Source organism: Pyxicephalus adspersus, chromosome 10 (genome assembly GCF_032062135.1).
Source record: "Pyxicephalus adspersus chromosome 10, UCB_Pads_2.0, whole genome shotgun sequence".
In the NCBI taxonomy this organism is placed as follows: domain Eukaryota; kingdom Metazoa; phylum Chordata; class Amphibia; order Anura; family Pyxicephalidae; genus Pyxicephalus; species Pyxicephalus adspersus.
This window is the reverse complement of record NC_092867.1, coordinates 53,343,799-53,404,958: the sequence shown is the minus strand read 5'-3', so window position 1 is coordinate 53,404,958 and position 61,160 is coordinate 53,343,799. Positions and strand designations below refer to the sequence as shown.

At 40.1% G+C, this 61,160-nt stretch overlaps 1 protein-coding gene across 1 annotated transcript; it reads left to right on the top strand.

Annotated features, from left to right (window-relative positions):
* The first annotated feature begins 26,327 nt into the window (after positions 1 to 26,327).
* On the top strand, positions 26,328 to 57,836 carry LOC140339273 (uncharacterized). The gene is made up of 9 exons (XM_072423873.1): positions 26,328 to 26,966; positions 44,621 to 46,433; positions 46,521 to 46,582; positions 49,472 to 49,624; positions 50,775 to 50,836; positions 52,201 to 52,302; positions 53,006 to 53,167; positions 53,859 to 53,948; positions 54,318 to 57,836. The coding sequence occupies exons 1-9, from the start codon at positions 26,759 to 26,761 to the stop codon at positions 54,528 to 54,530; spliced, it is 2,865 nt and encodes a 954-aa protein (XP_072279974.1). The 5' UTR covers positions 26,328 to 26,758; the 3' UTR covers positions 54,531 to 57,836.
* Positions 57,837 to 61,160: the final 3,324 nt, after the last annotated feature.

Sequence of the window (61,160 nt, the reverse complement as noted above, 5' to 3'; positions counted from 1 at the left end):
AGTAGGACAGAATTTTTTTCTTCGGCAAAATGGCTTTTTTGGTACATAGCAAGAGGTATCAGACAGAAATATCTGTATTTTTTTAGAGTAGGACAGAAATTTTTCTTTACCAAACTGGCTTTTTTGGTAAATAGCAAGAGGTATCAGACTGAAAAATTTTTATTTTTTAGAGTAGGACAGATATCTTCAGCAAAATGGCTTTTTTGGTTAATATATTGCAAGAGGTATCAGACTGAAAAATCTGTATTTTTTTTAGAGTAGGACAGAATTTTTTTCTTCGGCAAAATGGCTTTTTGGTACATAGCAAGAGGTATCAGACTGAAATATCTGTATTTTTTCGAGTAGGACAGAAATGTTTTCTTCAGCCAAATGGCTTTTCTTGGTAAATAGCAACAGGTTTCAAAGACTGAAATATCTTTTTTTTAGAGTAGTAAATTTCTGTCCTACCCTAAAAAATATACAGATATTTCAGTCTGATACCTCTTGCTATTTTCCAAAAAAAGCCATTTTGCTGGAAAAAAATGTCCTACTCTTTAAAAAATAAAAATATTTCAGTCATACCTATTATCATTTACCAAAAAAATCCAGTTTTGTAAAGAAAAATTTCAGTCCTACTCTTAAAAAAATACAGATATTTCTGTCTGATACCTCTTGCTATTTACCAAAAAAGACAGTTTGGTAAAGAAAAAATTTCTGTCATACTCAAAAAATACAGATATTTGAGTCTAATACCTTTTGCTATTTACCCAAAAAAAGCCATTTTGTGAAGAAATAATTTCTGTCCTGCTGTAAAAGCGAAGCAGGCGGGCGGATGTTAGAGTCCTGAGCCTGCTCCACTCTACTCCGGGACAAACAGGGCTGAAGCGTGCACATCAGGCAGTGGTTCTAGCATCGGGAGGCTCCCTGAGCAAGGAGCAATACAGAGGGAGGCTTGCGGTTGGAAAAACTCAGATGCCGACTCCCGGTAAGAGGCAGCAGCAGCGTGTGTTAACACAGGCAGCCTCAGCATGCAGGAAAGCCAAGATGGCAGATTCCTCCATTCACAGGAAAAGAGCGAGTGCTCAAGTGAAAGAGAGATGTATACAGGGAGCCTGCCTTCAACACCAGTTGTACAATCACAGCCTTCAGATTCAGAAAGCCTTTTGGAAAAATTTCAGTTAATGTTATATACAGCATTGAAGAGTACTACTAAGAAAATTACAGAGCACTTTACAAGGGAGCTAAGAGTAGATGATGTTACCACTGTCCTAGAGGGGCATGAAGAGGATATTGAGTATTTGAAACAGGAGGTACAGCTTTTACATCATAAAATGGAGGATTATGAGAAAAGGGCGTGCTGCTCTAACCTTCGCATACGTGGCTTACCAGAAAGCATATTCTATCTCAATACAACAGTGACTGCCATTTTTTGTGAAATATGTCCTGAGATAACAGTGGAAAAGCTAGAATTGGATCGTGTACATCACACATTAGTAAAACCAAAAGCTGATGGTCCACCAAGGGACATCGTGGTTAAGTTGCACTACCAATATGTCAAAGATGCGATAATGAAGGCAGCCAGAAAGAAGGAACCCCTCACTTTTCAAGGTCCCAATTACCTGCTTTTTATGGACTTAGCTCCGGCAACGATACTGTGTATCAGATCCTACAGAATCAGCAGATCCCCTATAGATGGGGCCCTTTAAATTGTTATTTACATATGGGGGCAAGTTACAAGCTATCTCTCCATTAGAGGAGGCCAGAAATCAGAAAATGGGACTTTGTGCCTGTGATCAATATGAGAAATCAGGCCATGCAGAAAATCCTAACCCTCTAATATCAGGAATATCTGAAATACACCAGCAAAAGAGGACTAAGGAGTGTAAGGTCACAGATCCACTTAAATGCTTGAGACTCTCTCAGAGCAATCTTTGAATACTTAATTAATTTGTGCTCTCTCTTTTCTTTGCTCTTCCTGCTCTACCTAGGGGTTATGGAAATAATGTTGGTCAATAATGTATGAAGGCCCCTTTTCTAATGGATATAATTGTTCTGATAAATCTGGATATAAATCTATTAGCCTATTCGGGATACTAATTATGTATCTGCTAGGAGCATCATTTTCTCCAAATGGTTAGCTGAATATTTAGAGAATGGTTTGATGTTATCTAGTATTTAATAATGTGCCTTGGTCCTGGTGTAGAAGTCACTGCACTCTTTTGTAAGTTCCCAGGGATATCCCCCGCCATTTATTTAGGGGATATGCCTGGCGACATTTTTGGGGCGACAGGAAAGATTCTGTCTTCTCTTGTTTATTATAATTTTTGTACTATCAGAAAGGGAGGATGCGGGGTGAGAGCAGGTCTCCACTCAGCATACCCTGGGTATATATATTTTGCATAATGTTTTGTGTTTTGTCTGTCCGGTATCATCCCTGTTTTAGTCTGTATCTTTTCCCTTTTGTTTCCGGTGTAAGGCAAGCGGCATATTGTACAAATGTTTGTGACAGGAAAAGGGTATATACGAATTGCTTGGAAAATATAGAAAAATGGTAATTTCAATACTCTTTCTTAATGTACTGTACAATGTACAATGTAAAGCAGATGTAATATGTTTACTGGGGACACAGACACACTTCTCTACTTCCTCCTTCCCAAAATATTTTCATGCGGCCTACCCAACTGTTTTCAAAGCTAATACAGCAGTAAAGCGAAGAGGGCTGCTTATTGGCTTTAGGAAAACAGTTTCATTTCAATTGGATAGAAAGGTGGTGGATGAAGATGGTCGATACTTGATATTGGTTTGAACATTAAATGACGCTAAAGTGAAATTGGTGTCCTACTATGCTCCTAATGAGAATCAATTGCCTTTTCTTGAACAGCTGATGATTATGGTGCGCAAAAATGTGCAAGGCTATTTGATGATGCGTGGTGACACCAATATTTCACTTATACCAAGTATGGACAAGGAAAAAATATCAATGGATTCTGTTGTATCCGGGGATAATACATTATCAAACAAATTGCTGGATTTGGTGAGATCTGAAATGTTGTCAGATATGTGGAGGAAACTACATCCCAAAGAAATGGAGTGGATCCAAAACAGAGATGACACGTGAACGGAATATTTGCATGTCTTCTGTGTTTTGTACCCACTCCTGCTTTTGGCTACCAAATCATAAGCCAATACTGATGGGACCATACAGGCCTTACAGCTGCTACACACACAGGATCCTTTGTGCGTCTCCTTTTTCCTTCCTTCTGACAGATCAGAAAAAGGGTCAAATAAATAGTGATGTCATCCAGGCCAAAAACGCAAAATACTGACCCAGTCATGGAGTGGGGAGGGTGGGAGAACAGCTTGAGAAGTCCACAGAGTGGCACAATGACAGAGTCTGGAGGTGGCGGCAGCATCAGGAGGCCACAGAATGGCACAATGACAGTGTGGAGGTGGCAGCAGCGTCAGGAGGCCACAGAGTGGCACAATGACAGAGTCTGGAGGTGGCGGCAGCAGCAGTATCAGGAGGAGGCGACAGAGTGGCACAATGACAAAGTTTGGAGTGGCAACAGCATCAGGAGGCTACAGAGTGGCACAATGACAGAGTCTGGAGGTGGAGGCAGCAGCATCAGACAGAGGCCACAGATTGGCACAATGACAGAGTCTGGAGGTGGAGGCAGCAGCACATCAGACAGAGGCCACAGATTGGCACAATGACAGAGTCTGGAGGTGGAGGCAGCAGCATCAGACAGAGGCCACAGATTGGCACAATGACAGAGTGTGGAGGTGGCAGCAGAATCAGGAGGCCACAGAGTGGCACAATGACAGAGTCTTGAGGTGACGGCAGCATCAAGAGGCCACAGAGTGGCAAATTGACATAGTGTGGAGTTGGCGACAGCATCAGGAGGCTACAAAGTGGCACAATCACAGAGTCTGGAGGTGGCAGCAGCATCAGGAGGATACCACAGAGTAGCAAAGTGACATAGTGTGGAGATGGCAGCAGTGTGTGGGGAGGTGGGTGGCAACACCAGTACCCGCTGACGAAGGTGGATGAAAGAAGGAGCACTTGGCATCTGATGTGTGGCATCGAGGGACTCTCGCTTCTGGCTCCAAGCGACCAGCGCACGCCGGGTGGGACCCGCTGTGAGGACAGTGACAGGTGGGGAGTTTGACTGGGGCGGTACACCTATTAAACGGTAATGCAGGTGTCCTAAGGCAAGCTCAAGGAGGACAGAAACCTCACATGAAGCAGAAGGGCAAAAGCTTGCTTGATCTTGATTTTCAGTCTGAATACAGACCGTGAAAGTGGGGCCTCTTGATCCTTCCTACTTTCCGGTTAGGAGCAGGTGGTGTCAGAAAACTTACCACTGGGATAACTGGCCACATAGTGGCACAATGGCAGAACCTGGAGGTGGCGGCAGCATCAGGAGACTACAAAGTGGCACAATGACAGAGTCTGGAGGTGGCAGCAGCATCAGGATTTTCAGTCTGAATACAAACCGTGAAAGTGGGGCCTCTTGATCCTTCCTACTTTTGGGTTAGGAGCAGGAGGTGTCAGAAAATTTACCACTGGATAACTGGCCACAGAGTGGCACAATGGCAGAGTCTGGAGTTGGTGACAGCTTTAGGAGGCTACAGAGTGGCACAATGACAGAGTGTGGAGGTGGTGGCAGCATGAGTAGGCTACAGAGTAGCAAAATGACGGAGTTTGGAGGTGGCGACAGCATCAGGAGACCACAGAGTGGCACAATGACAGAGTATGGAGGTGGCGACAGCATCAGGAGACCACAGAGTGGCACAATGACAGAGTTTTGAGGTGGTGACAGCATCAGGAGACCACAGAGTGGCACAATGACAGAGTGTGGAGGAGGCGGCAGCATCAGGAGGCCACAGAGTGGCACAAGGACATAGTGTGGAGGTGGCGGCAGCATCAGGAGGCCACAGAGCAGCAAGGTGACATAGTGTGGAGATGGCAGCAGCAGCATCAGGAGCCCACAAAGTGACCCGGTGACAGACTGGGGTGGTGGGTGGCAATACCAGTACCCGCTGACGAAGGTGGGTGAAAGAAGGAGCACTTGGCATCTGATGTGTGGCATCAGGCGTGTGGCAGAATCAGAGTAGTAGCTGAGGCAGGTAGCCAGAAGAAACCGGTCTCTTTTGTCAAGGTTTGGATCAGGCGGCATGGATCATCTAATCAGATGCATCAGGCATTGGTGGGTGGAAATCCTGGCTGGTCCACGCCTGATTCATCTTGACAAAGGTCACTCTCTCCACATTTTGGGTGGACAGGCGAGTTCTTCTTGGGGTAACTATGGGCCCCGCTAAACACTAAACACCCACTCTGATGCCACACTACTGGCCAGGCAGGACAGCTTTTCCAGGGCATACTTGGGCAGTTGCGGCCACAAATCCAGTTTGGCTGCCCAGTAGTCCAGCTGATCTTCAATGATGACTGGCAGGGTGCACTCTAGGTATGCCACCACCTGCTGGTTCAGGTTCTGCTCTATGTCTAGCTGCTGGTCAGTAGTTTTTTCACTATGCGGGTGCAGAAAGCTGCTCATCAGCGACTCAGGCTGCTGCTGATGGAGCTGGTACTGCTCCTGCCGCCCCACCCCTCCACAGCAGCCATGGCAGTGGAACGTGTGTGCAGAGGGCCCCCCCAGTTAGATCTGCGGGAGGATGGACGATGGCCCACATAGGCAGCGGCCAACTGACTACACAGGATGTCCCTGTAGTAGTTCAGTTTGTCCTCCCTCTCAGCGGGGGTAAAAAATGCCCCCATTTTGGACCGGTAGCGAGGGTCCAACAAGGTGGAAAGCCAGAAGTCATCCCTCTGCCGAATGGTGACAATTCGGCTGTCACTGCGCAAGTGAGCATGCAGCGGGCCATTTCTGCAAGCGACTCGGAGGGACTCCCTGCTTCCATCTCTACTGCATACTGCCACGATGTGTCTAGGTCCTCTGCCTCATCTTCCTCATCTCCCTCTTGCTCCTCTGGCTGCTCCTGCTCCTCGTGTCCTGTCACCTGAGTAGAAAAACCACCCATTTCGCTATACATTGCCTTTGATCCAATGTCCTCCTCCTCCAGTTCAGCCCCCACAGGGCTCATGTGGCCGTAAGATCTAGGCGCCACGTCTCCAGTCCCCTGACCAGCCAGATTTACCAGCATCTGTTCCAGGACATGAAGTAGTGTAATGACGTTGTTCATCCCGTAGTCCTGGCGACTGACAAATAACGTGGCCTCCTCAAAGGGCCTGAGAAAACGGCAGCTGTCACGCATGAGCTGCCACTGGCTGACATCAAAGTTACACATGGGAGTACTCCTATCCGCTTGGATCATCAAGAATTCGTTGATGGCATTTCTCCGTTCGTATAATCGGTCCAACATACGGAGGGTCGAATTCCAACGGGTGGAAACGTCACATATCAGCCTATGTTGGGGGATGCCGTTCTGCCGCTGCAGTTCAAGGAGGGTGTGATTTGCGGTGTACGAGTGGCTGAAGTGCATGCAAAGTTTCCTGGCCATTTTTATGATGTCTTGCAGATGGGTGGAAGACTTCAGGAACCGCTTGACAACCAGATTGAACACGTGTGCCATGCAGGGTGCATGGCTCAGCCTTCCTAGATGCAGCACAGACACAATGTTCTTCCCGTTGTCGGTCGCCATGGTTCCGATTTTGAGTTGTCGCGGAGAAAGCAGTTCCTCCCCTGTGTGACTCCGTTCCCCCAGGCAAACCAGGTGCAGAACAGCGTGACACCACCGTGCCGTGCACATGTGGTATACTGGAGGGGCACTGTGAATTGTCCCTGCAGTGGAGGCTGAGGACACGGTGGAGGATGAGGAGGCAGAGGCGGACGTTGTCGCAGGACCAGCGGCGTGAGAACCTAAGGTGGAAGCAGTGTCACCTGGCCAAGTTGCTGGTGTGGCTGTGCAGGAATCACATTCACCCAGTGGGCCATAAAGGACATGTATTGTTCCTGACCGTAGTTACAGCTCCACACGTCGGCACTGCTGTGCACTTTGGCAGACACTGACAGGCTCAAGGACTGGCCCACCTTCTGTTCTACATATTTGTGCAAGGCTGGTACTGCCTTTTTTGCAAAGAAATGACGGCTTGGGACTCTCCACCTTGGCTTGGCACAAGCCATCAGTTCTCTGAAAGGTGCAGAGTCCACCACTTGGAAAGGGAGGGACTGCAGCACAAGCAACTTGGACATGAGCACATTCAGCTTCTGCACTGTTGGATGAGTGCACGCGTACTGTTGTCTCTTCGCAATCGCTTCGGTGATTGATTGCTGACGGAATGACTGACGAGGAGGAGCAGGAGCATCTGGACCAGCAGAAGATGGAAATGACATACAGCTCCCTTTGGCTGAGGTGGTGGAGCCATTTCTGCCTAAAAGCCGGTGCATGCCACTGGGTGATGCAGCGGTTGCTGCGGCAGGCTGGACCACCACATCAGAGCCACGGTTCTCCCAGGCCACTTTATGGTGACGCACTGACTGACTGCTACCACCGCTGCCTCTGTGAACCCATGCTACCACCCTGCTGGCTCAGCCGCTGCCTCACGAGCAAGTCGCCACCCTCTTCTCCTGATGATGATGAAGCCCCTTCTTCACCCGGCTCCCAAGTGCGATCGGCTTCATCATCATCGAGTAGTGTATGCACGTCACTGATGTCATCCTCAGCGGTCTCTGGGTCAGGAGCCTGACCGCTTGCACCACCACCTTCCACGCCACTCTCCTCATCACTACTTGCCCGCCTAGCGGAGAAAGCGGCGGATGTCTCCCCCAGATTTTGGCTGGGCAGTAGCTGCTGACTGTTCTCTACTAGCTCGTCCTCGCTGTATAATGGAGCATACAGCATACAATACTTCTGTGGCTGAGGGAACAGCAAAGGACAGAGACAACCTGAGGACTTGTTGTGTCTGACGAACCCACAACTGTTGGCTGGTGTCTAATGTCACTTGTGATGAAGTGGACCACCGAATTAAGCAATCAAGAATAGCTGGGTTGCTGGTCAAGACACGACCGCTAGATGACACCAGGAGCTCAGGCCTCTCGCTGCGACTCCTGCTGACACGCCCCCTTACTCTGCTGCGACCTCTGCCTGCGCCAGAAACATTTAGGCCTCTGCCACTCTTCTGTGCATGGCCTGCCACTTCTCTGTCTGACATGCTTTTACTTGAACTAAATTTAAAGCAAATCAAAACACACCTAAAAGTGATGAATATATTTTTCTTTTTGTACAGAAATAGGCCACTAAACGCTTTTACCACAAATAACTGCAACAGTGAACTGAGTATATATTTTTCTTTTTGTACTGAAATACGTCACTAAATGCTTTCACCACTACCATATAACTACAGAAGTGAACTGAGAATATATTTGTGTTTTTGTACTGAAACACGTCAATAAATGCTTTCACCACAAATAACTGCAACAGTGAAGTGCGTGTATATTTTTCTGGATATATAAATTGCTGGAATGACAGAGCTGTATAATGGCTATTTGGATCCCCAAATAATCTTTCCCTGCACTTGTAAATTGCTTTACTAGCACTGTATCTAGCACCTTCTGACATCTCTCCCTGCACTAAGATGCTGTGAAATGATTCCTCCCTATCCTTTCCCTACACTTATAAATCGTTTTTTTTATTTTTTTAACACAATCAGGTTTCTCCTATCACTCTCCCTAGCACCTGCACACGTCTCTCCCTGAACTCAAAACGCTGTAAAATGTCCTAATCCAAGATGGCTGAGGCTATTTAAAGGGGGGGACATCACAGGGCTGGCTGGCTGCTAATTGGTTGCATGCATGGCATTATGGGTCATCCCGCCTTCCCAGAATTCCTTGCCCCATGTCTTCACATGTGTAGCCGCCATTTTAGAAAAAAATAGCCATTCGTTTAAAAGAATCGTGAGGAAATTCGGATACGTTGAGAATCGATTTTTTTCTGAAATTCTGATCATATTCCACTTCGTCAGCTTCGATTCGCTCATCTATACTCTTGCTATTATCCAAAAAAAGACAGTTTGCTGAAGAAAAAATTTCTTTAGATATTTCTTTTCAGATATTTCAGTCTTATACCTCTTTCTATTTACCCCCCCCCCCCCCCAAAAAAAAAGAACGTTTGCTGCAGAAAAATTTCTGTGCTACTCTAAAAAAAAAAAAATAGATATTTCAGTCTGATAGCTCTTGCTTTTAACCAAAAAAAAGCCAGTTTGTTAAAGAAAAAATTTCTGTCCTACTCTAAAAAATACATATATTTTAGTCCTATACCTCTTGCTATTTACCAAAAACAGCCAGTTTGCTGAAGAAACATTTTCTGTCCTACTCTAAAAAAAATACAGATATTTCAGTCTGATACCTCTTGCTATTTATCCAAAAATAGCCAGTTTGCTGAAGAAAAAAATTCTGTCCTACTCAAAAAAAAAATTGAGTAGGACAATTGATGGAACTCTTCATTGATTGGTGTGAGCAAAAGCTAGCCATCCGCCATTACTTGGTCAGCGTGGTGCATGGAGGCAGCGGGACCCTTGGTACAGCCACACAACTAACCTATTTTACCAGTGACCAGTGGCTGAAGATGGAGAAGCTGTGCAAGGTACTGGGCCTCTTTGAGCAGGCCACAAACGTTGTGGGTCGGAAGCGGTCAGGCTGGAACGATGTCATACCTATCATCTTTCTGCTTGATAATACCCTGTGTGGCCTGATGGAAAGTGGCGATTGAAGAGGAGGGGAAGGAATTTGGGGAGGAAGATGAGGGTGACATTACACTCCAAAGCGCACAGCCAGCCAAACAACTGCCTGAAGCGGCATGGGTGGCAGCAGCGGTAGAGGTTGTCTAAGCCAAACTATGCAGGCTTTTTTTCAGCGGAAGCAAGCTGCCAGTCGTGCAGCAATTGCCAATGACACTCAGCAGTGGTACTCATGGTGATGGTGGTCATGGTGCAGGAATGCCTGAACTCTACATGGGACATCTGCAACCTGCAAAGCCAGGACCCACTGGGCTACCGGGTATCCAAGCTTGAGCAGTGGCCGGAGATGGCAGAACATGCCATTCAGATCCTTGCCTGCCCAGCCGCAAGTGTGTTATCTGAAAGAGCGTTCGGTGCAGCTGGGGGAGTAATGACTTACAGATTCGGCTCTCCACAGAACATGTCAACCGAATCACTTTTATTAAAATGAATAAGGCTTGGATCGGCAATGACTTCAACATCCCCTCTGCAGAGTGTACTGATTAGTCATCAACTGCTGCACGGCCTGCTGACACCTTGATGGGAAGAGCACGTTCACAGCCTTCGGCATCTCCTTCTACTCCTCCCCCTAGTGGCCCTCTACCTCTACTCTGTCTCTGAGGCCTATAACTTGCAATGTAGCTGTGTAACTGGCTATTTTTTTTTTACCGAGCATCCCCATCAGGGCCCTCTGCCTCTATCTACTTTCAGGCCTATATCACTTGTAACAGGGCTGTGATTAATAATTAAATATTTGTAAATTTAGTAGAGAAATACATAATTTTTCTGTCCTTTAGGATAGATAGCAAGTGGTGTCAAAAATAAAGATCTGTATTTTTTTACAGAAATACAGAAGTTTGTATGGCTTTTTTGATAGATAGCAAGAAGGTTCAAAATGAAATATCTGTATTTGTTTTACAGAAATTTTTATGGCTTTTTTGATAGATAGCAAGTGGTATCAGAATTAAATATCTGTATTTTTTTTTACAGAAATACAAGAAATTTTTATGGCTTTTTTGATAGATAGCAAGTGGTATCAGAATTAAATATCTGTATTTTTTTTTACAGAAATACAGAAATGTTTATAGCTTTTTTGATAGATAGCAAGTGGTATCAGAATTAAATATCTGTATTTTTTTTACAGAAATACAGATTTTTTTCTGTTTATTTTGATAGATTGCAAGTGGTATCAGAATTATATGTATTTTTTTTTACAGAAATACAGACATGTTTGTGGCTTTTTTGATAGCTAGCAAGTGGTATCAGAATTAAATATTTGTATTTATTTTACAGAAATACAGAAATTTTTCAGTTTTTTTTTGATAGTTTGCAAGAGATATCATAAATTATCATTGTCATCAGTTACAGCAGGAAGAGGAGGCCGTGGCCTCTGAGAGTGTGGACGGCATTAGTATCTGGCATCTACAGTCGGGTACTGGGCAGGCGGCAGCATCAGTTACAGCAGAAGGAGGAGGCGGTGGGCCCTGAGACGGACTGAGGACGGCATTAGAATTTGGCATCTACAGTCGGGTACTGGGCAGGTGGCAGCATCGGTTACAGCAGAAGGAGAAGGCGGTGGGCTCTAAGACGGAGTGTATACGGCATTAGTATCTGGCATCTAGAATTTGGTACTGGGCAAGTGGCAGCGGCAGTTACAGCAGGAGGAGGAGGCAGTGGGCTCTGAGACGGAGTATGGACTTCATTGGTAACTGGCATCTAGAGCTGGGTACTGGGCAGGCGGCAGAAGTAACACAATGAGGAGGAGGTGGTGGGCCCTGAGACATTAGAGGTTGAGGCCATCACCTATATGGACAGTGTTGAAGCTGTAGCTATTGGAGACATGAATGGATGAACAACATTCCAGTCTGTCCCTACCTACTATGGGGCCCACCACCACTGTAGGGACAGTGGGAATCTCATTCATCCCAATGGCTACACCTTCTAAACTGTCAATAAAGGATGATGGCCTCAACCTCTAATGCCCTCCCTGCTCTGTCTCAGGGCCCACTGCCTCCTCCTCCTGCTGTTGCTGCTGCCAGTACCAGCTTTAGATGGCAGTTAACAATGCTGTGCACATTGGGTCTCAGGGCCTGCCACCTCCTCCTTATGATGTTATTGCTGCCACCTGCCCACTGCCCAGTACCCAGCTCTAGATGCCAGACTAGACTCAAGCTCAACAGGGTCTTCTTTCCCCACTGATTCCGCCAAGCCTGTTCCCTTTCATGTGCCGCCTCCTCCTCATGCTGTTACTGCTGCCACTTGCCCAGTATTTAGCTCTGAATGCCAGTTACCAATGATGTCCAGGATTCGTCTCAGGGCCCACCGCCTCCTCCTGCTGCTGCTGCTGCCACCTGTCAGTACTCCATTCCTAAATATGGTATTACAGACATCTAGGTGGCATTGATGATGCACTACACCCAGCTCTAGATGCCAGTTACCAATGCGGTCCCCGATCCGTCTCAGTGCCCACCGCCTCCTCCTCCTGCTGCTGCCACTTGTCAGTTGTAACTTATAACAGAGCTGTGTAGCTGGCTAATTTTTTGACTGAAAGACCCCCTTCAGGGACCTCTGCCTGTACTCTGAAGCCTGTGTATGGCTTGTAACGGAGCGGTGAAACCTGGTGGCTAACCAGAGGAACCCCCTCATGGCCCTCTCGGCCTCTACTCAGAGACCGGTATAAAATCCGGCTTGTTCCCTTGACCGCCCCATAAAATGGCCTTGCCAGCAACAGCAAAAAAACTTTCTTATTTTTTTTTTTTTTTTACTTGTACAGTGTTGTGCAGAGCTGGGGGAGTCTTGACATGTCTTTTAAAATGTATTTATAGGCTGTAGAAGCTCTACACAGTCCTGAAAAACAACCCAAATTTTTCCCCTATTGACTTTAATGGAGTTCGAATTCGATGTTCGTTCCCCCTGAATAATTTTGCACTATTCGACTGAAAAGCGGTCGAATCGAATCGTGAGCTATTCGACCAACACTAGCTGCCGCCTGTCAGTACTCCATTCACCTAAATTGTATTACACACTTCGGGGTGGCATTGACGATGCACTACACCCAGCTCTAGATGTCAGTTACCAATGCGGTTTCCGCTCCCTCTTAGGGCCCACCGCCTCCTCCTGCTGCTGTTGCTGCCGCCTGTCAGTACTCCTTTTCTTTAATTTGCATTACACATTTCTGGGTGGGTGGCATTGACGATGCACTACACCCAGCTCCAGATGCCAAGTACCAATGTGGTCCTCGCTCTGTCTCAGGACCCACCGCCTCCTCCTGCTGCTGTTGCTGCCGCCTGTCAGCACTCCATTTACTTAAATTTTATAACACACTGTTTGGTGGGTGGCATTGACGATGCACTACACCCAGCTCTAGATGTCAGCTACTAATGCAGTCCACGCTCCTTCTCAGGGCCCACTGCCTCCTGCTATTGCTGCCGCCTGTCAGTACTCCATTCATTAAAATTGTATTACACACATCTGGGTGGGTGGCACTGATGATGCACTACACCCAGCTCTAGATGCCAGTTACCAATGCGGTTCATGCTCCATCTCGGGGCCCACAGCCACCCCCTGCTGCTGTTGCTGCCACCTGTCAGTACTCCATTCACATAAATTGTATTACACACTTCGCGGTGGCATTGACGATGCTCTACACCCAGCTCTAGATGTCCGTTACCAATGCGGTTTACACTCCTTCTCAGGGCCCACCGCCTCCTCCTCCTGCTGTTGCTGCAGCCTGTCAGTACTCCATTCCCTTAACTTGCATTACACATTTCTGGGTGGGTGGCATTGACGATGCACTACACCCAGCTCTAGATTTCAGTTACCAATGCGGTCCATGCTCTGTCTCAGGGCCCACCACCTCCTCCTGCTGCTGTTGCTGCCACCTGTCAGTACTCCATTCACCTAAATTGTATTACACACTTCGAGGTGGCATTGGCGATACACTACACCCAGCTCTAGATGTCAGTTACCAATGCGGTCCAAGCTCCATCTCAGGGCCACTGCCTCCTCCTCCTGCTGTTGCTGATGCTGCCTGTCAGTACTCCATTCATTAAAATTGTACACTTTTGGGTGGCATTGATGATGCACTACACCCATTTCTAGATTCCATTTACCAATACGGTCCATGCTCCGTCTCAGGGTCCCCGTCTCCTAATGCTGCTTTTGCTGCCGCCTGTCAGTACTCCATTCACTTAAATTGTATTACACGCTTCGGGGTGGCATTGACAATGCACTAAACTTAGCTCTTGATGCCAGTTGTGTAGAGGATAGACGAGTAGTGTGACAGGGACAGGGTGTAGGAGCCTTCTTAGTTCATTGTTAGCTGCAAAGTTCAGTGTTTTTTAGGACATTTTCTTTTACATGAGCTACTAGCTAGTCAGTTTTGTTAAATTGTCAGCAGTCAGCACATTTAGTGCAAGTTATATTGTGTGTATTACACTCTTAGGTACTGTTCACTGACTGCACATGCACTGAAGGTACAATTGTGGTTGCTGCTACTTGTAGTGCCACGTATAGTTAGTCAGTTTTGTTAAATTGTCAGCAGTCAGCACATTTAGTGTAATCTATATTGTGTATTAGTGAAGACACTGTTAGTCATCTTTTTTTCACATTCACTAAAGCTAAATAAAATCAATTGCATTTACTATTTACCAAAGAAAACTGTTTGGTACAGTTACATTTCTGGCCCACTTTAAACTAAATACAGATATTTCAGTGTTTGATACCTTTTCCTATTTACCAAAGACAACCGTTTGGTACAGTTAAATTTCCGACCTACTTTAAAATAAATAATTTTTTTTTTTTTTACTTCATTAGCAAATTATTTGGAAATGGACAAATGTACAGTATTGTACAAATTGCCCAATATTTGAAACAGTTGTATTAAACAAACCAAAGTAGATATTATTTTTACAATGATACATTTTAACAGACTATGCTGAAAACCAAAAATAGAGTAGAGGCACATTGAGCTGTTCTGTGCTTAATATTCCCCACATATAAATGTACTAATAAAACAAATAACAAATAAACTCTAGCCAAAACTTTCTGAAGTATTTAAGCAGACATACAGCTGTAACAATAACCAAATATTATATTGTTCTGTGGTTCTCAAAACAAAGAGGAGAAAATATATGTGCTAAACGTCTCCTAGCACCAATCTTATTTTAGGAATGACCTATTTAGAGATCATGGCTTTGTTTTCTCTTATCTCACAAGGAATCCATAGCTGGTAACATCATAATCTTTTAAAGCATTTTCTCTTCTCTTTTGCTGTAGGACACAACACTGCTGAAGTTCTTTGGGAAGCTCAGGTTCTCAATCACAGCTAAAGCATCTGCTTTTGCTAGGCGAGGAACTAACAACGTAAAGTCAGAAAGCATGCTATCCAACATAGCTTGACACAAATCGATACTTCCATAGCCAAAACTTTCAGTAAAGTACCAGACAATTGACGGTCGGAACACATATTAGGATTTTGCTCCATCAACGTTTGTTTGATATTCAAGAAATTTACTTGTGCAGACGGCAATATTTAGATACGGAGTCAAACATTCCTTCACAGTAGATGTTCAATGAGGAAGAAAACCACCAGTCTCCATGGAAAACAAGTACACATCACCACCTCTGTATCAAAAATATTATTAAAAAACACATCATATTGATAAGACAAAATATCTCCTAGCCAATGACATATCTCCTATAGCCACACAGTTTTTGTAAAATAGCTTTTAAACGTAGACATTTATTTTTTTTAATTAAGCTAATTGTCACCATTCCACACAGTTACACAGTTCATTGTAAAGCCTTTGACCATAGTCTTGTCACCACAAATGCTGATGAGGGTGGGTAACATGTCTCAAGTGCACTTTTTAAGCATGTCATTTTTCTGTAAAGCAAAGGTAAACTATATTCGGGATAACAACTTTTGAAGTTATTACAAAACCCCTGAACATAGTATTATCACTGACTTACCAAAAACAGAAAGACTATGTGCACTCAGTTCACACTCCGCTAATAGCTCCAGGGGTGCCTAAAGTGTGCCCACAGATGGTGTCAACATCTGCAGCCTGGGGTCTTGTTCCCCTGTGATCTCAGAGTTGATCCCATATTCGGAATCCTTTTAAGTTCTGTCAGGTGTAGATGAATCCTTATTCCCTGTAGCAGAAATTTTTACTATAATTATACAAGACTTTATGGCGCAGATCATACAGTTTTTGCTGACTTTGAATATGCACAGGTCCACAAGCACAGTCCCACACTTTTTTTTCAGCAGATTCTATCTGATCTGCCTCTAGCATTGGTGGCTCCCAAGAATTTGCCATGAGTGACTTTGATTGTGTTACTGCATTCCTTAAGAAGCTTATCCATGAGAAGTTGCAGTCCATATACTTTGTGGCAGTTGCATGGAGTGTCTAGAAAGTTGTGGATGGTGTGTCCCAGATTTCTCTCCTCTCCACTATTTTAAAAATCCACTCCAGGATTTAGTGTTCTACCTGGGGTAAGTGTTTAACCATCAAAAAAGACCATGCGGGTCAATCTAACCTGTCCGGTTCTGGAAACCTCATGTCTGTGGTGGACTGAGAAAAGAAAGGTATTGTTTTGCTGTAAAGTCAGTATTCCTGTGCTGTGTAGTTTGGGACAAACATTAGTTTTGCTAATGTAAATAGCCAGTACAGCACAAGTAATCTACTGGTGTTGGTGAAACTTAGAGACTGCCTCCAGACTTGCTTTGCACTGCGCCTGTCCCAGAAGGCTAAAAACACCATGCTACCTATCCCCCACGCTACAACTGCTATTCTTTCCAAACTGAAAAACTTTGCTTGTTATTGTTGCAGTGTGTACCACTTTAAAAATAGAGGAACATCAGGATATACAAATTCTACAATGCACACCTGTTCTGTATGATCTACACTCCAGACCTTATGTTTATTGTGTTATTAGCTACATACCCTGCATTTCTGTATACTGTATTGTATGCCCTATACACCACATCAGTCCACTCTTTATACTGTGATGCATATTCTATTTTCCACCCCAATAATTTTTGGTGATCCTGCTGTGAAGGTTCCTGTTCCAGTAATATGGTGACAGTTGTCTCCCAATCAGGCTTCTACTTTGATACTTTGCCACATATTGCCCTAGTGGGTTATACAAGCAGCAATGCAGACATTCATTGGGTAGGCTTGATCCACCATCATATCAGGAAGTTGCCCAGTATGCCTCTTCTGTCATAAAAGCATGCTCCCTTCTTAGTAGCAGTTTCAACTCAATTGTATACTAACAGCCATGCTTACATAACATCTTGTACCATTTAGGAATACTGTAAAAAATGCTGGGTGACTGGGCCAAGGTAACTCCAGGGTGCTTGCAGTAGTAACACATCCTCCCTGGATGACCATTACATAAGTAGGAAGACTTGGATGGAAATTGAGAGAAGATGAAAACAGTAGGGAATGATCTATAAGTAGGAGTAGCATAGAAATAGCACCCTTGGAAGAGGAAATTTTAGGTATGTTTTGCATTCTTACCTAACATGGAGTTTTGGGGCCAATATTATGTATAGATACACTTTAAAAAGTGGTAAAACAAACTCTTGTTTAGCCCCTGATTGTAGAGATGAAGCATTGATGACCCCATTGAAAATAAAAAATTACAATAGCCAGTACTTTTTTTAATTCTAAAAATGATATTTGCCTTATATCAATAGTAAAATGACCCACAATGAAAATGCAGCAGATGGAAATTTAGCTTTTATCTGTAACTCTGAAAGTATCCTATTATCATACAAAATGGCAGCCTACACATTTGAATCATGATATGTGCCCTTTAATAATAATAAATGTGGTAGAGGATGACAAGATCTTTCTTCTATTGGTATTTATAAATGCAACCAGCTGAATCTCTGCTAATAAGTGGAAAGGATGTCTTGACATCCATTTAATAGGTTTCAAGTTCCTCACCCCAACCTTCATTTATATTGCTAAAAGGTCAGTGAGCATGAAAAGGACAGTTGTGGGGAAAACTGTTGGCTGAATGAGGGGGGTCACGTTCCTAGTCTGTTGTGGCATGTTAGGCAGATTGGTTGTATTTGATTGATTGACCAAAGGCCCATCTGTCAGAAGAGAATGTCCACCTTCCATAAACATATAGGCATGTCCAACATGGCAGTCCTAGGGGTTTATACATAAATACAAATATGTTTATATAGTCAGAGATAATTTTTAATTGGCCGAGTTTAAACACTTTTCATTAAAACTTAGTGTATTCAAGGGATGGACCAACCAAAGCTGATACAGACTTACTGATACAGTACCTAATATTGTAACAGAAGCACCTGAAATAGAAAATGTGCATTAGGACACCCAACAATATGGTGGGGAGATCTCACTGAAGTATCAATGAAAGACACCTAATTGTATACCCTAACTATAAGAGTTACTAACTTTTTTAAGAGCTTAATATTTTTATGGACAATGGGCCAAAAAAATAATGGAATTACATTTTTTACCAGATTTTCAAAACATGGATGAGCTGTCCACAAATGATGATAATCTCATTTTTCCCTATAGTCTGTTCCAAGGAATTCTGCTTTATTGGTACTATAAAATGCAGCTGTTGAGTGTGTCATTGCCTGGGGAAGTTGTCATCACACTGGAGAGAGCTGTAATATCATCAGATTGACAAAAAATGCCAAATGCAAAAATGGTCTACTGAGTTTAAAATAGATGTAAACCCTAACCAAAGCACATTTATAAAGAAGTGAATCTGACATTCTCCAGACATTTACTGCGGGTAAAACTTCCTGGTATTTATGTTTTAAAAGGTAGCTATAGATTCACCTCAAGGTAATGTGAGTAAAGATGGTCAATTAAATTCAGAAAATTCTCTAAACGTATGTTGAAGGCCACATTCACTGTTTTCTAAATGTGCTCCTTGTGGAATTGTTGTATATGTATATATCTGGTTATATTTTTGTTTTTGTTACTTTTTTTTATTTTAAAAGGTTTTATCTTTAACTTCAATTAGGGTTTTTTTTGTTTGTTTTTTTCCCAGGCCGGGTTTCCTAGTGCACATCTCTTACTGCCCACAATCTTCAGACACATGTTAGGAGACCAGTCAATAACCCCACTAAACTGTTGCATATTTAGAATACTTCACCAGCTGTATGTAAAGTTGTGCATAAATACATAGATAGATAATATTAAAGAAAGAGAAAGACAGGGTTTTTTGGCAAAAATCAACTAGCTATACTGAGCATACACAAAATTATGCGAAATATAAACACAGTAATCAAATACAATGTGCAATACAAGTGATATACAAAAATACAACACATAATGATCAGGCCACCCTGAGCAGACCAGGGACCAGGGATGTGCCTGTTAAAGCTAAACAATGAATTGCCTGACTCAAAATTGAAGTAAAATAATTGGTATTGGTCTCTAACTCGATGCGTTTCGCCACTAGGCTTCATCAGGAGGTGTGTGGAGAACCTCAGAGCAACTGTATAATTGACATAGATATGCAATGGTAAGTATATGTGATCATTATAGCTTTATAATAAGCATGCATGATGAAAAGCTTTTGCTAGCAAAGTATCAATTGCATTAAATGACAAAGTTTTAACAGATTAGAGGCATTAATGCTTATTGATAAACATGATTAATTATTGAGATAAACAGAAATATATGTAGTATATAAGTATATGTAGCAAACATCTTTCCAAGATATAGTAACAAAACAAGGCAAGATATATATAGTGACGAGATTTTCATGGATAAACATCCTGATGGTAAATTCAGGTAATAAGGAAAGTGTTTACTAGTATAGGTAAAAACTTACTCAGCAGTTGAAGAAGATTCACAAAGTTGTAAAGTATTTCCAAAAAGACTCCTGGAAGGGGGCTACCCTAAAAAATTGTTGAAAAAATCTTTTCATAGAGCACTTATCTAGATTTAGAGCACAGATGTAGAAGTGAGCTACTATTTAGTAATGGCGCACGCAATCATGATATGGAACCTTCCACTTTGTCCATCATCACCAAATATAAATAAGAACATACACCATCCAAAGACTCTGCCAGAAACACTGGCACATCATCAACACAGATACGCAAGTCAAAAAGTTCTAAAAGACAACTCTCAGATAGTTTATAGAAAACCACCTTCTCTTACAGACCAAAGTGTTCACAGTCACTACTCCACTGATAGATCAGATACCCCCAGGGACATTTAGATGTGGAAGACGCCCCCAGTGTAAATGGGTTAAAGAAGCATTATCTATCACACTTCCTAATGGAAGGACACATCGCCCAAACACATACATCGACTGTACCACTGAAAATGTGGTTTATCATCTAATCTCTTGTGAATGTGGCTCCCTTTATATTGGGAAGGGGAAGAAACTCTTCAAGAAGAGAATATATGTGAATATATGTGAGAATATTTCGCATACTTTTGTGTTTGCTCAATATAGCTCATTGATTTTTGCCAATAAAAAACTATCTTTCTCTTTCTTTAATATTAATTGTGTTCATAACTTATGGGATTGGCACACCTACCGTATTTTTCGCCGTATAAGACGCTCCGGAATATAAGACGCACCCAATTTTAAAGGAGGAAAATCTAGAAAAAAAAGATTCTGAAAGTTCAAATTCCCCTTCTGATCACTCTGTGCCGTTCAAATTCCCCTTCTGATCACTCTGTGCCATTCAAATTCCCCTTCTGATCACTCTGTGCCGTTGACTTACCTTTTTTTCCACTGTACGGCCGGGTAACTCCGTTAGGGCAGGGATCAGCTTGCTTCCAGCGTGCTTCCGGGTTCAGAATCGTGGGGGCACGTGTGCCGGCTTCTTTCGCTCTGCACTGCAGCCAGGAGGAGACACATGCTGCAGCCAGCATCGAGGAGACAGGATCGGGTATCGGGTGAGTATCTTATTTTAATTACTTTTTAACACGGTATTTGTCGTATAAGACGCACCAACTTTTCCCCCCAGTTTTGGGGAAGAAAAAGTGTGTCTTATACGGCAAAAAATACGGTATTTATGATACTAAAGAGGCTGATTTACTATTCTTCTCTTTTCTACATAGATAGATTAAAATGTTAACCCTAACATTAAACTACTTCAGATTTTTTTTTTTTTTTTTTGCAGAAGGGGGATACCGTTCTTAAAGTTTAGTTACCGTTTAAATATACCATTGAAAGTTTTTCACACACACCGGGTATGTTTGCAAATGTCTGAAGTTTCCTATTCAAACCAATCTGAAACCACTCCTAGGCACCTAATGGTAAAGTAGGTAAAATACTGCTAGTCTGAACTCACCTTTACTGTGGACTCTGCACCTGCTGACTGTTATCTATTTTTCTCAGCTAGCTCTGTGAATTACAGAACACTCCCATATTATATAGAAGAGTGGGAGATGTTTTGTCCTCGATAGCTACAGTACAGTGAGCTATCATTGTCACTATAGGGCTCAAATTACTGACAGTCCGGTAGGTAAGGGAAAAGTAAAGAAAATATGCAAACTAATATACCTGAAACAAACCAATATAACTGTCCCCTCTAAGGACAGGTACATCCTGGTTTTAGGTCTTAAAAATGTCCATTTTAACACTCTTTCACGTAAATAACATGTATAATTCTGAATCCAGATCAAGGTAGCCAAAAAAAAAGGGATACAGTGGCCTTTGTAATTTGAAAGCACTGCTTTGTTTTTAAGCCAATATTCTTCTTTAGACATTTTTTTTTTACAAAAGTATTCTGATGCAGTCACAGTAATATGTACCCAGTCTGTATGCAAGCCCCTCTCCCCATTTATTAAACCCTCCACCAGGATCTTTGTTCTTCGAAGAGAAAAAAACACTTTACTTGATCCAAGCTTCTTTCCCAAGGATTTCATAATGAGGGTCCTATTTGTCGGGGCAGACTCAGAATATTCACAATGGGGAAATGAGGGGAACAGGCGACATGAGGGGGGCGACAGTCTCATTGTAGTCCCAGCCTGGGATCTGTGCTTAGAATAGGAGGTCAGACAGCCCACTAGCTCATTAAGGATTTGCAGTTGTGAATGCTTCTGAATGGGGGAGGGGGGGTAGGAAAAGGAGAAGCCATGCATGGGGACAAGAGGCAAAATACAAGACGAAAAAGTATGGCTGAGTGGGATTGTGTGAAAGGCACAGAGAACTGGAGCTGGAGGGGAGGGGGGTCTGTATACAATTACTATGTGATTTCACTAAATTGTTTCTAGAGCAGGAAAAAATAAAAATAGTATTGGAAGCTGAAAGCGGTTTTGCAGCAGTATTATCTCAACTGTACAAAGCAAAAGGCTGAGCTCTGCAAATTTCATAGAATGTCCTCATTTTCAAAGGGCACTCCCAGGTTTTTGAGTGTGGGAGTGAGAATGTTTGCATAGGGCCTGTGTACAGAAAGCAATACTATGGACAAATCTCAGAATCGTTTCCCAGCACAAAAACAGTTTGAGCTGTGATTTTTTTTTCTGTAAAATGATGTAATATAATGATCATATTGATATTGCAAAAGATCCCCCAAACCTCAGGTTTTGCAAAGATGACAACCTTGGGGAACAGTCACACACCACTAGCTAAATTGTGTAAGTCACCATGGCATAAGGCACATAATAAAAAGATCACTCACAAATACACAGCTAAACAGTAAAATAATTAACAATATTCATTGTTTTGGCGTCACCTTTAATTCTGCCCTCCCATTTACCCCTGATATTCAGAACATTTCCAGACCCTGTCACTTTTACCTGCACAACATCTCCAAAATCCGCCCCTACCTGTCCCCAGAGACCAAACTCCTCGTACACGCTCTTATCATGTCTCATCTGGACTACTGTAACATCCTTCTCTCTGGTATTCTACTATCCTGACTCTCTCCTCTACAATCTATCATGAATGCTCCTCTTCTGCTGCATCTCTTTGTAGTTCTCTTCATTGGCTTCCATTTCACCTTAGAATCAATTTCAAGCTCCTGTGCTTTGACTTCAAATCCCTCCACAGTTATTGTCCCACTTACCTTTCTGACCTGGTAAAAAAATACTCCCATAGCAGCTCTCTCCGCTCCTCCAGTGACCTACTACTGACTTCCTCACTCATAACCTCATCACACCCACGGCTCCAAGATTTTTATAGAGCTGCCCCAACTCTCTGGAATGGTCTTCCTCACCCTATTCGGCTTGCTCCAACTTTCTGCCCATTTAAAAGAGCACTCAAAACCTACTTTTTCAAACTTCAATCCATCTTTTTTTGTTTTTTGAAACCATCACTACTTCCCACCACTACATATCTCCCATCCTATTGTGTGTTACTTCCCCACCTCCTAGATTGTAAGCTCTTCGGGGCAGGGTCCTCTCCTCCTGTATCACTGTCTGTATTCCTCTGTCATTTGCAACCCCTATTTAATGTACAGCGCTGCTCCACACATACATACATATAGAATAGGTACAGATTCCAAGAATTTAACCATCATACAGAACAAACAAATACTACAGTGTAACACACTCTACATACTTACCAGATAGATCAAGATACTAAGAAATACAACAATCATTCAGAACTAATAAGTGCTCATTTGTTTATCTTTCAGTTTTTTGTCTTTGGAAACGATCACGAATGATTTTTTTTTTAACTCACTCCTTACTTTCCTTTTTACTTTGACTTTTACCGACTGTAGTATCAGATCAAAAGTTGACCGGAAGTAAAATATTTGCATGCATCACTAGGGTCCCAGGTTTAAATCCTGTCCAGGACTCTGGAGTTGGTATAGTCTCCCCATTTGTGTATGGGTTTCTCCATTTTCTCCCTGATTGCAAAAACATACTGGTAGGTTAATTGGCTTATATTGTATTTATAGCATATGACTATGGTAGGATTATTAAAATGTGAACCACTCTGGGGACAGTTAGTGACATTACTATGGACTTTGTACAGCACTACATAATATGTCGGTGCTATAAAAAAATACAACAATACTCTTCATAGCTTTATGATACAGTAATTGTTTCTGCAGCAGAAAAAATGTTTTTTTTTGCTATGATATATATATTAAACAAAGTTATGTACTAACATACTCTATCACTTACACATGGCTGCCAGATGTTCCATGATTTTTTAGAGACAGAGCCTTGCTTTGAACATGGATATTGGGAAGGAATGCTAAATGGTGGGGGTACACTATATACAGGTTTTGTAGCGAGGATATGGAGTAAACTCAGGACTCAACTGTTATTGTGTAACACATGGGTATGCAATTCCTCCCCTCTGATCGCTTTTCATAGATAGAAAACGATTGGAATCCCACCCAAATTCAACTGATTATTTGGAACATGATATGTGTCATTTTGATCGGTATTTACTAATACATGCAATCTATTCAATGGATCCAAAAATTTCTAACAATTTAACATCTGCTGGTGTTCCTTTAGATTTACTTTACATCATAATATTATTATTATTATTATTATTATTAATAAACACCATTTATATGGCGTCAACATATTACACAGCTCTGTACGTTAAATATTGATTCATCAAAATTAGGAATTGGAAATTGAATTGTGTGCACCAGGCTATAGAACCCTCAAAAAGAATGGCAAGGCTAATCCGCTGATGTGTGTCCATTAATATTAAGTTAATTATTCATTGTATTCAAATAAAATTCTTTGGAAAAATGTGTTTTAGGCTGTTCCAGAAGTGCCTCTTTATCAGGGACGGAATAATGTAGAGCTCAAATCAGGAATTAAAAGATGGATGGCTATAGTAAAGAATTCCCATATAAGGCTAAATGAAGTAATCCAAAGATATATGTCAAGAAACTGCAAGCTTCCACATGGAAAAGATGCTGTCAATGAGAACATTTAGCCTGGAGCTGTTCACACCTAATGCAGTGACATTGGGGTGGGGAAAAGGTTTGTATCCCCAATACACCCCAAGTATTGACATTATTATTATTATTATTATTAATAATAATATTAATAAACAGGATATATATGGCACCAACATATTAAGCAGCAATGTACATTAAATAGGGGTAGTAGGTAGTAGGGGTAGTTTTCACTCCAGCCTTTGCAGCGCTAGGCCCCAGCTTTGAATTTCAGCCAGGACAGTATCTGCATGACGTTTGCAGGTTCTGTTTGCGTGGGTTTCCTCCAGGTACTCCGGCTTCCTCCTACATTCCTAAAACATGCATAATTGGCTTTCCCCAAAAAAGACCTTAGACTGTATTAATGACATATGACTATGGTAGGGACATAAATTGTGAGCCCCTTTGAGGGACAGCTAGTGACATGACTATGGATTTTGTACAGCACTGCATAATATGTTGGCACTATATAAATACTGTGTAGTAATATTAGTAATAATAAATGACAGAGAGGTACAGAGAGTGACACAGGAGGAGGAGATTACCCTGCCCAGAAAAGCTTTCAATCTAAGAGGTGGAGGAAGTATGAGATGGGTTAGATGGTGTTGTCCTTAGTTTGATTTAAACAGATGTAATGTATTTACGTTTTAGAAAATGGTTACGTAGATATACAAAACTGCTGCCCACTCAAAGTTTTTTACCTGCTATAAACCCAGGATCCCAAAACTCGGAAACCCGGGGTCCAAACCAGATGCCCACTGTAACAAAAGCTGCTATGGGGTCCTCAACTTTCATGCTAAACTTAGGGCCCCTGGGGGCTCAGGGGCTCGAATTAAGACCCTACGTATAAGGCCCATACCCAGTTTCTGCCCACATATCTGATTTTGTAAACACCTATCTTAGAATCCAGTGGGGCAAGTGAGCTGTAATTTAGGGTTCAGGAAGCCACAGGAGCCCCCTATATACTCTATGTGTCAGATTGAGAGCCAAGCATCTATCATTTTCAAAGGCAGTGGCTGTCTACATCTGGCTCTCATGGCAGTTCTTCTTTAAAGCATACCTAAACTCAACATTTTTACTTTACATAAAAGAGTGGACAACACTTTTAAATAAAGTAAGAATTTTTTTTTTTTAAAAGGTGCAGCACCACCCCTTCAAGTCTTGATCGCTGTGGCACGGAAGCGAAGATAGAAGATGGCAGCGCCCGGTGCTTTCCACACGACCGGACGAATTGGAGACCCAGGATGATGCGAGAAGAATGTAAGAAGAATCATCTCCACTGAGGGATCTGCGGGATTAAAGGTAAGTGTAATTTTTTGGTTTTTAGTTTAATTCTGCTTTAAGCAGTGATTTGTCCATCTCTGTTGTTCATCAGAAACTACAAGAATGTTGGGACTGTGCAATTGGTAAATCTTCGAAAAATCGTCCCATGTATTGCCTGCCCAGGGCTGCCTTAATAACACTTTGAGACATTTGGCACAAATAAACTGTGTTTCTGAGGACAGATAAGAGTGAGGTTAAAGGGGCAGGCTTTGGGAGGGGTGATTGATCATTAATTGCACACAAAGGGACTCAGAGCCCTTTGAAAGATTTGTCCCTGGGGGAAAAGGAGGAGGAGGGGCACTGGGGGAAGTGTTTTTCAGAAGACAGAGGGACACCCCCTCCCCTCCTCCTTCCTTGGAGAGGCCTTCTAAACACCCAGCTGCAAGGCACACAGATCTGGAAAGGACTATCACAAGGAGTTGGCTGGGGACAGAGGGAAGGAGGGCCAGGGTGTGACAGAGAAGGGAGGGCTGGCTGAAGGTGAGCGAAAGTTTCCTTGGTGCAATGAGTGAAGCCTTGGAAGAGTGTTGAAAGGACAAGAAACATAGGAAAAGAAAGTGTTTAAGACTAGGGGGTAAAAAAGAGAGCATGCAGCAAGGTGGCACACACCTGGCAGCAAGCAAAGCAACTAAAGAAGCAAATGTGGAAAACTAACAATGGTCTATAGACTTTCGATCAAGAGATGTGTCCCTTTCTCAGTGCTGCAACTTTTTTTCAGAACCTAAGGACTACATGAGGACATTGGATCCCAATTCCAAATTATTAGAGGATTATTAAAACCAACACATTTCTGGCCAAGACTTCTCAGCCCAACTGACCAGACAAAACCGAAGATGTTGGACCGAGGATCAGTGTTGGTTTGGGAATGGCAAGATGAAACGTCGCTTTGGAGACCCTACAGCCCACAAGTGGCTCATTACATTGAACAGGTGTTGAGGGAGACCCCCAGGACCAGCTCGGTGAGCCTGGGGGAGGCTGATGCCAGTCTCACCCCCTATATCCTGGATCTTATCTCTATGAACCAATTCCGTCTGGATACAGGTGAGCAGCCATCAGTGGTCCTCTGCATGCCTGCCCCAATGAGGTCATGTTTTTGGGGAAGAGGGTGAGAGTTGTGGGATGAGCAGATGCAGGTTTGATGGGAAAAGACAGGTGCAATGTACTAATCTGGAAGTACACCAGCACCAGTTTTGCAGTTGATACAGAGCTGAACAACTAAGTGATTGCAAGAACTTGGAGGAATCTTATTTCTTGCAAAACTTTGGAAAAAAAATCTTGTAGAAATTGGAACTAACTCCGTCCTATGTTTTAGTGGATACATACAGTCCACAGTACAATACAAGTCTATATTCAAAGCTGGCCCATGTAAAATCCAGAGCTTGTTTCTGTTTTAAACAAATGCTTCTACCTACCAATCTTTGTTCAGTGTGAGCACCTACCTAAGTAATCTATCCTCTTTATATCCAACAGGTAGATCCTAATGCCAAAAGATATTACATTGTATCGATCTGAAGCATCAGATCTGATAAAAGATCTGTGTGTGGGTGGTATATGTTACTTGTATGCATACACTTACTTGGTGTCCATTAACCAAGGCAACCAAATGGGAATAGATTGCTTGTCTGTGGGCACATTATGATTGCTACAAATGTCATCCGGCTAGCAATGTCTGATGCACAAATTTGACACTGTCTCATGTATGTGAAGAGTTTGCAGTAACCTAAATATGTAAAAGTTCTGTAGATATGAATGATCCTGAAACTTTTGGATGCCTTTCTAGCTGTATATGGCTGCTTATGTGTTCAAAAGTTGAATGATAAAAAGATAACACTCTGTTTGTTTACATAAAGTTTTAAATGGTTTGCCAATCCCAAGACCTGGCCACCAAAAGAAAAAAAGTTTTATAGACACTAAAAGGTGATATTTCCTGCTTCTGACTTGTTATCTCACAAACCTTGATAAACCTATTTCTTGCCTCTTTGAGGGATAGAAGTTGTTAAAGCCAAACTAATTCCAATAAGGACCCTAGCCTATGTCTCTTACTCTACCAACCTAATTTTCCAATAATCACCCAACTAATGTTATTTTTCTTTTACAGTGTTTAAATTGTGCCAACATATTACCAAGCGCTGTACAATAACTAGGGACTACTAGGCTTAAGCTACATACATATATGAAATGATTGTTGCCCAAGATGAATGCCATGCACATCTTGGGCAAATATCTAGCATGTGAACAGCGGTCCCCCAACATTGTTCATTAGTATACCAAGGTGAATGTGTGGGGTCGCTCCCTGAAAAATTGTTTCCAGTGGCGGTAATCTGACGTCTGTCTGACTTCTTCACCCCATTCAAGTCTGAAAAACATATTTTGGTGCAGATGGCAATTTGTTTTGTAGGATATGCTAACTATTGGCTGCTTTGGCAGGGGCAGGCAATACGTAGGCACCATCTGGTATTAGATTCCACCCCCACGCTTCAGCTTAATGCCAGAACAAGTCCTGGTCCAGAACCAGAAATAGCTCAGAGTTGCTGTCAGGTAAGTGTATTGGGGGTAATTTCTGTGTATTGGGTTATGAAGGAAGATCGGTCAGTTTCATATTTCATTTTTAAGTCTGCTTTAACCTCCACTACAGTATATCAGAGTTGTGTAAGCAATAGCAGCTGACCCAATGCTACTGACAAAGGGCAGATGTCTCACTACTCATTAATATGAAACAGACATCTGCAGCTCTGTGGCTAGCCTAAATCAGTGTTTGGACAAGGCTACCCTATAATATATGACTGTATGTTAAAAAAATCTCATCATCAAAGATATTGTATGTTAATCTGTTCATACTCAGAAATAATTTAGGGTAATCTGTGAATATTCAGATTTATTGTGTGTTATATGTAATGAATTGTGTATGTTCATGGAATTAGGCAAAGCACAAGGTGTCTTCACTAACATCTTCTTGTTTACATGACTGCTGCTTACTGGTATGTCTGTAGCATTCTACTGAAAATATATGTAAACATTTGATTTAATGTCTTTTTTTTATTTATTGCATGTGAACCTTGGGAAAAGTAATCTGAAAGTTTGCAAATGAGAGATCACAATGCTGTAATCCGATTTAAAAGGAGTGGCCATTAATTGATTAGGTTTACTATCTCAGTGTTAGCATAAAATAAATCTCAGGTGTTTTTTCGGATCCACAAATCTCATTGTCATTATGACATTTTGTTCTGGGCTATGCCTTTATAGATCTGTATGAACTGTATGTTGCTGTTATTTTACTATCTGCATTGTGTTCACCATGCATATTGTCTAGGAAAAATAGAGAATCTGCTTTGAATAGTGTTTCCCTTATATCATCACATTTTTTATCATTATGTTTTCATTATGACATTGTACAGGTGTTGAGGATCTGGTGTCTAATGTCTATAAGATACCCTCAGAGATGGAATGTGTAATTAGATAGTGTGCAACTGATAACCTGAACTGACTGGGCTATTAAAGCTCTTCAAGAGTATAGAAGACTATCATAGCAGGCCCTGAAATTGATCTGGTCAAGAACATGGATTAAAACTTGAAATGGATCTGGTCCAGGATTGAAAACATTTTTCAACCTATGTTGTATGTATATACAATTATATTTCTTAGGCATATTTCTTAGGTATATACAATTATATTTCTTAGGCAGCAATGTCATGCTTGTAGGTAGTCTATAGTTGTAATAGGAATCCAGTGAAGTAGATGGCAGCTGGCCATCCCACAGGGACATGTTGTTGAGACATATAAGAACACCTAGAACACAATTTTTACATGTAGTACAAATGCACTAATAACATATAAAACTATTTACAAAATGTCACCTTGTTCTAAGCCATGTGAAGTCAAGTAAAACAAAAACAAAAGAAAAGAATTTTCCTAGCCCAAGATTGTGTGTCTACAAGTTGCAGTGATGAAAATCTGTCTCCGTATGCTCTAAAGCTATTGTTTCCTTCCAAGCTCAAACGTGTTTGCTTGTGCACCTTCTCTTCTTTCCCTCTAGTCAGCTTAAACATTTGCATGAATGTTCAACTTCTACCCAGCAGACTAACTTGCTATATTAGTAGCTTGTTAAGGGTAATCCCTAAAAAAACTTTAGAATTTTATTGGCCAAGACATAATCACTGGTGATCATTTCCAGCAATAGATATTGGAGAAATTATCTGCCAACCCCAAACCATTTTCTGCACCTGAACCTTAAGACTGGCAATACATAAGTAGTCCTTCTACTGGAACTGGAATTGGATTGTTGTTTTAGATGGTCCAATGAGATGAAAAATTCCCCACTGCCTTTGTCCATAGACCCTTGTAATCTCACACTGGGGCATAACCTAGTAATTGCAATACCACTTGAGATTGGTGGCAATAATTGCTAATAGCAGGCTGTTGATGGCAACTTTAAAAGGAATAGTTTGTTTATCTTACAGATCCCCTTTGCCATCTTGAACACTAAAGGGGCATAAATAGTAAATATCTTGTTAAAAAAAGTTAGGTCCATCACTTATGTAAATAAAGATCTTCTCTGGAAGGGAAGACTTTTCACAGCTTTGTGTCAACTAGTTGATTCTGCAACAGATGGACAAATCATCAGTGTCCAAATTTTCCCATCAGTGACAAACTCAGCTCCAACACATACGTGACTGATGAATGTCTGCACTGTTCCCGATTCGACACACAGACATGAATCACCAAGGCTGATAGTGGAGAAATTGTTCCAGGAAACCTATTTTGGGTAGTGTGGAAAATCAATAGAGTGCTGAGAACAATGTGACAGTGTATTACTGATGAAAAAAAAAATGCAAACAGAACTTCCTTATTTGCAATATACTTTCCCATACATTAGCAATGCATACTAAACTTATATACCCAATTAATAAAAACACATACAAATGAGATGTATTTTTAAAGTAGTTTTTAAAATCCACAGTTTGAACTTTGAAATGCTACCTGGTTATTCTATTCAGTCAGTGTTACAAGGTGACTGCTCTCTAGCCCCGTCTACCAGTTTCTTATATTGTCACCATCTCACATGGGCTTTCAATGGCAACCACAAGTGGCCATTTTAACACACATGATAGTTTTTACCATATGGAGCCCTGTCCTGAGAAATACTATGAATAATATGAAGTTGCTGCAAATAGGGATTTATTAAAGCATGGCAAAAATGATGATGATAAACAATGCCTTCAGATGGGACTTAAGTAAACCCAAGAACAAGAATGTAATCTACTGCATCTTATCAGTCCATAGACATAGTGGATTTATTTATTTTCATAAATAGGACTTTTTTTATTTAACTCAATTGTGTCTTCTTCAACCTCATTATGTATTTAAGACAGACATGTTTGTTGTCCAGTCTGGGTGACAACCATTACTTCTACTGATACAGTAGATAAATGAGCATAGATGGACCATAAATGGACAAGAGGTATGTTACTCTTAGGATTACCAGGTACATATAAAGAAATAAAAACTTGAAAACATCATACGGTCACACAGTCTGAAAGGGCATGTGAGCTGCAACATATAGAATTTATGTTTTCTCGGTTTTATTACACATTAGGTGTAACTGGACTGTGGTGGAGTTAAATATGTTCAAAGCCCTCTATTTACCAGCTCTAGACTTTTTCAAATAAGGTGTCTACATTTGTGTCAAACCTATCACAAATCCTAAAAACAAAAGGTTCTACTAGAAATAAAGTGAATATAGAAAAACTTGGAACACCTGTTCCATTGACCACTGTTTAAGAGAGGATTTCCTTCAATTTGTAGTCATTTCTATTCACATCTTGTTATGTCTTAGCATAGGAAATCATAACATCAAACCATAGAAAAATCTTTTCAATAGGGCACTAAATAGGGTCAAATTGTTAACACATGGCATTGTTAAATAGAGTATTGGGGACATGCCTTTCTTAACAGATTCGCAGAAATCATTCAGTGTACCAAGAAGTGGCTTCTTGCTTCTCTTGAGGACCTCATCCTTGGGATTTTTCTATCAATTTTATGTTCTGACCTCACCTACCTTCAGGTCTCTATTTGTCTGCTAAAGGAAAGGTGTTCCCACTTTTTCTGTCCGAATCTCTTTAATACGGAATAGCAATCCCTTTTGTGATAGCCATGTGAGATGTCACACAATTATTTTACCATTGTACTTGCTATATGAAACTGTTATCTTATTAAAACCTTTGCTTGCTGCAGATGTTCCTACCCAAAAGATCAAATAGCAAATAGCAAGCAGAGCCTGGGCTTACAATTCAAGATATTAACAGGAACATTTTGGTACCTACTGTTTCATGTTCCTCTCTTTCACAGCAAAGTTCCTTTTTAAATTCACATCAAAAACCTAATTTTGGAGTTTTAAATAATGGTGCAGGTATTCAAAATTTGCAAAATATTTTCTGTTCATTAGCCATTCTCAAGCAGAATTCCATGGAACCCAGGTGTTCCTCCAGAGGCTGCTACTGGTTCCTCAAACTGTGACTGATGGATCTCACATTTGATGATGCCTGCATAGTTCTGGGGCCAACAACACCAACGAGTAGTATGGGCTTCATGGCTGTAATAATGTCTTTAGTTGTCTTTAAAGAAGTCATCTTAGCCACCACTGTATGGGAGGCACTCTTTCCACTGGTCACCAAATTAGGAGGCTTCCACAGTAGTAAAAAGGTTTCCACAATAGTAAAAAGGTTGGGAAAAGCTCCTATGACTTATACACTTACTTACATCTGTCTAAAAGAAAACCATTTAGGAAAGGAAAAGGGACAGAGGTATTGGCGTCTCAAAAACAGTCTCTGGAAGTAGATGGAGCTATGCCAGAAAGCTGTTGAGTCTGTGGAAGCATGCAAACAATTTCCAAAGTTACATGGATATTTCCCTGCTGGTTAGAAGTAATGTGGATATTGACTGGATATAATATTTATTTTAAGATTTATAAGATGTCAGTGGATAGTATTATGGCACTAAATTTGGACAATTCTTTGCTTGTATTATTTCTAAATGACAGTTCCTCTTTAGAGTTACAGGTTATCTATTGTTACCCCAAACCAGTGCCTGATGTGCCTCAGTTTTAACTGACAACTTTTTATAACTTACCAATTGGATCCACATCATCCATTTAATAGCAGTGGAAGAATGTGAGGTAATGTGTAATGTGAGTTAAAAGGTAATGTTTAGGTAGATTCAACTAAACAGGCCTTCTTCTGCCTAAACCCCAACCATGTCAAATGAAGAATGTGAAGTCCTGAAGCTAGTAGGGAAGTACTAAACATTTTTTGTACTAGAAATGTAGAATTAAAGCAATCAAAGGGAAATAGCTATGGTTTCTTTTGAACAGTTGATCTCCTCTACCTTCAATGGGTGTATTGTCACAATAAGCAGAAGTAAATGATCAAATACAACCTTTGATCAGAAAATGCTATGAATTTTATTAGGCTGGTTAACGTGTAAGCCAGAAAGCACTGTTCATATATCATGTAAAGTCAGAAAGCTTGGTTAATGTTGCTTTAGTATAAGTTTTATATAACCTATTATGGATTGTGATAATTTGGCAATGAATATAGCAGCAAGAAATTTGATTTCTGTCCTTACCATTCTACAATGTGTTGGGCTGGGATGTATTAGGTATATATGTGGGACAGTCTACATAAGGAATCCCTTATGTAGCTCCCTTGCTACTCATTTTTAATCCTAGAACATTTTTCAGTCCAGACAAGGTTGCCTAGGTGGCCCAAGAAGGCATACTAAACATATTTTTGTGTTTTCCCTGAAACATGCTGGCTTTATTATGTTACTGTTTACCAATAACATCTCATGCTTTTGCTGGATACCTAGCTTTTTCTCACCTCAATACTTTCTAAACCATATCCAGAAACAAGCGAAATTAGGTTTAAAATCATTTGTCCCAGACTGTATTCTTGTTCTGGGTCAGCATGCAAGCCAACTTCCCATGACAACCAGACAACTAATATTTTCAAAAGTCATTGGTATACTTTGTATTTTCTGTATACATACAAATCTACCTCTAAAAGGAGTGGTAAAAAAGTATAAAAGTGAAAGATCTGGGTACTGCACTGTGCAAATATTGTCATGTCCTAAGAAATTAGGGACAGTTGGCAGCCATGCATACCCCTGTACTAGATTATAATAACAAACCCCCACCTTCCCCTGGGGTTCATCCGTTTAAAACGTTAGCTGGATTAACCCCCCTGGCTAAATTCTCAGATTACCACCAGCTATAGTTATTTTTACACAATATGACACTTAGTCTGATGTTCCTCTAACACGACCGGTGAGGGGCAACAACAGTGAAGTAGGATCTATAAGCATCTATGAGTAGATTGTATATTGCAGGGCCATGCATGGTCTAAAGTGCAATATAGTGTGGATTATTATTTGTTGCAGGATGCTCAGACACACAGCCCAGCAGGAAGACCAGTTCTGCACAGTTAACTGTCCCTGTGTGACTGCAGGTCATGTTGGGGGTCTTGGACTGAACAGCTGTGCTTTTGTCTCCTATTACCCCTCAGCTCTAAGCTCCTTCATCCTTGAGGCCAGCTGTTTGTAGACCTCTTTAGATCCTCCCCCACTATACAGCTTTTTAATCACTCTGAAGACAATGTTCCCACGATGCACCTTTATCTACTGTTTTTTTTTTTATTTTATTTGAATGTGGTCAGCATAATCTAGTCTTGCATGTTATGGTTTGCCAATATACTCAAGCAAGTTGAAGGATGGTGGAATGCACAGGCTCTGATTTCTGCTTGATTGTGCTACATAAATATAGCACTTTAGTGCTTTTGCATTTTACATTTAGTCAGCTCAGACAAACTTGAATCAAGAAGACAAGTATACATTTTCCCCCAGGATCGACTGCATACTTCAAGAGAATTTAGCTTTCCCATTTATCTGTATTGGGTATATAACGGGTCCAGCAATGGTGCACACGTGCCAAAAGGTAAATGATAACATTAGGACTGCCCTGCATTTGTTGTCTGTCTTTGGGTATACTTCCTAGAAAGATTTGTTAATACTAAGGTAGACCTGTTTAATTTTGCAGTTGGCCTTTAGAAATAGATTATTTAGGTGAATGTTTTTAATCTAGAATAAAATTTAATCAAGATAAAAGGGAGGACTCTAAAGAAAATTAAAAAGAGAAAACTAAAAAAGCTTTCACTCTTCCTATTTAATGTACAGAGCTGCATAATATGTTGGCACTATATAAATACTGTTTAATAATAATTTCTTGATATATAAGTTGGGATTTAGAAAGTGACAATCTGAGTATAAGGAAAAATTTAATATTGTTAAATAAAGGAGGATTCAAAAAGTAGAAAAGGTTACAATCTATTAGGGTATAAGGAACGATACAGAAAGTGGAAGATTTTACAATCTATTGGGGTATAAAAGAATAGAGGAGGTGGAAGAGCATACAGTATATTAGGGTGTAAGGAAGGGTGTAGATAGTGAAAGATCTTCTAATCGGTTAGTGTATGAAGAAGTGCTACAAGGGACAGAAGAGCATGCCAACTTTTAGGTTGTACAAGGATACAGAAGGTGGAAAAGGTAAAGTATATTAGGATCCAAGGGAGGGCACCATTACCTGACCTAATCTTCTTACCTCCCACAAGAGGAAAGCCTTACTACAAGAAAATTGTAATAGCTAAAAAGCAGGGGGCAATACCATAACTTTGTCCAACAAGGACATTTGTGTGTAGCCATATAGTGTTTATCAGAAAGAAATGACTATTGTACTTCGGTAGAATTACTACAGGTAAACCAATAAAATAGGTATACACCACAGTTTTTTCAAGGTCTCCCATTATGCTCCTGTGGAACTATCAGCTTTTTGCAGTAAGAAGCCTACAGTCCCAGAGCTCGTAAGGATGCAATATAAAAGCACTGCTTTTTGTACAGGTGTACAATGACATGTGCTTTGACTACAATTAGATATTATTTTTCCATGGTAGAATTTTTTTCCACTTGACACATAACGGTGGATATGTAAGTGTTGATTTACAGCATTAATTACATTCTGTGTAGTTCAAGGAATTTATATTATTCTCAGAAAAAAGGATCTCAGCGAAGATTGAATTTTTTTTCTCCTAATTTGGATAAAGAAACACATTGAGGGCACAGGGTGGTCAGTTGAGGAGTAATATTTATCTACATTTCAGTTGAACACAACCAATCTTTGTGCACCACAACTCTTTTTTGGGACAATTCCTATGGGTTCTATTTATAAAACAGAGAAACAGACATTCACTCAAACATTCCTTTTATTGGGATCCAGTGTTCAACCCAGAAATAAAGGCTATAGGCCTATAAAACACTGTGATTTTTAAAAGGGGTTCAGGAATCACAGACTTTATAGTTTCTTTTAGCGCAGGTTTCCTTTAGCCTTTCATAGTTCTGCTGAAAAAGCAATGTTAGTATGTATTGGTTAACTTGCAAAAGATCAGCAAGTGCACAGAAAAAGAAATATGCTGACAGTTTGAAAAATATAGATTTGTCTAAAACAAACCCCGTGTGATCACCATGTATTAGCTGAACTAATGATCAGGATGTTCAGGAACTACACTTTTGAACCTAATCTGTAGTAGAGATTAAAAATTGATAGGAAAAATAGAGACAGGCTTTTTAACGGCACTGGATATAGTGATGAAGTTCAGTGTTTTATTAATTAACTATAAACAATCTACTGTGCTTGGAGTTCAACACGGGAGTTAAGCTACGTACACACGTCAGATTTTTATCGCCCGATAATCGGCATCGGCCAATTATCAGGCGAAAATCTGCCGTGTGTACAGTCGGTGTCGTCCATCGTCCGGACGACCGACCTGCTGGATCCACGGACGATGGACGACAGCCGATCCTAATGAAAGGGAAGGGGAGAGCGCGCAGCAGGGTGCCGCTCCGTCGCTCTCCCCCTCCCCTCTCCATAGAGCATGAACGGTGCTGTATGTACAGCATCGTTCATGCATCGTGCACTCCCTTGTCGTTGGAAAGGATCGTGAAAGATCCTTTCCAACGACAAAAATTGCAAGTGTGTACGCAGCTTTAGTTTTCAAAGAATATTTATGTGGTCAGCTGTGTGTAGACTTAGGCAGCTTGAAAGAAAAATTTAAAAAAATCCCAGTACCCGACACGTTTAGCCCCTTAGGGGCTTCCTCAGGGGGTTTGAGAGTTCAACGTTCTAGGGTAAAGTATATACATATAAGTACCATATATATTATAGCATACACCAGCTTATAGCAATTATTACATTCTCATTGTATGTAGTATACCACAATTGTTCCTTATACATTACATATTGTATACATATAAGTACCAATTAATGCATGCTCACAGTGACGGTTACATTTACATTGCATGTTTATGGTCCAATATTATTGATAAAAAATAATAAGTAATAGTTGTGATAATGAAAAATCAAAGAAGGAAAACACTTACTTGTGTCTGCCACTCTATGAATCTAATGACTATTTATAAAAGATTTGGTGCGACCAAATAACTGTGTGTGTGTTATCTGAATTAAAATAAAAAGCAAATAAACATAATATAGTTGTGATTGTTGTTAAAGTAACCATAAGGTTTTAGTCACACAACTCTCCTTTAGTAAAGATTGGAGAATGTCAGAGTACAGTCTCAAAGTTAGCAATGCACATGCTCTTATTCATGAAAAGGAGTAATAATGACATTATTCTACAGATTGCACCTGCTAACTGGTAAATGTCAGCTTTCCATAGTCTATTTTTAATCTTGGAAAGACTAGCATCACTACCTGGCCTTCTAAACTAAAACAGTGTTTTAATGTGATGTATGGGGGCCCATCTTGAAATATATAAAATTACCATTAGAAGTCATTAATTCAGAAGTCTCACATATTTTTTAGTGGAATTTAGTTGAAAAATGTGGAAATCTTAGATAAAAAGTAGGTGCATCCTGGGTGCAAAACATGAAGGTTGATTGATGGGTTGGATTACCTTTACCTAGCCAATAGTTGTTGTTCTTTTGATATAAAACCAAGATGTCCACACAATACAAATACTGGACTGGTAGGTAGATATGATCTACAATACAATGGTCGCCCATAGTGCAGATCAAACTTCCAGTCATAGGTCTATAAAAATGCTTTAACATATAGCAATGTAATAAATCCCACGGATTTGGTAATTTTATGTAAATTGCTGTCATCATCTCATCTACGTCCTCATAGTCAGTCCATGGCCAATGAACATTCCAAGAAAGATTCTTAATAGTCATTCTGTGAATAGTTTTCAATGGTCATTCCATAAAATATTGCTTAATAGTTAGCATATGGATAATGATTACGGTTCATGCAATGCACAGTGTTCAAATGTAGTGTTGCTAGAATTTGTCTCAGCTTAGTTCTTGGGCCATATGGCAAAACCAGTTCAAAAATTCTGGATTTTTTTTATTTCTGAATCCAAACACCTTTAAAATAAACATGGAAGAAAATCTGCAGGTTTGTTCAGGTTTCTAAAAAAGTTACTGTCACATACATCAATACATTGGGATAGGGAGACTACTTAATGTCTGGGAAATATTAACCTATTAAATAGAAAGAAAATATATACGAAAATGGGACTTTAAAGACATCACAGACTTAATAACAAATTAAAATTTAAAATGCTAACAACTTTATTAATTATACATTAAAAAACACCAATTTTACATGTTAAAAGAAACAACATATGAGCTCAACGCATTTCGCAGAAGAACAATTACTCTGCTTCATCATGGGTAGAATTTGAGATCAATTGCATATGTATATGCCTCAAAATTTTGTCCTATTAAAAAGGAATAGGGGAGTTTACAGAAGTGGGAAGAGCCATTTTTGTGGTTTTGATAGATAGAAAACATCCAGATCCTTAATTTTGTATCTTTATTGGAGACCCTTAACTACCGTATTTTTCACCGTATAAGACACTCCGGAATATAAGACGCACCCAATTTTAAAGGAGGAAAATCTAGAAGAAAAAGATTCTGAAAGATTATTCCCCTTCTGATCACTCATGTGCCATTCATACCGGTATTCCCCTTCTGATCACTCATGTGCCATTCAAAATTCCTTTCTGATCACTCTGTGTCATTCAAATTCCCCTTCTGATCACTCTGTGCTTTTTTTCCACTGTACGGCAGTTAGGACAGGGAACAGCAGGTGGCGCTGTGCCAGCTTCTTTCGCTCTGCTTTACAGACAGAAGACACGATGCTGGCAGAGGAGAGAACACACGCTGCATGCAGCCAGAGGCACACACAGGATCCGGGTATCGGGTGAGTATATTATTTTAATTATTTTATAACACATTTGTCGTATAGGACGCACTAATTTTCCCCCCCCCAGTTTTGGGGAAGAAAAGGTGCGTCTTATACGGCAAAAAATACAGTATATGATGTTCTAGCTACAGTATATTCACATTGTTTTTATTTGGGCTTTTGCAACATGAATATAAAACAGTGAGATACAATAGGAAAAAAGTAAGCATTCAGCAGCTGTTGGCCCCTAAATGCCCCACCTCTATCTCAACCGAAGAATTTGGAAAAAATATCAAAATCATTTGTTTCTTGTAGAACTATACAAAACGACAAGTATTCTGGTTGTATTTGACTCGTATCCAAATCTGAACAGCAACACTAATCTATAGTCATCCTGTGTATTGTGCTTAATGGCCGTAATGTAAACAGTGTTCAAAGATTGTGTTTAAAGTTTTCTATGATCATCCTATGGGCTGTACATCATAGTTATCCCACGAACTTAGCTCTATGGACCTGTGTTTTTAAAGCTCTCCAAGACTGGAAAGGACCTACTTTCATCTGTGAAGATGGGTGATCCAGAAAACCTGGAATGAGTCTGGTCCAGGATTTAAAACATTTGCTGGCAGATAGCAAATGACTTTGAGGAAATCCATCGATGAAAATGTATCCTCTCCAGTTTTAAAGCTCTTTAATAAATCAGACCCTATGCTCCTGCTTGGAGTCCTCTAGTAAACCTAGTACTCTATAGTAATCCATGGTCATTGTATATAGTGCTACATAGTTATTTTAACAATGCTGCCTCATGGGTATTCTGAGAATATTGTTCCATGACTGTCTTATGGTCATGCCTAAATTATTGCTCTGTTAGTGTTATCAGTTTTGTTCCATCGTTATTTCAATAATACTGCTCATGCATCATGCTTAGAATAGGAAAATTCAAGGGTAATCCTGAGGTTACTGTTCAATTGTTATTCTCCATAGTGTTCCATAGCTATTCCAACCATACTGCTCCAAATACTTCCCAAAATAATGCTACATGGTCATCTTAACAAGACTGCTTACGTTTCATAGCAAATATAGATTTCTATGGTCATCCCAAGAATAGACTATAATGGTATTCCAATGGTATTCTTTGGCCATCACAAAGAAGATCTTTCTTGGTCATTCCAAGAAATGTACTCCATTGTCATCCAAGACATGACATGTTATTAGCTTGTATGTTATTAGCTTGGTGAAAGTTTTCTACTGAATATTCATATATCTCTGTGGCACAGAAATAAGTAAAACCTTAAATACTTTATACAATGTGTGAATAATTTATATGATTTGTTTTATGTAAAACTTGACCTATTGAAAAGTCAACCTATACAAGACACAATAGGTAGTCTGCATACAAGGCAGCTTCATAATTACATAGTGACATAGCGTTTACATGGCAATGAGAGTTCTGCTTAGGCATTCCTCTGATAGGGATACAAAGCCCTGTTCCTGTCTCCAAAATGAGCTCCTTTGTTGTCATTATGCAGATATGGTGCACTGGTGTCACCACCAGGTCAGGACAAATGCCCTAGGAAATGCTTTGCAGCCATTGCTGTATTAAATGTTCACAGGAGGTAGCTACAAACCTACAGGAGATCGGCAGCACTAAGAAGAAAGTAAGGTGCATAATACCTTGAGTTAATGAGATTTTATACAGTGCCTATGCACCCTATACCAGATTTTCAAACCAGGGCATCTAAAGATTTTCTTTATGGATCCACTGATAAACTTTAAAAATGATATGTGTTTCAAAAATGTGGAAAAGTACATCAAAGTAAACAAAAATAGGCAATATTTGTTACTTTTACTACTGTACTTGCTCTGTTACAAAGGCATACATTTTCTTTGAGAGTTCTGATGTTGTCTTTGTGGAGCAGCCAAAAAAGAACTAGTGTTATGCAAATACGTGAAATAAAAAATGGATAAAAATTGCATGATCTTGTTTCTATCACTTTTTTTCATCCCCGAAAAGGTGTTAAAAAAACATAAATTGATTATCAACTGATAAACATTTTCCAGTTTGATAATAGGAACCTATAAACACATTTTCCATTTCAGTTACAGGTGATCATTCTGGTGCTTTGTCTGGATATATTATGACTGTGCTTGTCAAATTGTGTTTCAAATTGCCCCTTTGATGATGTTCAGATTACCACGGGTGTGTCCACTGAAATTATTTTTAACAATTTCCTGCTAACTTCCATCTTTTACATGATGCTGTAAAACCATTTGCAGCTGTTAGCTTCACAAATATCTGTCAGTCTGTATTGACAGAGCCCCTCACCCAAGTCCCTAGCTCATGGGACATTAATTAGGAGGTGGGGGAACATTGACCCTCAGGCTGTGGTCGCTGGGATGATACAATGGCATCTTGACAGGGAGGGGGGAGCAGCTGGGCCTTGAATAGGAGCAAGACAGATGCCCTGAGAGAGAATAGATAGCTGAGGAGGGGGCTGGGAGATTTATTCACAGACAATAAAAAAGAGAATTAATAATGTCATGAGAAAAGCCACTTTTCTCACAGCCCTCAACTGTCCATAACTGTTGCCCCCCTCATCACAGAGAAATGCCCCTTTTTCTGCATAAGACATGACACCCTCCTATATTTATTAGCGCCGTCTACTGACTAGCTTACTTAGGGGTCTTTACTTTCATCACCCTCATTACAATTGAGGCTGAACAGCCACTATTTTGACTTAACACCTGTTATGGTCTAATCAACATTTGTATTTTACCATTATACTTTGTGCTGAAATATATACCAGGCCTTATGTTGTCGCTTTGCACATTATATATTTCAGAAAGGTGAATTTATCTCAAACCTAACATTTTGTATCAAACACATTCTATAATAACCTATCTATACCTATAGGGGCAATACAAGTTTAATGGACCAGTCTATATAAATGTGATCATTTAGCTATAGATTGAGACTGTTAGGCCTAGTTAGTGAGATCTCATGTCCCTACTTCCTGACCACCTAGGGGTTTCAGGTATTCACATCCACCCTTGTGTTGTTTCAGTTTTTGCTTCCTAATATAAAAAGAAAAAAACTGGAACAACAGAAGGTGAAAAACTTTCACAAGATGGTGAAAAACGTTAAAAATGGGCACAAAAGGTATGCAAAGCTAGAATATCAGTGCAGATCTATTACATTTCTGAGAGGGAAAAGTACACTTTCAGGTTTCAGGTCCTCAACATCTACCAAACAGATGAACTGATTTTTGTATTCAGTTATTCTAAAACTATGCTATAATTTATTTAAAAAAGCAATATCACCACAATTACTGTATTAATCTATGAAAGTGATTTTTTTTTTTACTTTTATACAATGTATTTGTTTTTGTAGTAGTTTGTGTATTGTGTAGTGGAGCGGGACATGCCATTAGATAATATTTTACCATCTAAAGCTTTACAAAATATTAATATGCAGTAGGTGATTTGACTCATCAACATCCATTTCCACAGCAAATAAAAATTTTGGATCACTGAATGACTCTAGGATAATAGTCAGTTTATTAAAACACAAAAAAGGAAGCCTAGCATTATATTTTACTTTTTTCCTAGACAAAAGACTGTTGGAATTCTACCCTAATCACATAAGAGAACATCCCTTCAAATGTTTTCCCTATATGAGATAATTGTAGCACTGATCAGTGAGTGACAATGGAATGTTACATGGGTTTTCAGGAATGTCATTTTTCTCACTGAAGTCCCTTATGAAAAGCTTCCCATGGCCTACAAGCTGCACAATGTGACTCTTTTCTTGCAGAGCTGCACCTTCTTTAAACAAAGAGCCATCAGTTCTTTTCATGATTTGCAAACAGAAGGTCTTCAACCAGAATTCCTAGTTCCATTCACAGTCGGAAATTTATAAGGAAGCTTTGCTTTAAAAGTTTAGACAGGTGTCTTTAAAATAATTAATACTTTTTTACTATTATTTATAGCTGTATGCGAAATTAGTGTTTTGTCATTTGTAAAATATAAATATATCAATGTGCATTAATGTGCAATGTGTATCAATGTGCATTAAAAAAATTTCAAGCGTTTTTAAAAGTGAAAGTTAAATTTTTTAGTTTTTATATATGTAGAATGAGGAGGCATCATAGAAAATCGGCATGGGGCTGCTTTCCCCCTAATATTGGGAAAAACAGTATGGTTTAATGTGAAGCTATCTATAGTATACATTGTAAAACATCTGCAGTAGGCAAAGAACTAACACTTTGTTTCAGCCTACCTTAAAGAAGGTAATAAAATAAATACAGTTGCACAGTAACAGGAGTTTAGCAGTTAGGGCTATGTACTGTCCAACTAATTTTACGAAGAGCAGCTGTCAGATCAAGTCAATTTGTATAATAGGGTCTTTTTTGTAGTTGGTCAGTGTAAGTAAGTCAGTGTAAAGAAAAATACATGTATAGGGGACAAAAAAACCTGACATTAGTGGTAAGAAAAAAAACCAAGACTTCTTTGGCATTAGGGTTCTATGACTTGGCTACATGGCACACTTAATAGATAGATCACCTAGCATTTCAGTTTTTTTTTTTGAAAGATAGAGCATAGCACAAGCTGTTTAATTTCTGACTGTCTTTCTTTAATTGAGAGTCCTCATGGCATTATGTTAAAAGAGCAGATAGCAAAAAGGCAAGAGAATGAAATTTCACTGCTGTAAAAATGACTTTATTTATGGTAAAGCAGCTAAAAATAAACAGTTTAATATGTGAAGAGGTTGTCTGGAATCTAGATTTCCATACTAAATAAAGAAAATGTTTACCACAGCGTGTATATATATATATATATATATATATTTATTTATGTTTTTAATATGCAAATGAGGTGGTATGAATATGAAGTGGCAGCTCTTCACGAACAGCAAGCTCATGTACTTTTTTGTGACCTTCAGTCTCCATTCTGCGCCATTCAGCTAAGAACATATTCAGCATACCTAGTCATTAAAAAGCATTTTATTGTGCGTGACAGCCACGAGGCAAAAATATTGTTACATAGAAAGTCCCTGTGTAAGCTCATGGCTTCCACTGGGCTTTACTTTCACTGGGGACAGGTAATGGGAAAGACGATAAAATGAAAGAAAGAGAAGTAAATTTGTCTCTGTAGGTTTGCAATAAAGTGAATTTCTTGCTTTGCTTTGCAATGACACCACAGAGAGAACACAATAATGATCTCCTTCTTCGAAACTCAACAATATGAGCAAACCTATTTTTGAGTATCCATATCCTTGTTGTTATTTATCACCATTTTATTTTTAAGCTTATGGTACCTTTTGATACAGTTTGTGAAAAAAAGCTGTCTTTGCTATTCCATCTAACATTTCTACTGTTTAATTACACAGGTACCCTGTATCCAGTCAGGCGATTGAATTTTCCACTTTCTAGTGCTCCAGGGAGGGGCGTAGTGTGGGAAAGAGAGGCACTTCCACATCAGTGGGTCCCATTTGAAACCAGACTGTCAGTACTAATCCAGGATGCACTGGAGAGGCAACAAGCGGGTGTGAACTTTGGGGAACCCTGCAATGGATCTCATATCTGCTTCCAGACCATGACCCAAACAGAATTTCCTTCTCAAGAAAGTAATAGGGTCCGCGCCCGAGCCCAGATGCCTTATCCAAAAGCTGGCATGAAATGTCCGTCAGCTCAGTACCATGTTGCGCTACCCCAATATCTTAACACCAATTCAAATTCTAAACATGCAACCTACACAGTGCAACAAAAACCTGTTGGCTCCAGCTATGGACAAGAAAATTTTAACCAAGTGCTAGTTAATGGTAATAATGGATTTTTAGACTCCAGACGAAAAACCCTAAGCACTAATCAAGAAATAGCAATGAAAAATCAAGGTCTGGTGAATGCCAATCACATACTTGTGAATGTCAACAGAGGACTGCCAAACTCAAACCAAGGACTCATTAACTCAAACCATTTTTTTGTTAACTCCAACCATGTACCTTCAAATATTCACCAGAGGCCAGTAAACTCTATACAAGACCCACTGTGCTCCAGCTATGGGATTGTTGATCCTACCCTCACGTTACAAAATCCATGCCATGAGATTTTGAATGCTAATCAGATTTCTGTGAACTTAAATTTGGAAGCAGTAAATTACGCTGCTGGTACTATGCATTCTAATCAGGAGATTGTGAATTCTAATGATAGATTAGTAAGCTACAACCAAGACCCTGAAGATACTGGCCAAGAGCTTATTAATTTTGATGGTAATGTGATTCTGCCAAATTATGGACCTTCTTCTTACTGTGAAACCACTTCTGATGATTCTAGTCCTGAATCAGGAAGTCCAAACTCGATGTTGCTTGACTCTGATATCAGCCCACAATGGGCTTCTGTAAAACGTGATTGTAGTGTTTATAATTCTAGCCCTGCATTAGCAACATCCACCTCTAGACGATCAGTTTCTAGAACTGGACTAGCAAGATCAGAATCAAGATGCAGAGACTCAGGACCTGATCTAGCAAGATCAGAATCCAGACCTGGAGACTACAGGCCAGCATTAAGTAGGGCTAACTCAAGACCAGAAGAACACCAAGTTGTATTACACAGGTCAGACTCCAGACCAGCAAAAAGCAGGCCTGTATTCCTTAGATCACATTCTGGGCCCAATGACTACAAACCTGGATTTGTAAGGTCAAATTCTAGACCTGGGGAGCCTAAATTTGGATTAGTAAGGTCCGACTCTAAGTATGAATTTTCTGTATCTGAAGTTAGACCTGCAGATTTTAGGCCAGTACTAGCTAGATCTGACTCCAAGTACAATGAAATCAGGCCTGGAACAATGAAGACAGACTGTAGAAATGTATCTTGTAGGCCGGGACATGTATTATCTAATTCTAGATCTGAAGATACTAGACCTGAACTACTTAGATCTCATTCAAGGTCCACTGATTGCAAGCCTAATTTAGCCAACCCTCATCATAGAATTATCCATGCAAAATCTAACTCAACTGGCAAGAGCCTGTCCCGTTCAGCTTCACTAAAAGGTAGCAGGAGCCCTCCACCTTGTGTTTGCCCACAGTGTCTCCTAGTGCAGAGTGTAAAGGCTGCCAGCTGGCCAGGACGCCAGATGGAAAACCATCCAGTCAAATCTCACCATCATGATAGCCAGCGCTGTGAGAAAAGTAAAGCTATCACAAGGTAAGTTTGCAACATTTTTGCCTTTTTTTGAAAATTATTGTATACAAAATAGTTTTAAAACTGCTGTTCTTATTTTGTGTTTTGTAGGGTGCCTCCAGTTCCCCTCAGTAACATAGAAGGCTCAGGAATGATACTTCCTGCCCTAGCAGGTAAGTTAGGTTACATTGTATACTATGAGTGGGCTAGGGCACATATTAGCTAGGGTCTAATTTGTTAAAGCTCTGCAAGACCGGAGAAGATTAACTATCATGGGAGAACCTGGGTGATCAAGAAACTTTCCACAATAGTCAATCCTCGCCAGGCTTGGCCTACATTTTTAATCACTTTAAAAACAGATTTGTTCATTATTATATTGGCTCTGCAAGAAGTAACATTGGCAGGAAAACACCAGGTTTCAAGTTTGAGTATTTGCAATGAAACACACTTTTTTCTGTGGATGTATTCATTTTGTTTAAGGCAATATTTCCCATTGATTTCAGCTGGTTAGGGTACTTACCTGGTTACTCCTGCCACACTTGCCTGTATTCAAGTGATTCAGATATTATGCTTTGGAATACTTGATGACTATATTGTACCAAACATTCTAAGGAAGCAGTTGTATACTGCTAAACACATTGATGCTTTTACTGGTCCCCACCAAACTTTTCTATACAATCTATGGAAGATGTGATTCATGTTCACCTCTCATATGCTTTGCTGTATTACAGTTTTATGAAAATTGTGAGTTTCCAACTTACCACATTTTGATACATGTAGTTACCTGTCTACATGTATTCAGTTATTATGATGTTTGATGTTTTAATATATTGTAAATACAGGTTTTGTATTTTATAAAATACTATCAATTATCTTTAATGTCATTAAAAAAAGTCCCACATCTATAGATGTTTACATTCTTGTTTTCATCTCCCTTGTCAAATTCCAATTAATTAAGGGACTGAAACATGCATGTTTCAGTACTTATTTATTGATAAATCAGAGTTACAAGATGCGATTCTAAATCCTCCTTTTACATTCACCAGAATATAAAATACAGGGTGTCCCAAAAAGTCACTATACACTTTTAATGAATTCCTAAAAATTACACTAGAAACTAGCATTTACTCATATTTTTAGCATCAGCAAAGGAGTCATTGCAGTTTTACTTGCTAGGCCTGCAATCATGTTCAAAGGCCTTGATGACTAGTTGTATACCTCCACATGAGCCCCTTCATTTTCAGCAACTTTTAGCCACCTTCGGACACAAGCCTCTCTGATAGTTTGCAGGATCTCTTCCTTCTCTGCAGGCCGTGTGGATTATTTCCTCAAGCTGTGACAGGTTACCGGGCTTGGTGGCATACACCTTTCTTTTGATACAGCCTCACAAAAAATTCATAAGGTATAAGGTCAGGGGAGTGTGGAGCCCATTTGAGGGGACCCCTTCGGCCGATCCATCGGTCAGGAAACTTGGTGTTCAAGAAATCTCTGACTCTGGCAAAGTGGGGAGGGGCTCCGTCTTGTTGAGAAAAGACATTAGCAAGGTCAGTTCTCGCCTGAAGTTGTGGCACAACAATCTCCTGCAGCATCTTTAGGTAATTTTCCCATGGTGGTCGTGTTACCGGATGCATCGCAGAAGAAAAATGGTCCAGTCAGCCCAGTGCTAGACATTGCATACCAAACCACCAGCTTCGGAGAGTCTCGTTCATGCTCTAGAATTTCTGCTGGGTTTGATTTTCTCCAAATTCAACAGTTGTGTCGGTTAACCGGACCAGAGGGATAAAATATATACTCGTCACTTTACCATACGTTTTCTAAGAGCTGAGGGTTGTTTTGGTAATGGTGTAGGAGTGATTCAGACATTCCCACACAAGCATCATATTCTTCCACTTGAAGTTTTTGAACAACCTAAAGTCGGTGCAGGTAGAGCTTTATCACTCTCCGAAGCATCTCTTGAATAAAGCTTTTGATGCTGAGTTCCAGTGCAGCTCTCTGGATGGACTTTCCCTAGCTTTGAGCGAACGCCTGCTCCGAGTTCAGTGTTTTCATCTGGGGTGGTAGTAGCAGGCCTTCTGCTGTGTGGTTTTTTAAAAACAGATCCTATTTTGAGAAACTTGCCATGGATAGCGTGAATTGTGTTACAAGTTGGAGCAGTGTGATGGCCATAAAGCTTCTCAAACTCATGCTGAACTGCAGTTGGGGACTGAAAAACTTCTTGCCAAGTGGCAAATTTACGCTGCTCTAATGTCAACTGGCAAGCCATGGTTAAGGGAATGATACACTTACAAAAACTGCAAACCCTAAATTGTCATATGCTGATGGTCTTAAATCTCTCCGGATTATACCTGCAACGAAATAGGAAAAAAAAGAAGTGTGTAGTGACTTTTGGGATACCCTGTAATGGAGGGGGGGAGCCTCTAGCATAGCGCAAATATCTCACAATGAAACACACACAATGTCAAAGGGTTAATACTTCATCATCTACCAAACACCAAAATATTAGTTATGGGAGATTCATTCAAAAGTATCTGCACTTTTGTGTTGTAAAGAATACTGGTAGCACAAAAGCTTGAGACACTCTGTTATATTAAAGTCAAATAACTACTACAAGCTGGGATCTCTGGCCCATTCTTTTTTACTTCCCATGTCGCCGACACTGTATTCCTAACCATGATGTGAGACCACAGAGCAAGGGACAGGCATGGGCTTCCAACATTCAGAGCCAGTTATATTTTGTATAATAAAAGGCCTTGTTCTTCAGTTCCTAGCATATATTACAAGATACAAAAAATGTTTAAAAATAAATCTGTCATGGTACCATTTTACCGTAGCTGACATTCCTGTCTGTCTTGGTGATCCACTGGCTCCTTTACTTCAACCACTGGTTTCATAACTTTGGGTAGCTTCAGTGGTCACACCAGTTATGTAGAATAAATAAAAAAGGGAAGAAGGCTTTTCTAAGGATCTCTTTATTCTGAAAACTGTCCTAACTGCAATGGTAACTCGGAGTTAACTTACATCATCATTGGTGCACATAAACTAATCTATTTCTAATGTTTTAGGTATTAGTGGACTTCTAATGAGTGCAGCTGGGCTTCCTGTTTGTCTTTCCATTCCTGCTACTCCAATCTTTAAACCACCACCAGTAAAGAAAAGGGACATCCGACCAGTACCTGGAATCCAGGGGAGCAGCCGAAAGATCACCAACAAAAAGAGTAGGCCTTTCTGTTAAACAACTACCTTATAAACAAACTTTTCTTTGATGCATCACCTGTATACAACAGTTTATTTTTTAATTATTAAAAAAATTAACTGTGCAGTGATAACTGCTTTGGACGTCATGGGGGAAATAGGATTCTTCATCAGCAAACCATGGTACACTAATATTACAACTTGTTACAAGTTATATTGACTAGTTTCCCTGACTGTTGGGTCAATAGAAATGCATATTGGCCAAGTTGGATGAAGGCATTTTCTTCATTTAAGCTTTAATTTAAGCATAGTCTATTACCATTATATACTATTTAAATTATATAGCAAAAATCAGAAATCTTTGCATTTATTTTCTGTGTTGTCATAACTCCTAGCCCATTGCCTTGAAAAGTCATGGGACCAGTAAAGAGAAGGTGGTAAATTTAAGGATGGTGGCATGGGATTCCTCGTCTCTTTCACTGCCCCTGTAGCTGGAAAGCTGTTTTTTTGTTTTAATATCCTTAACACCCCAAGCAGGCAGGTAAGATCTGAGTCTGCAGGGTGGCAAACATCACTTGTTTTACTCAAGCAAAAAATAGAATATAACAGTTTATGTGTATTTTTTGCCTGCGCAGTATTAAGTATCAAATTTCTCTTTATACATGACAGTCAATCATGTTTTATTAGTTAGTGTTCCTGTCTAGTGTATATATAAAGTTATGGGTTCAAGGCTGTTTGTCAACATTTTGCAAAAATTTTAGATCTGCCAAAAAGTTAAAATTTAATTTAGGTAACATCCAGCATCTCTTTAATTGTACAAAATCCTTTTTTAATTTATCAGCAATGTTCCTTGTGTCCTGCATGTATGGGACCCAGTTATACAGAGGTTATTGGTAGATTTGAAAGGGCCCAGCATGAGAAATGGAGAAATAATATTATTAATACAGTACCCTATATTGCAAGGGTCTAATATGGGAACACTCCAAGTTGGTTTACTAAGCTTCCCGTTACTGAGGCCCGAATATTATCTACTACTGCCACCTGTTAGACTTTAAAGGAAGTGCAGTGTTCACTTCTATCACCCCTGTTAAATTATCTCATATTGATGGTTATTTTTGTTTTTTTTCTAACTCTCTCAATCCTAAAATCTGAGCTTGGCTTTTTCGATTTAAGGTAAAAAGCCAGAGGAGATGATCAAGCAATTCCTGCAAAGAATAAAGACTCCATTGTCAGAGGTATAAATATACTAACCACTGTATGTTGTAATCGTTCATGTTTTCCTTGTGCCCATAATTCAGTTATTGCTAATACATTTGCAACATGGAAGGCCACAACAGCACCAACCCTCACCCCACTGTAATGTTCAATGGGAATTAGAATTGATAAGCATTATCCTATGATCTATAACAAATTATTGCACTTGATAACAAGTTATTGCACAATATATTCACATTTACAGGAAAATCTTTATGGAGCCTTGAAGAATGAGAAAGGGTTTTGCTTTCATGTACACTGCCCCTATCTATTTGGCTTACAAAAAACAGTCACGGTTTGTTAAGTATGTAGATGTCAACCCACCAATATTCTCGGGGACATATCTGCTAATTTTTGGCTAACCTATCTCAAGAGCCCCATTATGGAATTTTACCACTCTAGTTTGTTTACTTGTAAGCTGTAATCAGGGATGTAGTGGGGCGAGCACGGGTGGGAATGTGGTGCCCCCACTTTTTTCGTGAGTGGGTATGCATGCCTACTCTTTCTTTTAAAAAAATTTTTTTAGTGGTCCACCCTGGGGTCAGGGAATGGACCCCGCTGGGGGGAATGCACTGGCCAGAGCCAGGGACCATGTCCCCTGTACAGATCCCAGGGAAGTCATCCTCAGGGAAGTGGCGGTTTGTGTCCCTGAACACAACCCACCCACTCTCCCATCGCAGGCTCAGACCCGCAATGGGAAAGTGGGCAGGTTCTAGTATCATTACGTCACTCTGGGGGAGATGTCTTCCCTTTTGAGTGACACAGACCAGGGTGTAGTGGGGCGGGCACGTGCCAAGCCCTTTTTTTTTACAACTACACTCCTGGCTGTAATGTGGACTTTTCCTAGATTTAAACAGCATTTGTTTAAGACTGTGTTATATACTATTCATTTGGGAAGTGTGACACCATCGGTCAACCTTGTAATGGCAATGACTCTCAGGCATGAACAGGAAATTTCTGGTTGACCTATTCTAGCAATTGAGATTTTCTGGAACATCATTGGCAAGAACCCAGCAAATGTCACTTGACATAAAGTAGACCTATCAAGTATATTCAAGGCCAAAACTTGGAACTTATTTTTCACATTTTGGAGATTATCTCAAAATACCATGGTATTTCTCCAGAACAGAGGTTAATAAAAAATGTGTTTAACAACACATAGGTCACAAAAAAAAAATATCCAAATCCCTTAGTCGTGTTACAGTATCCCTCTATTGGTTGACAGTATCTAAATGTTCCCTAGCCAGGCTTTAACTCTGTATTGTCTGCTTAGGACCACTCTACAATGACAATATTGAGAAACATTCTTTTTCCACTTACTACAAGTGTAACTTTTTGCTCTCAGGACTGTACTCTGTGTGATCAACCAATGACAGATGGAGAAGTTGGAAGGTTATACCGCTGTAGTCATGCCTATCATGTTCGCTGTCTGGCACCTCTGTACAAGGTAAATCAAATTAGGTTATACGTTTTAGTAGTTTCAAATATTATTATTAAATTCTTTTAAATGCAAGCAATGCCTGAGTTTTAATTGGTATCTGCCCCTTGCCATGCCCTGTAGAGTTCAGATTAGGAAGGGGGAAAGTAGCACAATGAGCCAATCAGCTATAAAGCAGTGTTCATGTGATAACAAAGAATATGCAAATAGGAGATGGGAGCACAGAAGTAGAGAGATGAGAGATGATTGTAAATGTCAGCAGAAAAAAAAAATCAGGTCTTCTATCTTGCCACAACTATGCTGTGTGTCAGAGCTGTGCAACTGCATAGACAAATGCAAATACTTTGGCAGGTAAAACAACTCTAATTTATCTATTTCATCTTTTTTTATAGCTAAACACCTGGAGTTCGGTTTAACATTTTTTTATTTAAAAAGTTATGTTCTAAATTGCTGCTGCTTGCTTTTGCTTAGAAACAAAAATCATTAAGCACTACAGCCAGGCAAACTTAATTTTCAATAGAAAAGTTTGGTTTTAAACATGTTAACATGTTTTAAATTGTTTTTTTTTAAACAAACTTCTAAATCATCATTACCTACCACCCATCATTATTATTGATTTTGGGTGTACTTGCCTTCCAGAATAATAATTAGGCCTTCCAAAAGCTAAGGATTTGCAATAAATCATATTAATAGTGTTCTCTTCCTCTTCCAGGATGGCACTTTGCGCTGCCCAACATGTCAGACATTGTATGGCGTGAAGATCGGGTCTCAGCCTCCAGGAAAGATGTCATTCCATATTATCCCTCATTCCCTGCCTGGATATTCTGAGTTTGAGACCATACAAATCATCTATCATATTCAATCAGGAGTACAGGTAAGCCAGACACCCTACTAAGCAAAGATCTTCTAATGCCAATTAGAAAGCGCTGTCAATGTGCAAAATTTACAACCTGTCATTGTGCAAAAGTCATAAGTTCTTTAAAACTTCCTTTTTTTTCCTAAATGATAACTTATTGTGGGGGTGTGGGGTACTGAGAACCCTTACCCCACATCATAAGAATAGGAAATTGTATCCACTAAGTTGCTGACAACAGGATGATGTTAAATGTAAAATATAGTATGGTTTCTTGCATATTCTAAGTTACTCTTGCAGTGTTTATGTAAAAATATTTTCCAGCTCCTAGTTTTTTTCAATATAAGTACTTTTTTTTTAAATTGGCTGCTAGAAGGAGCTCCTAATGGTCCAGTGCTCTTATTCTGTTTTTATCTCTTTCTCCTAAACTTTTGAAATTAGATATCAGCATTAGGTATTGTAAGAAAATACAGTAAAACAACCATTGTATAGCTCTGCAAAATTCTTCACTGGTTTGACCTCTGTCCTGTGTTTCAGTCTCTGTATTTAATGGTTGAGGTGTTCAGGCAGAAGGTTGGGATCAAATGTGTGCAAGTGAACTTAGCATGGGGGATTTGAACATGGGGTACTAACCATGAAAAGACCTATTGATATGCTTTACACAGCCTTTAAAACTGCTTGAAATTAGGTGTTTGTTTCATTTTTTCCATAGGGTCCAGGTCAGCCTCATCCAGGGAAGAGGTTCACTGCTCAAGACTTTCCTCTTCACTGTTACCTCCCTAATACAAAGAAAGGAAGGGAGGTGAGTATACAAAAACAATTATAATTTTTTTTAAGTGTAGCACAGTGTAGAACTGCAAACAGTGAACTTTCAAGAATTTCATAACCCTTGGTATGCATTTTCATAGTATCAGACTAGGTAGATTGTCTACCAAACATCTTTAGAAGAGAAGATGTGCCCAAAACTTGGCTCTTGGTCACACAACCAATACTGAAGCCCTCCCGAAGCAGTTTGTATTTGAGTTAGAAGTTATTGTGGGATGCCATTTAATCAAATCTAGCATGAGATAGTTTTTTAGAACTACCTACCTTTGTTTTAGAACTACCTACCAAAAAAATACAACTGCATTTTTTCTTTTTGCCTCATTCCTTTGTTTTATCATCTTTTCAGATCTTGCTTCTCCTAATAAACGCTTGGGAAAGACGTCTCCTCTTCCCCGTCCTCCCTTCCCGTATCCCTGGTGTCCCAGATTCTGTCTCAGTCTCCCGGATCCCACTGAAGACTGAATTTGGTTCCAATGTTACTGGCAAGGGCTTTCCTGATTCCCGGTACCTAGACAGCGTCTTGCGGCAGCTACGGGACTGGGGGGTATCAAATAACTGACCCAGTGGAATTGACGCCCCTGACATACCAGCATAGTTTGCTTCAAATCGATGCAATGGTTACATTAACCAGTCACTCCTCATGTATTCTGTTCTCTGCTTTTAGTGCAGAAAAAAGTATTTACATTTGTATATATATTTCTGTGTTTGTATATATTTTCTTCTGCTCAGAGTGCAGGTTCTTTGCAGGTTCTTTAATTACTTCAGCACTTTTTGGTGCATTAAAACTTTGGGGTTCTTTACTGAGTTCACTGGTTAAAGTCTATTTAAACAGATGTTATTTACCTAAAGGCAGAAGGATAACTCCCCAGGGCTGGTTCCATGGACTTACTATACCTAGTTACCCCATTATTACAGTACAAGGTCAAGGGATGGCCATCAGCAACCCAACTTTAGGAAAAACACTTTTTTAATAATTGAACAGCATTGACAAAGGTTGGAACTTCTTTTTTACCTAACATCTGTGTCTTTTACCTGTTTTTCTCTTCTGTCTAGACAGGAAGAGAAGAGAACCTTTAAGAAGACCACAAAATAGGTTATAACTCAGCCTCTTGTGCTGGATTTGTTTTTTTATGTGCACCCCCCCCCCCCCTCCCCAACAGAATATTGACGGAGGCTATAACCCAGATGGGCTGGAACTGGAGTCAAATGAAAGCTGAGCTATGAAATAGGAACAAAACCTTGATCATCTTGTGCTTTAGAGATCCAGAACCCTGATGAAGACAGTTTAATGGTTAACAACATAGAGTAATAGGACTGTCAGCACTGGTTAAATCTCAGAAGTTGAAGGATCCAGAAGCCATGACATCAATAGGAACATGGCTGATGTAAAAGGGGAACTTAGTGGAAAGGTGTGAGCAAATGCTCCAAGAAAAGTTGAACAATGCAATGGAGGCTCTCAGGAAGCTCCTGTTGAAGAAGGAATCCTGTAAGGTGGTGCCCCTGCTAGAGAGTGATGGTATGTGTAGGACAGATTTGACTGGTGCTGAACAGTTATCCAGTCTATGTGTGCCACTGGCTTTCAGACTTTTTGTGGCTTCTCACAATTCTGGAATAAGACTCCTATTAGCTGGATTACTTCTGCGTCTCCTCATTACGCTCCTCAACTGTCAGTAAAAACGTAAAACAAAATAAGCCATAATTTTTTCATATGGGTAAATGTAATACAGATACAAGAATGATTTAGGGCCTCATTACCAAACCCAGTAAGATTTAAGTGGGGGGTCTTTGTAGCAATGGAGAGTTGCAAAGTGGGCATCTTTAGACACTAATTTCTCAGTTGCTGTTACCTCTGCTTTACTTTGAGCCATTATTTGAGCAGTAATAATGTGCCTAGAAACCTGCAAAGAATTAGCACCTGATGCTGTCTGCTAGCTGTCAACTTGTCTCTAGGAGATGAATTTTCCACTACTAAAATTGGATTGTTTCTTTAGAACAAAAAAAAATCTGCTTTTGACATTGTAAAATGAAGTTGCTCCCACCCAGTGAGATTTTATTGCTACTGTCTTAGCAAAACTGGTGCTTAAATATAGTGGGTTAGAAAAACCCTACAGCTTCTGAGATATGAAGCCGAGTATTTCCAGTTGATCATCACCCTGTTACAAGTTAGTTGGCATTCAAGGGCATTTCATTCCTTTAGTTATTTTTTCTGCAATGTTACTTGAATAATTTACCAAGATTGACACTCCTCTCCCCCCATATATACCATGAGAAGTGGATCGAGCTGGGAAAGCTAGTGGAGAAACTTTGATTGACACTCCCTCACAACATGGTAGGACACAACTGGGATTTTCAAGCAGACAGATTTTAAATGCCACACCTTTACAATGACCATGGCATGTGTTTGGAGCTAAACATCCTGGTGGAAATTTGTTGACTGACGTGCTCTCATAATGGCCATGGAATGTGGGCTGAGGTGGAAACTGATTAGAATAAATTTTCTGCAGGCTATTAGACACTTTTGGGAGTTATCACTACACAGGCATCCTACAAGGCTGTAATATAGCCATATATTTAGCTTAAATATTGCCATATCATAAAGGAAGAACATTTAATAATAAAAAGTAAATTAGTATGATTGTCATAATTATATTTAACATCTTATAAACAAAGTTACAAGAGGAAAATATAAGAAGAAAATGAAAAATGATGGCAGGGAGTAAGACATTTAGGAAACATGGGATGGACCGAACAACAGGATCTACTGATAATTCAAATTCAACCTTTGTGTGGACCTGTCCTTAAGTTTACACTGTTGGTTTTAAATTTGATTGAGATATCACAATTTCTGTTGATGTGACTGCCCAAGCCTTGGATCCTTAAATAAACATGTGGCTAGTTAGAATTCCAAAAAAGTAGATTATTCTTTTGACTTCAAACACAGATGGGGGAAAGAACAATTCTTTTATGCATGTCTTTTTTTTACAGCTTTAAATATCTCAGACCCAGTACACATAGAGCCTGGTGGAAACAGATTGGTTATGTCCCTGACATACCACAATTTGTGACTCTACAACCAATGTATTGTCAGGGATTGATGTTAAAAAGGATGTTCTGGTTTATAATTCATCCCAAAAGTGCCCAATAGGGTTTGAGATTTTGGTTATGTGCAAACCACAAGTTTCTTCAATGTAAACGGGCAACGTATGTACTTATGAAACCGGCTTGTCCACAGGTTTACAGTCAAGTTGGAATATCTTTGAAAATCTGTAGCCTTAAAGTTCACAGAGGATGCAGCAATAATATTACCATTTATTAGAAATGCCTAACTAAATTGTATGGAGGACTTTTTATCACATAGCTTGCTGCTATACTTTTGATAAAATTTGAATTTTTCAGCAGCATAAAAAACCACTGGGAGTTTATATTTCACATCTGGGTACCCAGGGCATCTACAAGATGCACATTCTTCCTGATTGCTCATAGCAAACAATCAATTCCTATCTGTTGATTTTTTACCAAAGCAGGTTAAAAAAATGGCTCTTGTATTTTATTTTTTCATCCACTTTATTTCTACATCCTGTTGGTAGTACCTTCTCCTCTGACAGAAGGTGGATATTTTCCTAATTAATCCTTTGGTTCAAAGGCTATTGAGAAAAGCTATATTAGAGAATTTTTGCACTGGCTGCCAGATTGTATTCCAAGTTAATCTTTACTTTGTTATGTGTCCTTTTTTTATATTTTTATATAGATTTCTTAATAAAATACTCATATAACACAAAATTAAGTCAAAAGATTTGGGATACAAATTTGTAAATTGTACTCCCAGCCAAACATGCAATTCATTAAAAAAATTGCAAAAATCCATTATTTGTGTCTTCTTTCTTTTTTTTTTTTAATGACGCTCTACCAAAAAAAAAAAGCTTGTTCAGTTTTTCTCAGCATAGACAATTAGGGGCTCAGTTTAATAGAAAATACGTTTTTGCAAGACAGAACAGTACAGTGGATCCTACTCATACAGAAGGTAATCACATGTTCTATTCACATATCCTATAACTAATAAGATTACTCCTTTACACACCATGGATGACTGTACAGCTGAAATTTCTGGTGTATCACATAGGAACAAAACTAATATTACAAAACCAAACCAAAAAAAAAAGAAAGAAGGGGTTTGTGGGCTGATATAAACATGTATATTATAAATAGTGTGGGAATTAGCTTGACAAATGGTAGGCAACTAGCAGGACTGGATGCCATATTAGGGTTATATTGAAAAAAACAACATCAAAATTGTCCCAAAAGGAAGACCTAACGTCAGCTGGGTAACAATCAAACACACAAGCACTTATCTTCGGCTGTCCCGTGTCTATAACAGTCCATTTTCAAATAGGCAGAAATACTAGAGTCACCTTGTCTGTAGACTCTTGTATCTCTCTCTCTTTCTCAGGAACACTGTGGAGCTGAATGCTCTCAAGCCCTCTCAATTAGGGTCCAGCACATCCCTCACACAGGGCACCTGTCTGTGTCTCCAGCACATCCCTCACACAGAGCCCCTGTCTGTGTCTCCAGCACATCACATCCACTGACTGAAATCCTGGCTCTATGTTATATCTCCACCTTCAGTGCTTCCTCATCAATTATCTCCCAGGTGAGAGTCCTCCATCTGCCCCTTTACACAGGAGAGTAATCCTGTGCAAATCTATCTGCTCTCTAGTAACTTTCCTGCTGGTTGCCTACAATAGATAAAGAGGTAACATATGTGTTAAGTCAATCTTCTATTGATCCCAGATCAATTGTCCCTCTTTCTCTGATGACTTTTGTTTACAGAACTGGATCTAACTACACAACTCAATGTGTAGTTAGATCACTCTCAAAACTTTATTGTTTGCACACAGTTTATACACAGTTCGAAGGCATGATCAGTGCATGATCACATGACTACAGACAATTAGCAGACATGACAAATGTCCTTGTGGTTCTCTTAGAACAAGATATTTTTGTCAAGGTAACAGATAAATGGACGTAGGAAGGAAGGGGAGAGTTTCAAGGCAAAAAGGGGGGGAGCGGACGTTAGTTTACTGATAAGAAGAGTACAACTAGTTTCAACATAATTCAATCATCTACAAAACATAACAAAAGTTCAAAAATAATTACCTTCAAGACTCAGCAAAATTCCTCAGCTACTTTCATTTCCCTCTTTTTATCCTTCAACAAAGGATAACTACTTGACCTCATACCTCTGTTCCTATACATACAAATAGACAGCTTCAGTTTCTTAGGCATACATAACTTGAGGAAGCTGAGTGATTTTCTGTAGTACTGTCATCCTACAGTGGGGTATTTCAGAGGGGTTACAAGTCATACGGTAATTTACATCTTCCTGGGTAATAGTTTTTTTACACCTCTTCCAATTATATACCCTAGATAACGTGCTCCCCCAAGACCTAACTCACACGTCTTAGGGTTTGCTGTTAACCCGGCTGCCCGGAGGAAATCCAACACCGCTTGCACTTTTGGTAAATGACTTTCCCAGTCATCACTAAAAATGATGATATCATCCAGATAAGCAGAAGCGTATCTACGATGAGGTTTAAGGATGATATACATTAACCTTTGGAAGGTTGCTGGAGCCCCATGTAACCCAAAGGGCATATTGACATACTGAAAAGGGCCTTCTGGGACAACAAAAGCAGTTTTTTCTTTAGCACTGTCGGTAAGGGGCACTTGCCAGTACCCCTTGGTTAGGTCAAGAGTAGAGAAATACCTTGCATGGCCAAGTCTCTCAATTATTTCATCCACTCTTGGCATTGGGTACGCGTCAAACTTTGACACCTCATTTAACTTTCGGAAATCATTACAGAATCTCACTGTACCATCTGGCTTCGGGATTGGACTATGGAATTTGACCACTCACTTTGCGACTCTTCAATCACCCCAAGTTCTAACATCTTTTTACCTCTTCAGATATAGCTTGTCTCCGAGCTTCAGGTACCCTATATGGTTTCAAGTGAACTCGTACCTGCGGCTCAGTGACTATGTTATGTTTGATGACTGAAGTGCGCCCAGACAACTCTGAGAACACATCAGTGTTTCTTGAGACAAATTCTTTTGTCTCCTGCATTTGAAACTTGGATAAGGATTCTGCAATATGCACACCTACAGTATTCTAAAAAGGGGGTGTTTACCTTATTTGCCGACATTTCAGGGGCAACATTGCCAGGGGAACTCACTGCTGACTGAGTCTCTCTGTCCTTCCGCGGTTTGAGTAAATTTATATGATACATTTGTTCAGGCTTTCTCTTACCAGGCTGGTAAACTTTATAATTTACCTCTCCCATTTTTTTTATTACCTCATAGGGCCCTTGCTACTTAGCCAGGAATTTACTCTCTACAGCGGGCAATTGAGCGAACACCCGGTCACCTGGGTTAAAGGTTGTAACTTTAGCTGACCGGTTGTGGACACTACTTTGTGCCTCTTGAGCCTGCTCTAAGTGTTCTTTGACGATGGGCATTATAGCAGCTATTCTGTCTTGCATGAGAGCAATATGCTCTATTACACTTTTGTAAGGGGTGTGTTCCTGTTCCCAAGTTTCCTTAGCATTGTCAAGGAGACCACGTGGGTGTAATGCGCCTGGGCAGACAAACCACAGCCAACTCTAAGAATCATTTTATCAAGTTTTATTATCATCATAAAACAAGACAAGGTTAGTGTTGTTGTTCGAATTCGGGTCGTCCTAATGTTCGACTCGAATTTTGACCATTCGAATTCGGGGTGGACCCGACCCGAATTTTGCTGAATTCGAATACCCGGATTCGACCCTCTCACAATACCTAGTGACCTCCCCCATGATGCAAAGGGCCCTCCATTTTAGAGCAGGGATGCCCCCCTCCATGTTTGTTGTGGCAGGCAGCCGATTGGCTGTCTATTACTGCATGCCACACAGGCAGCCATTGGCCTATATAAGGCCAGGGCATGCCTGCATGTACCACTCCTGACAGAGATTTGCTAGCATCACAACCTTTCTGTACTGCTTGGCTTGCTTTGTCAAAGTGAAAAAAACTCACACTCACACTATTAGTCAGATGGTGCAGTCCTGAAATCTACTGTACTCAGATAGGTAGAGTGTTTCACTGTTAGCTAGATAGATAGATAGATAGATACATTGATAGATAGATAGATAGATAGATA

What these genes read in the sequence shown, in the direction of transcription:
- LOC140339273 (XM_072423873.1), top strand. Translation starts at nt 26,759, where the DNA reads ATGTTGGACCGAGGATCAGTGTTGGTTTGGGAATGGCAAGATGAAACG. An exon ending in AAAGATCACCAACAAAAAGA is followed by an intron (nt 49,625 to 50,774) that starts GTAGGCCTTTCT and finishes TTTCGATTTAAG; the next exon opens with GTAAAAAGCCAGAGGAGATG. An exon ending in GTCTGGCACCTCTGTACAAG is followed by an intron (nt 52,303 to 53,005) that starts GTAAATCAAATT and finishes TTCCTCTTCCAG; the next exon opens with GATGGCACTTTGCGCTGCCC.